The following is a 66,173-nucleotide window of genomic DNA, read 5'->3' on the forward strand; positions in this document are numbered from 1 at the left end:
GGATTGTATCCTGAGGCAATCTCTTGAGATATAAAAGACAGAAGTGAGCAGTGAGACAGGGGGACCTCATACCATCAAGAAAGCAGGGCCAGGAGCAGAGCGCGTCCTTTGGACCAGGGGTCCCTGCGCTGAGAAGCTCCTAGTCCAGGAGAACACCGAAGAGAAGGCCGACAGAGAAAAAAAGGATTCCCCTGGAGCTGACACCCTGAATTTGGACTTTTAGCCTATTTTGACCGTGAGGAAATAAACTTCTCTTCGTTAAAACCATCCACTTGTGGTATTTCTGTTATAGGAGCACTAGATGACTAAGACAGAATATAAGAAACATTTGAAGTAATAATGGCTGAGAGTTTTCCAAACTCATTGATAGACAACAATTCAGACATCTAGGAAGCTCAAGGAGCATCAATCAGGATTATACCAAAAAAATCTGCACCTAGGCATACCATATTAAAGTGCAGGAAATCAAAGAAAAAGAGAAAATCATAAAAGAAGTCAGGGTGGGAGAGCTTACCTATACAGGAACAAGGATAACAATACATCAGATAGAAGAGAAGGGAGTAAAGTATTTAAAGAATACCTAGAATTCTGTATCCACTGAAATTATTCTCAAAAGTGAAGGAAGATAAAGACTTTCTCAGACAAGTTGAGGGAATTTGTTGCCAGCAGACTTGCCTTGCAAGAAATGTAAAAAGAACTGCTTCAGTGGGAAGGAAAATGATATAGGTGAGAAACTCAGATCTACATAAAGAAAGGAAGAGCATTCAAGAAAGAACAAAGGTACAGTAAAATCTTTTCTTTTTCTTATTCTTAATTAATCTACCAGATAACTATTTGTTCAATGTAATAATAGTAACAAGATATTGGATAGTTATAGCTTATGGACAACTGAAATATATGACATCAATTTATAAGGGACAAGAGGGAGGAATTGGAAATACTTCTTATAAGATACCTGCCCTGCCTGTGAAATCTTATAGTGTTTTTTGAAAGTGGACTTAAATTAGTTATAAACGCATATTGCAAACTCTATGGCAAGCACTAAGCATTTTTTTAAAGGAGTATAATTGATACGCTAAGAAAGAGAGAAAATGGAATCATATAAAATGCTCAATTAAAACCAGAGAAGATTAACAAAAAAAAAAAGAATGGAAGACAAAAAAAAGAAGAAATAAAAAGGACAACAAATAGGAAACAGATCTAAATATAATAGATATTAATACAACCATATCAATAATCACTTTAAATGTAGATGGTTTAAATACACTGGTTAAAAGACAGACACTTAGGGTGGATGAAAAAGAAAAGAAAAAGAAAAGACCCAGCTATGTGTTATCTACAAAAACCCACTGTCTTAGTTATCTAGTGCTGCTATAACAGAAATACTATAAGTGGGTGGCTTTAACAAACAGAAATTTATTTTCTCACAGTTTAGGAGGTTAGAAGTCTGAATTCAGGGTGCCAATTCCAGGGAAAGGCTTTCTGTCTCCGTCAGCTCTGGAGGAAGGTCCTTGTCTCTTTTGAGCTTCTGCTCCTGGGTAATCTTCATGTGGCTTGGCATGTATGTGTCTTCCTCCATCTCTGCTTTTCTAATCTGCTCCTTTTGTATTTTGTAAGAGATTGACTCAAGACACACCCTACACTAATCCTTCCTCATCAACATAACAAAGACAGCCCCTTCCTAAATGGGATTATAACCATAGGCATAGAAGTTAGGATCTACAATACGTAGTTTGGAGGGACAGAATTCAATCCATAACATTCTACCCTTTGACCCCCCCAAATTCATGTTCTTCCCACATGCAAAATACATTCACCCCATCACATCATCCCAAAAACGTTAAATCAACTCCAAGTCCAAAATCTCATCTTCTGAATCACCTAAATCAAATATGGGTGAGGCTTTATGAATATTCCATCCTGGGGCAAAATTCCTCTTCATCTGTGAATCTGTAAAATCTAGACTACAAGTTATCTGTTTTCAAAGTACAGTGGTAGAACCAACACAAGGTACACGTTCCATTGCAAATGGGAGAAATTGGAGGGAAAGAAAGAATAACAGGCATCAAGCAAGGCAAAAACCCAGCAGAACAATTTACATTAGCTCTCAAGGCTTGGAAATAATCCTCTCTTCTTTGGGACCATCCAGGCAAGGGCCTCACCCTCCAGAGCCTAGGTGTTGGTCCTTCTCTCTGGATTCTGGGTAGAGGTCCCTTGGCCCTGGGCTTCAGCTCCTCCTTCCAGGCCCACTGGGATGGCAACTCTGCTCCCTCAGCTTTGGAGGCCCCATTCTCCTAGTCCATCTGAGTGGTGACCTCACCCCCTCAGCCCTGATGGTCCCTGTTCTTCTGCCCTTTGGTCATGGCAGCCCTATACCCTCGGCTTTGGGCAGCTGCCCCATACCCCTGGCGCTTGTGAATGGCAGTCCCACATTCTGGAACCAAGATGATAAAGATCTGTCTCTTTGAAACATAAGAGGCCATGACTCCACCCTCTATAAACGAGGCAGCTCTGTTTCCCATGCTCCTTCCAACAGGTCTGCTGATCTCTAAACTGCTCCAGGGATGGTCGTTTTTTTGGAGGACAACAGATGTAACTCCTTTGGCCTGTTTCCTGTCTGTAGAATTCCAAGAGGCAGACAACTTTCTGTCCTTTCTTCCTGTTTTTGTCCCCTTCAGTCTAAGCTGATGGGTTTTCTGCTGTGGTCGTTGGTTAGATCTATCAGTTACAGGCTTAATCTCTTTCACAAAAGATTGTATAGCCATGTCCTTAGTAAAAATTCTAGGACACATGTCTTTAGTTTGTACAACAGAATTTCCAAATCTTTAAGTTTTGTTTTCATTTTGCACAGTTCATTTTTCAGCCCATCTCTTTCCTCTCACATTTTACTATAAGTGGCAAGGAGAAACCACACAGCCTCTTTAAGATCTTACTTAGAAATCTCATCAGCCAGATATCCAAGTCCATCACTTGTAAGTTCTACCTTCTACCAAACATTTGAACATAATTTAGACAAGTTATTTGCCACTGCATAAAAAGCATGACCTCCATTGTCCAATCCCATGTGCATGATTTTCTTTTAAACCCTCCCCAGAAGCACATTTAATGTTCACATTTCTAGCAACATTCTCTTGCTTGTGCCATATGTGTTCTCTAAGATGATAGAGACTTTATCACTCTCCTCACTTTCTTCTGAGCCCTCACCAGAATTGCTGTTGACCTCCATCGTTCTACCAACAGTCTCTTTGAGGCAATCTAGACTTTTACTATTATCAAACCTGTTGCCATTGAGTCAATTCCGACTCATAGCAACCCTATAGGACACAGTAGAACTGCCCCATATGGTTTCCAAGGAGCAACTGGTGGATTTGAACTGCCAAACTTTTGGTTAGCAGCCAAGCTCTTAACTAGTATGCCAGCAAGGCTCCCTTTTACTATTAAACCTGTTGCCCTTGAGTTGATTCTGACTCATAATGACTCTATAGGACAGAGTAGAACTGCTGTAGGGTTTCCAAGAAAGCAGCTGGTGGATTCGAACTGCCACCTTTTGGTTAGCAGTCACAGCTGTTAACCACTGCACCACCAGGGCTACCTTTTTCTATTAGAACCTTAAATCTCTTCCAGCCTCTACCCATTACCCAGTTCCAAAACCACTCCCACATTTTAGATATAGTACCAAATTTTGTCTTAGTTATCTAGTGCTTCTATAACAGAAATACCACAGGTGGGTGGCTTTAACAAACAGAAATTTATTTTCTCACAGTTTAGGAGGTTAGAAGTCTGAATTCAGGGCCCTGGCTCTAGGGGAAGGCTTTTGCTTACTGTCAGCTTTGGAGGAAGGTCCTTGTCTCTTTTGAGCTTCTGCTCCTGGGCCTTCTTCATGTGGCTTAGCTTGTGTCTTCCCCCATCTCTGCTTGTCTAATCTGCTTCTTTTATATCTCGTAAGAGATTGACTCAAGACACACTCTATAATAATCCTGTCTTGTTAACATAACAAAGAAAACCCATTCCCAAATGAGTTATAACCACTGGCATAGAGGTTAGGATCTACAATACATATTTTAGGATGACACAATTCAATCCATAATACCTACTTTAAAAATAAAGACACAAATAGAGTAAAAGTAATGGAATAGAGAACGATATACCATGGTAACACTAATTAAAAGAAAGCTGGAGTAGCTGTACTAATTTCAGATAAAGCAGATTTCAGAACAAGGAAATTTATCAGGAATGAAGAGGGGCATTACATAATGATAAAGGGGTTAACTCTCCAAGAGTACGTAACAATCCTGAATGTGTATGTGCCTAACAACAGAGTGTCAAAACACATGAGGCAAAAGCTGATAGAACTGAAAAGAGAAATAGACAAATCCACTATTAGAGTTGGAGATATTTAACACCTCTCTATTAGTAATTGACAGATCCAGCAGGCAAAAAATAAGCAAGGATATAGTTGAACTGAACAACACCATCAATCAAATGGATCTAATTGACATTTATAGAATTCTTCATCCAACAACAGCAGAATACATATTCTCAAGTTCACATGAAACACTCACCAAGAGAGACCACATCATGGGCCATAAAACACACCTCAACAAATTTAAAAGAATAGAGATCATACAAGGTATGCTCTCAGACCACCGTGGAATTAAATTACAAACCAGTAACAGAAAGATAGCTAGAAAACCCCAAAATACTTGGAAAGTAAACAACATACTTCTAAATAACAAATGGGTCAAAGAAGATGTATTAAGAGAAATAAAAAAAATATTTTGAACTAAATTGCGGTGCAGTGAATTACTCAATATGGCCCTTTTAGCCATAGACTTTGTAACTCCCACCAAATGACTGGGTGGGACTATGCAAATGAGAAGCAAATCCACCAAGGGGATTGGATAGCTTGCTAATAATATAAATAAGGTGCATGGCATCTTTGTGGAGGTGGAACTGTGCAAATAAGGTGTATGGAAACCTAACAACAGGATTGGTCAGCTATGCCATCCCTCTAGGCTTAAGATGAGGCATCCCAGAGGTGGAAAGGGAGGATCTCACCACCACTAAGAAAGAAAAGCCAGAAGTGGAGTGCATCCTTTGGACCCGGGGTCCCTGCACTGAGAATCTTCTAGATCCAGGAGACAGAGAGAGAGAGCTGTAACACAAGGGACAATGAGAGAACATGAGAAGCAGTGTTAGAGAAACAGCAGCAGCAGAGGTAGCACAACCAGGAGACTGGCAGGAGACAGCTCAGTGGGCTTCCTGGCTCACGGAGGGAGAAAGCTGAGCACCCTTGGACAGGAGACTTGCTGGCAGAGTGGGGTGCCTCTGGGCACTTGTTGGAGCTAGGCTTGCTAACCCAGGAAGCAAGAGAGCTGAGCACCTTCAGGTAGGAGACTTCCTGGCCCAGTAGGGTGCCTGCAGGCACTTATCAGCATTGCTAAAGGAGCTCTGTAACACTTGCCAAGGGTCAGAAAGAGGTGTGCCTGTGGGCACAGCTGAGAAGAGGCTGTCCCAATTGAAGAACTGTATCCTGAACATTCCTGAACCTGAATTGTTACTTTCCTAATAAACCCAACAATTGTGAGAATTGTCCATGAGTTCTGTGTGGCCATTGCAACGTATTCTAGAAACCAGCAGAGAAGTAGAGAGTGCCATGGGAGGGACGGTTGGTATTAGAATTGGTAAAAGGGTTGGAGGGAGGAAGCATGTTTGACCTCTGCCTCATAGGAATCAGCCTTGGGCTGTTGATCTTGATTTTTCTTCCCCCTTGTGAAGTTAGAGAAGGTCAGACACCTCTCCCTTGCCATTTTTACATAAATGAAAAATGAAAATTCAACTTACCAAAATTTGTAGGATACAGAAAAATTAGTGCTTAGCATGAAATTTACAGCATGAATTAGAAAAGAAGAAAGATTTAAAATCAATAATCTAAGCTTCCACCTAAAGAAACTCAAAAAAGAGCAAAGTAAATCCAAAGTAAGCAAAAGAAAAGAAATAATAAAAAATTAGAGCAGAAATCAATGAAATTGAAAACGGAATTAATACAGAAAAATCAACGAAGCCAAAAGCTGATTCTTTGAAAAGGTCAATAAAATTAATAAACCTCTAGCCAGACAAACCAAGAAAAAGAGAAGGCACAAGTTACTAACATAAATGAAAGAAGGGTCATCACAACTGATCCCATGGACACAAAAAAGATAATACAGGGATATTATGAATAACTCTATGTCCACAAATATAATAACTTAGATGAAATGGACCAATTTCTTGAAAGACACAACCTACTAAACTTCATACAAGGAGAAATAGATAATCTGAATAGGCCTATATCTATTAAACAAACTGAATCAACAATTAACAACTTACCAAAACAGAAGGCAATAGGCCCAGGTAGTTTCGCTGGAGAATTCTATGAAACTCTTAAAGAAGAAATGATACCAATTCTCTACAAGCTCTTCCTGAAAATAGAAGCAGAGGGAAAGCTTCCTAACTCATTTTATGACATCAGCATTACCATGATGCCAAGACCAGACGGAGACATTACTAGGAAGTAAAATTACAGACCAGTATCTCTCATGAATATAGATGCAAAAATCCTCAACAGAATATTAGCAAATTGAATTAATCAATGTATAAAAAGAATTACACATCAAAACAAAGTCAGATTTATTCCAAGACACAAGTCTTGTTCAACATTCAAAAATCAATCAATGCAATTCATTAGATCATCAGGCTAATGAAGAAAAGCATATGATTATATCGATAGATGCAAAAAAGCATATGACAAAATTCATATCCATTCACGACAAAAACTCTTAGCAAATTGGGAATAGAGGGGTACTTCCTCAACTTGATAAAGAACATTTACAAAAAACTTGCAGCTAACATCATTCTTAATAATGAGAAACTAGATGCTTTCCCCCTAAGATTGGAAACAAAACAAAGATGTTTCCCTTTTACCACTCCTATTCAGCATTGTAATAGAAGTTCTAGCTAATGTAATAAGGAAATAAAAGGCCTACAGATTGGGAAGAGAGAAATAAAATCCTTTGTTTGCAGATGATACAATTGTTTATGTAGAAAATCCTAAAGAATAATAAAAGAAAAAAAAAACAAGCTCCTGAAACTAGTAAGCAATTATAGTAAAGTTTCAGGATACAAGGTTAAAATACAAAAGTCAGTTGTTTTCCTATATACCAGCTATAAATAATATGAAATTAAAAGTACACAATTTACATTATATTAATTATATTAAATAATTAGGTAGAAATCTCACAAAATATGTAGAAGATCTATATGAGAAAAACTACAAAACTCTGATGAAAGAAATTAAAGATTTAAATAGAGAGATATTCCATGTTCATGGATAGGAAGAATTAACATTATTAAGACGTCAATTCTTCCCAACATAATTTATACATTCTACACAATCCCAATCAAAATCCCAGCAAAGTGCACAGCAGCCCAGGGACAAAGACTAGAAGGCAGGAGGAGACAGGAAAGCTGGTGATAGGGAACCCAAGATTGAGAAGGGACAGTGTTGACATGTTCTGGGGTTATTAACCATTGTCATAGGGCAATATGTGTACTAACTGTTTAATGAGAAACTATTTTTTCTGTAAACCTTCATCTAAAGTACAAAAATAAAAAAGAATTATCTATGTGAGATCAAATTGACAACAGCAACTCAAAAAGTTTGATGAGAAGCCTAGAGGGCAGTGAGTTGAAGATAATGGTGATGGAATAATTTGGAAAAGGATAGTGAGAATACCAGCACAACTGGAAGGATGTAATCGATTTCACTGAAATGTACATGGAGAAATTTTTGAAATGGTGTATCTTTGGCTTTTTAACCAAATAAAAAAGGTCCTCCAAGCTCAAGAAGGGAGAGTGTTGACATGTCGTGGGGTTGTTAACCAATGTCGTAAAACAATATGTGTACTGACTGTTTAATGAGAAACTATTTGTTCTGTAAACCTTCATCTAAAGGACAATAAAAAAAAAATTTTTTTTTTTAAATCCCAGCAAAGTATTTTATGGTATTGGCAAACTGATTTTAAAGTTCATACAGAAAGGTAAAGGACCCACAATAGCCAACACAATATTGAAGAAAAACAAAGTTGGAGGACTGACACTTCAAGACTTACTGTAAAGCTACAGTGACCAAGACCATGTGGTATTGGCAAAAAAAAAAAATAGACAAATAAGTCAATGGGACGGAATAGAGAACCCAGAAATAGATCCACACAAACACATTAACTGATCTTTGACAAAGGAACAAAAGCAAACGAATGGAGAAAGGATATACTTTTTTTTTTTTAATTGTGCTTTAGGTGAAAGTTTACAGCTCAAGTTAGTTTCTTATACAAAAATTTATACACACATTGTTATGTGACCCCAGTTGCTATCCCTATAATGTGACAGCACACTCCTCCTTTCCACCCCGGATTTCCCGTGTGCATTCAACCAGCTCCTATCCCTTCGCCCTCTCATCTCCCCTCCAGACAGAAGCTGCCCATTTAGTCTCATATATCTACTTGAACTAAGAAGCACACTCTTCACAAGTATTTTATGTCTTATAGTCCAGCCTATTCTTTATCTGAAAAGTTGACTTCAGGAATGGTTTTAGTTCTCAGTTAACAGAGAGGACAGGGCCCTATCTTCTGGGGTTCCTCCAGTTTCAGTCAGACCATTAAATCTAATCTTTTTACCAGAATTTGAATTCTGCACCCCACTTTTCTCCTGCTCTGTCAGGGACTCTGTGATGTTCCTTGTCAAAGCAGTCATTGGTGGTACCTAGGCACCATCTAGTTCTTCTGGTCTCAGGCGGATGGAGTCTCTGGTTTATGTGGCTCCTTTTGTCTCTTGGGCTAATATTTTCCTTGTGTCTTTGGTGTTCTTCATTCTCCTTTGCTCCAGGTGGGTTGGGACCAACTGATGCATCTTAGATGGCCGCTCACTAGCTTTTAAGACCCCAGACACCACTCACCAAAGTGGGATGCAGAACATTTTCTTAATAAACTTCGTTATGCCAATTGACCTAGATGTTCCCTGAAACCATGGTCCCCAGCGCCACACACCTGCTACATTGTTCCTCAAAGTGTTTGGTTGTTGTCTTAGTCATCTAGTGCTGCTGTAACAGAAATACCACATGTGGATGGCTTTAACAAAGAGAAATTTATTTTCTCACAGTCTAGTAGTCTAAAAGCCCAAATTTAGGGCATCAGCTCCAGGGGAAGGCTTTCTCTCTCTGTTGGCTCTGGAGTAATGAATGTCCTTCTCATCAATCTTCCCCTGGACTAGGAGCTTCTCTGCGGAGGAACCCCAGGTCCAAAGAATGCACTCCGTTCCCAGCACTGCTTTCTTGGTGATATGGGGTCCCTTATAACTACTAGAAGATAACACAGAGAAAATCTAGCGAACTTTGGGTTTAGTGATGACTTTTTAGCTACAACACCAAAAACATAATCCATGAAAGAAAAAATGGATAAACTGGACTTCATTAAAATTAAAAACTTATGCTCTTCAAAAGACATTGTTAAGAGGATAAAAATACAAGCCACTGACTGGGAGAAAATATTTGCAAAACACATATCTGATAAAGGACTTGTATCCAAAATATACAAAGAATTCTTAAAACTCAACAATAAGAAAACAAACAACCTAATTAAAAAGTGGCCAAAATGTCTGAACAAACTCCTCACCAATGAAGATATACACATAGCAAAAAAGCATATGTAAAGATGCTCAGTACCATGTCATAAAAAAAAAAAAAAATTGCCATCTAGTGGGTTCCAACTCAAGGTGACCCCATGTGTGTCAGAGTAGAAATGTGCTCCATAGGATTTTCAATGGCTGATTTTTTTAGAAGTAGACAGCAAAGCCTTTCTTCTGAGGCACCTCTGGGTGGACTTGAACTGTTAACCTTTCAGTCAGCAGCCAAGCACTTAACCGTATGTGCTATTGAGGAAATCCACAAACCTATTAGAATGGCTAAAATCCATAACACTGACAAAACAAAACACTGAGAAGGATGTTGAGCACTTGGAACTCTCATTCATTGCTGGTGGAAGTGCAAAATGGTTCAGCCACTTTGGAAGACAGTCTGACAGTTTCTTACAAAGCTAAACATAGGCTTACCATATGATCCAGCAGTCACACTCCTAGGTATTTACTCAAATGTGTTGAAAACTTACGTCCACACAAAAACCTGCTCACAAATGCTATTGTTGTTAGGTGGCACTGAGTTGGTTTCGACTCACAGTGACCCTATGTACAACATCTGCTGTGTCAATCCATGTCATTGAGGGTCTTCCTCTTTTTCACTCACCCTCTACTTTACCAAGCGTGATGTCCTTCTCCAGGGACTGGTCCCTCCTGATAACATGTCCAAAGTATGTGAGACGAAGTCTTGTCATCTTTGCTTCTAAGGAGCATTCTGGCTGTACTTCTTCCAAGACAGATTTGCTCATTCTTCTAGTAGTCCGTGATATATTCAATATTCTTTGACAACACCACAATTCAAATTCATCAACTCTTCTTTGGTATTCCTCATTCATTGTCCAGCTTTCACATGCCTATGAGGCAATTGAAAATACCATGGCTTGGGTCAGGTGCACCTTAGTCCTCAAGGTGACATTTTTGCTTTTTAACACTTTAAAGAGGTCTTTTGCACAATGTAATATGTCATTAGATTTCTTGACTGCTGCTTCCGTGGGCATTGATTGTGGATCCAAGTAAAATGAAATCCTTGACAACTTCAATATTTTCTCCATTTATCATGATGTTGCTTATTGGTCCAGTTGTGAGGATTTTTGTTTTCTTTATGTTGAGGTGTAATCAAAACTGAAGGCTGTAGTCTTTGATCTTCAATAAGTACTTCAAGTCCTCTTTGCTTTCAGCAAGCAGGATTGTATCATCTGCATACCACAGGTTGTTAATGAGCTTTCTTCCAATCCTGATGCCATGTTCTTCTTCATATGGTCCAGCTTCTCAGATTATTTGCTCAGCATACAGACTGAATAAGTGTGGTGAAAGGGTACAACCCTGATACACACTTTTCCTGATTTTAAATCATGAGGTATCCCCTTGTTATGTTCAAACAAGTGCCTCTTGGTCTAGGTACAGGTTTCACATGAGCACAATTAAGTGTTCTGGAATTCACATGTTATGCTTAATTTGCTATGATCCACATAGTCAAATGCCTTTGCATAGTCAATAAAATACAGATAAACATCTTTCTGGTATTCTCTGCTTTCAACCAAAATCCATCTGACATCAGTAATGATATTCCTTGTTCCATGTTCTCTTCTGAAACCAGCTTGAATTTCTTGCAGTTCCCTATCGATGTATTGCTGCAACGATTTTTGAATGATCTTCAGCAAAATTTTACTTGTGTGTGATATTAATGATATTGTTCAATAATTTCTGCATTCTGTTGGATTACCTTTCTTTATAATGGGCACAAATATAGATCTCTTCCAGTTGGGTCACCAGGTAGCTGTCTTCCAAATTTCTTGGCATAGATGAGTGAGCACTTCTAGCATTGCATCCATTTGTTAAAACCTCTCAGTTGGTGTTACATAAATTCCTAGAGCCTTGTTTTTTGCCAATGCCTTCAGTAAAGCTTGGACTTCTTCCTTCAATACCATCTGTTCTTGATCATATGCTACTTTATGAAATGGCTCAACATTGACCAGTTCTTTTTGGTACAGTAGCTGTGTGAGTGGTCATTCCTTCCATCTTCTTTTGATATTTCCTGTGTCATTCAATATTTTGCCCATAAAATCCTTTAATATTGCAACTCAAGCCTTGAATTTTTATTTCAGTTCTTTCAGCTTGAGAAATGCTGAGTGTGTTCTTCCCTTTTGGTTTTCTGACTCCAAGTCTTTGCACATTTCATTATAATAGTTTACTTTGTCTTCTCCAGTCACCCTTTGAAATCTTCTGTTCAGCTCTTTTACTTCTTTATTTCTCCCTTTCGCTTTAGCTACTCTATGTTCAAGAGCAAGTTTTTCAGAGTATCTTCTGACGTTCATTTTGGTCTTTTCTTTCCTTCCTGTCTTCTTAATGGCCTTCTGCTTTCTTCATGTATGACGTTCTTGATGTCATCTCATAATTGGTCTGATCTTTGGTCATTACTGTTCAATGTGTCAAATCTATTCTTGAGATGGTCTAAATTCAGGTGGGATACACTCAACGCCATACTTCGGCTCTCATGGACTTGTTGTAATTTTCCTCAGCTTCAACTTGAATTTGCATATGAGCAACTGATGGTCTGTTCCACAGTCAGCCTCTGGCAAATATTATACAAATATCATAGCAATTATTATATTTTACAATATTGTAGCAATTATTAAAATATTACAGCAAATATTACAAGTATTATAGCAGCTTTATTCATAATTGCCAAAAATTGGAAGCAACTAAAATGTCCTTCAATAGGTGAATGACGAAATAAACTGTAGTACATCCATACCCACTGCTATCAAGTCAATTCTGACTCATAGAAACCCCACAGGGTTTCCAAGGCTGTATATCTTTTTGGAAGCAGACTGCCACACCTTTCTCCCTTGGAGCCGCTGGTGGTTTCAAACTGCCCCCTTCCAGTTAGCAGTCTATTGCTTTACCCACTGCACCACCAGGGCTCCTTAGTGCATCCATGGAAACCTTAAATGCGTATTAATTACTAAGTGAAATAGCAAGTATGAAAAAGCTACACTCTATATGATTCCAACTATATGACATTCTGGAAAAGGCAAAACTATAGAGACAGTAAAACGATCAGTGGTTGCCAAGGAGTTAGGGGGAGAAGGGAGGGATGAATAGGTAGAGCATTTTTAGGGCAGTGAAATTCTTCTGTATGATGCTGTAATGGTGAACACATGACATTATGCATTTGTCAAAATCCATAGAACTGTACAACTCAAAGACTGAACCCTAATATGAACTATGAACTTTAGTCTATAGTAATGTATCAATATTGGTTTATCAATTGTGACAAATGGACCACATTAATGCAGGGCATGAAAAACAGGAGAAACTGTGAGTGTAGAGAGGAAGTATATGAAAGCGATCTGTAATTTCTGCACTATTTCTCTATATACTTAAAACTGTACTAAAAAAATAATAATAAAATCTATTAGAAAAATACATAGACAGAAATAATAATTTGGACCAAAGGAAGTAGTGTTTGAGTTAAACCTAAAGTTAGATAAAACTTAGTATGATTAAAGAGAAGAGCAGAAGACATCCAGAGAGCCAAGCTACAGAGGCACGGAAGGGCTGGATGGGACCTGAGAACAGGACAGTGAAAGGCAATGAAGATCTTGTCCAAGAACATTTCAATGGGGATTGAGAGGTGGAAATGAACAGGAAAGACCAAGGGAAAAGGAAAAAGGAAGAGTTTCAAGGTTAGTTAGAGGAAACTGAAGGGTACCCTTTATGTCCTATACTTTGTTCCTCAAAGTGGAACAACAAGGATCAGAAAGAAAGTAAATTATTGATCACTGACCAATTTCTCCCTTAAGAAAAATCAGATTTTCTGTGAAGTTAATGAAGCTTAAGCTTCCAGACCCCTCATAACTACCAATCCTACCAAGATCTTACCAATGGGTTCACCTGCTGAATATCATTCATTAGAGTATAAAGGAGAACACTGAGGCCCAGGACAGGATCTAGCATCCAGCATTGGGTCAGGGGCTAAAAATTCAGAAAAGAATAAAATAGGACACCGTCTGGAGAAGCAAGCATGCTAGCCAGGCAAACAGGCATGTAAAAAGGTGAGTAACTCTAAAACAACAAGATAAGGGCTTTAGAATTCATATCTCCTGCCTCTAGACCCAAGACAATTCAGTGCTCATGATGAAAGACCCATCAAGGAGCCAACCTAGGTACTCACTCGCTGGCTTTCTGCTAAGTCAATCAGGGGAGAGTGGCTATTGATCCACAACAGGATCTGTCACTCTTGGGTCTTCACGGTTGTCCATTACCTTGGGGACTTTATTTATTTTTTTTTTTTTTTTTTGATTTGACAAAAAAAAATCTATAGAACTTTCTATGTGCCAGGAATTATCCTAAGAAATCTACATTAATTAACTAATTTAATCCTCCTTCTCTTAGTCAGGGTTCTCTAGAGAAACAGAACCACTAAGAGATCGATAGATGATAGACAGATATTGATTTTAAGGAACTGGTTCAGCGATGGGGAGGGTGGGGGACTGGCAAGTCCAAAATCCATAGGTCAAGTGACAGATTGGAAATTCCTGCAGTCTTACATACCAAAATCTGTAGGTCATGCAACAGAAAGAGTGAAGAGTGAAGGGTTTCTAACAAGACATCTATTTTTAGTGTGGAGACAGAATACACCCTAGGGAAACTCCCTTTTTGTCCTTAAGGCCTTCAACTGATTATATGAGGCCCACCCACATTGTAGAGGGTAATCTGCTTTACTTAAGGCCAACTGATTTGATCATATGTAAATACTTCATAACAACATCTAGACTAGTGTTTGACCAAACAACGGGGCACTATAGCCTCGTCAAGCTGACACATAAAATTAACTATCATACTCAACAATACTAGAAGTAGGTGTTATTGCTAGTCCCATCATACAGATGGAGAAACAGAAACATGGAGAGGTTAAATACTTGGTCACAATCATATATCTAGTAAGAGATGGAATGGGGGCTCCAGAGCTTGTGATTCACCCACTGGGCTACGTACTGACTATAATAAACAGAAGCCTTGCTATAGACCAGAGTTCATGAGAATCAGTCATACTTGGGAGCCCAGATTAGGAGAAAAGTAATGGGAAGGCCCGGTGTATTGGTGGTTCAGTGGTAGAATTCTCACCTTCCATGCAGAAGACCTGATTGGATTCCTGGCCAATGCACCTCATGTGCAGTCACCACCTGTTAGTGGAGGCTTGTGTGTTGCTATGATGCTGAACAGGTTTCAGTGGAGCCTCCAGACTAAGGCTAGGAAGAAAGGTCTGGAAATCTACTTCAACAAATCAGCCAATGAAAACCCTACGGATCACAATGGTCTGGTCCGACCCCATTGTGCATGGGGTCACCATGAGCCAAGGCTGATTCAACAATAGCTAACCACAACAACAACAGTGAGAAGGCAGGGAATGGGGGCTGATTTCGTGACGAAACTCCAGCAGCACAGGTGAAAAATTACTGGCGTGGAGTCGAGGGTCTCTCTGCAGATCTGTGCATGCTACTCACTGTTTGGCAAGTCACAGGACCTATCTGCACCTCATCTTCCTCACCTGTGAAATGGGGACAAAATCTCATCCTGCCATGAAGTGCCAAGGCAAGAATCAGATACCATTTCATGTTAGAAAAGCCTTTGCAAAGGGGAAAGCGCTACAAATGCAAGGGGTTGTTCAAACGCAAGCGGCAGACAGAAAAAGCAGAATCTCAACCAAGAGACACTCCTCCCTTGAGTTCCCCCTGTAGGTATTCAATGGCTGCTTCCCTGAAACACATTTCTGGGTAAAATGGTTCATGTTTCAGATTCTGTGACGAAGAATTTGGAAAAGGCCAAGCCAAACACAGACTCTCCTGGTTTCTTTGTGGGGAAGAATCCAAAGACCTGCTAGTCGGGAGCACATAATGAGTTATTTTAGTCCCACTTTCCCACTGTGCTTTTACTCCACTCCTCTTCCCAGGAAGCCTGCTCCCACCCTCCTTCAAATCCACAGGAGTCAAGGTAGAACCTTTTCATTAAATAGAACACTATTTCGAGTCATACATACCACGTAGTTTCATATGGTATGAATCAGTGCCTCAAAAAGAAACAAAAAGAATTCATTAAGAATGTTAAATATGTCATATCCAGCTTCTTGAATGTTGAGTTTTGTTTGTTTTTTCTTTGTTTCTCTCACCTCAGGACACAGGTTACTGAGGCCTTAGGAAAGGGCCTAAACACAAGTCCCCTAGCCATTCTTCATAGGCCCAAAGATTGGGAAGGATTTAGGTGTAGGGCAAGTAGTTGGGGTTATTGTGAAAGGGAGAAAATTTTAGTGGGAAATACTCCCCAACCCATAGTAGCTGGTAGAAACTTCATGTCCTCCTAGGACCTTTCGAGGTTCTCCTGAGTCTTACTGGCAGATATAGTCTCACACTGTATTCTTGGAATCTGTGAAATTTGTCTTTCCCATTCTTATTCCTTTTCTTCTTGAAGCCCTAGCCTCCTTCAGGAAGCCCATCCCGCCCCCAGGGTGGGTTAGTGGTCCCTCCTATGAGAGCCCTGGTAGTACTGATCACACTGTATTACAGCATTTTTTCTTTGCTCCACCTCCCATCTGTCAGTTTGTCGTACTGTGCTGGTTTGTGTGTTGCTATGATGCTGGAAGCTATGCCACCAGTATTTCAAATATCAGCAAGGTCACCCATACGGGACAATATTCAGTGGAGCTTTCCAGACTAAGAGTAAGAAGAAAGGCCTAGAGAGAGATTTACTTCTGAAAATCAGTCAGTGAAAACCCTATGTAGCACAACAGAATATTGTCCGATGTAATGCTGGAAGATGAGTCCCTAGGCTTGAAGGCACTCAAAATCCAAATGACTGGGACCATGGACTCAAGCATACTAACAGTTGTGAAGATGGCACAGGACGGGCAACATTTCATTCTGCTGTGCATGGGGTCACCGTGAGTTGGAGCTGATTCAATGGCAACTAACACAGCTCTTTGCTTCTCTGTCTCTGCTTACTAGTCTGTGAGCTCCCTGAAAGCAAAGACTGTCTTTTGATCTCTGTAGCCCCAAAATTGAGCTAAGGCCTAGCCCAGAGCAGATGTCAAACAAAAGTTGACTGACCTGAGTCACCCCCTACCCCATACTCACACACCCTCTACTCCCAGTTCTTCCCCTTTAAAACAGCCTTCTCTCAGAAACACTTTCCATTTCTGAACTATTTTCTGCTACTGGGGGCCGATCCCTCATTCATTCTTACTGCTTCCTCCCACAAAGAAGTCTGGGCTAAGAAAGAAGTAAAGGAGATTGGCATTAACTGGGTATTGTTTAATGGGGATGGTTTTTTTTTTTAACCTAAAATATTTCAAATAGCCTTTAAGATGCTACCAGAATTCAATCCCCAGAAGAAGCCATTTTCAATAACCAAAAGACCTAGAAAAATACTCAGTATCAAAGAGCAGCCATTCCCGTGAGTGACTGGGGATTGAAGGGCAGATTCTCCCTCTCCACCTCCCAAGAGGATTTTCCAGTCTCCCATAGCTGATTGGCGCCAGGGAGGGAGAGCCCCCAGTGCTGAGATGACAGGAAGCCGGGTGGCATAATCTGTCCTCCACCCCACAAAAGACAGGAAATCCAGAGCTGAAGGTTGAAAATCTGACCTCGGTTCACCCCTGCATTGTGTTAGTCCCAGAATGAAAGAACGGACTGCACAAAGGCCTCTAAAGAAAGCGATTAGGGCCTGGCCCCCGTGGTGAGGGAGAAATGAGACACTGCCCAGCCCAAGCTGCTCCAGCTCCAAAGGGCTGGATGGAGCCTTGTCCACAGCTGATCAGTTCTTGAAGACAGCTCAGCCTTACCTTCCCAGAGATCCCTGTGAAAGGGGCACCTATCAGCTCCTCAGAGGGATCCTGGAGTTGCCTCAAACCACAATGACCTTTGTCCTCTGCTCAGCAGGCCCCAAAGGAAAAGGGGCAGTGAAGTGGAAAGAGCAGAGCCGGAGCAGCCAGAGACCTGTGTGGCGTTCCCAGCTCTGCCATCCATGTGGCCTCCTTCAACCTCTTTTACTAGGTTCAACCTCAGTTTCTTCACTCGTAATGTGGGAAGAAGAACCCCTATCCACCTTAAAGGAGCTCTAGTGTCACAACAGTTAAGCACTAGGCTGCTAACCAGAACGTTCAAACCCACCCAGAGGCTCCTTGGGAGATCTATTCCCTAAAGACGACATCTTAGAAAACCCTAAGGGGCAGTTCTACTCTGTCACTTGGGGTCACTGTGAGTCAGAATCGACTCAACACACCTCACAACACCCACCTCAGGGGGTGATGGTGCAAATCGAATGAGCTACTGGATAACGATCATTCCTGAAATCTGTGTGGTGCTTTACAGATGGCTTTGAGGGCCATTATTTCATTTAACCCTCATCACAACCTTGTGAGGTTGATATTCTCTCTCCCTTTTACAGAAGAGGTCACTGACTTCAGAGATGTCAACTGCTGATGCAATTCAGAGGAGAGGAAGGGCGAGGTGTGTGCACCCCTACTGTAGCACAGTCTCCGTGGACTTGGGTTACAGTTCTGTGCCAGCCTGGCCCCAGAGGCTCTCAGCTTGGCACTTTTTTGAGGACAGGGCCCCTCTCTGAGGCCTCTCTGTGGGCCTAGGTGCCTCAGACAGGGCCCACACATGCTACAGACTCTGTCAAGAGGGTTGGTGGACATGGATTGAGCCGGTGACAATGGAAGCCACGAGGCAGGAGCTGGGTCCTGCAGGTCTGGCCATGTCTGCTCAGGTTTTTCCTGGGATTTCTTAGTTAAACTGACTCGATTTTTTAAAATAATAGCAATAATAAGCCAAAAACCAAACCCACTGCCATTGAGTCGATTCCAACTCATAGCGACCCTATAGGACAGAGTAGAACTGCCCCATAGGGTTTCCAAGGAGCGGCTGGTGGATTCAAACTGCTGATCTTTTGGTTAGCAGCCGTAGCTCTTAACCACTGCGCAACCAATGAATACTTATCATAGGCCTTGGTACTATATTAAGTCCTTTACTCCCCAAAAGATTTCTTTATCCCTGTTTTATCGTTATGGAAACTGAGGCTTACAGAGACAAAAGAACTGACACAGCGCTAAATAGATAATCTGACCTACAGACCTAGGCAAGCTCATTCCAGGGCCTGCAACCTTAAACCATGACACTAGACTGGCACCAGTGTGTGAGGGGACAGAGATCACTGTCACATCCTTTAGCTGTAGCTATAAAGGCCATGCACCCCAGAAATACAATGCAGAACCATGAGGTAGAGCAAGCCTGGATAAAACCTAGAGGGACCACACTCAGTTCAATCCAGAAAGTGATTGACAGCAGGACGTGTTTTCTGCACTCAAGGAGTCCGTCATCTCTTGAGGGAAAGACGGTGTAAACAGAAGCTCGGAGCAGTGTGCTAACAGGTATGGTTTGATGTAGGCACAGTGAGCACACAGGACAGGGAGAAGTTATTCCTTCCTGGGGTAGTTGCGGACGGCAGAACAGCAAGAGGATTTGCGAGTTGACCTTTGAAGTGTGCCAGTGACCAAGAGAGGCAGAAGGTAGGGAAGGGGTTCCAAAGAGAAGCAACTGCAGGGCATGGAGCCATTGAAGGGAACAACAGTGTATGCATGCAGGTGAAGCAAGAGCTATTTATGAGCTCCGTGTAATAGAACAGAGAACTGATTAAAACTCCTGATGGGAAGAGGGCAAGCTCGAGGCGGGGCCTCCATTAGTGCTCTTCTCCAGCTGCACCAATGTCAGGGTGGCCTGCTTTTCCCTGATAACACTGCAACATGTGCAAGTAGACCCTAAAATGCAATTCATTTTCCCAAGGGTGGCACCCAGGTTCCTAAATGGAGTGACTCGGTAGATGGTGGTGCTAGAAGCCAAAATGGTGAGTAACTGAAGAGGAACGGGTTTGGGGAGTGAAATGATGAGTTCAGTTTGGACAAGTTGAGTATGAGTGCCTTTGGGACATCCACTCATAATGAATAATTCCAGTTGTTGTTGAGCTGATTCTGACTCATGGCGACCCTATGTGTGTCACAGTCGAACTGTGCTCCGTAGGGTTTTCAATGCTGATTTTTCAGAAATAAATTCCCAGGCCTTTCTTCCAATGTGCCCCTGGGTGGACACAAACAGTCAACCTTTTGGTTAGCAGCTAAACTCATCAACCATTTGCACCACCCAGGGATTTCTAAGTGAATAATAGGCAGCTGAAAGTATGGGACCTTTTTTTTTTTCCCGAATTGGGAATGGTGGAGGTCAGTTGCTCCTGACCTTGGCTGCACATTGGAATCACCTAGGGAGTTTAAAAACCTATTAATGCTTCGATGGCATCCACAGAGAATCTGATGTAATTGGTCTGCAGTGTAGCCTGAGTGTTGGGATTTTTAAAAGCTTCCTAGCAAGAGATGGAAACTCTGGTGGTGTAGTGGTTAAACACTATGGCTGCTAACCAAAAGGTCGGCAGTTCGAATCCACCAGGCTCTCCTTGGAAACCCTATGGGGCAGTTCTACTCTGCCCTATAGGGTCACTATGAGTCGGAATCAACTTGACGGCAATGGGCTTGGGCTAGCAAGGGATGCAAAACACTGTAAGATAAGAGCACAAGCTTCAGGGAACCACCAGCTCATTCACGGGAGCAGAGCTAGGGGTCTCTAAGCAGGAATGGGGGCAGGGATGCAACCATCGCAGCCCAGAGTCTGAAAACTGAACGAGTCAGCATTAGAGAACCTGAGTGTCTTAGTTTCCTAGTGCTGTTGTAACAGAAATGCCACAAGTGGATGGTTTTAAAGAACAGAAATTTATTTTCTAGTAGTTCCAAAGGCTAAAAGTCCGCAAATCAGGGTCTCGGCCATGTTGATTCCTTCCTTGTGGGTGGCCGGACGATCCTTGGTTCCTTGGCTTGTAGAGGACCTTCACTGCCTGCCCAATGTGTGCCTGCCTCTGTGTCTCATCTGCTCTTTCATAACTGAGAAGTGATTAGGTTTAGGACACACCCTACACTGATGTGGTCTCATTAACATAACAAAAAGAACCCTATTCCCAAAAGGGATCATATCCACAGGTATACGAGTTAGGATTCCAACACGTATTGTGGGGAGATGCAATTCAATACATAACACGAGGGACTATGTCGGAACTCACAGTGGGGTTGGGACTGACAGGGCAGAATTTGGGAGTACTCTCTTTCCCTTCAAGGAGCCCTCGTGGTGCAGTGGTTAAGCACTCAACTACTGACTGAAATGCGGGCAGTCAGAACTCACCAGCCACTCCACGGGAGAAAGATGTGGCAGTCTGCTTCCGTAAAGATCACAGCCTTGGAAACTCTATAGGGCTGTTCTACTCCGTCCTACAGAGTAGCTGTGAGTTGGAATCAATTCTAGGCAACAGGTTTTGGGTTTTTTCCCCTAATTCCTGAATACTCATATGTTCTTCTCCAAAACTTAATCTGTGCCTTAAAAATCTTGCTTTGTTCCAATCTTTTAATTTTCTTTTAGACCCAATCCATGAGTTACAGGCTAGAAACATTTAGAAACCATAGGACTAACTACATTATTTTCACCTTGAAGGAATCTTACATGAAAGACAGTCCATTATAACAGCAGCGATCAACTTCTTTGTTAGTAGTTATGCATTTTTTTTTTTTTTTTAATATTTAAAGCCAGAAGCTGATAGCAATTCTTCTTTGAGGATATTTTTTTTCATGAAGAAGTAGGAAATGGAGTTGTGGGGGTGGGAAGAAAACTGTGGCTTAATTTAACCTGCTTACTAAAACCTTAACAGTACTTTCCTGCCTGTAAACTACAAAACTCAGTGGCAGGTGATAGAACCTTTCTTGTAGGCTGTGTCTGGTGAAAGCATCTTATGCTCAAGCACTGGAGTCTGGAAAAGCCTATCATTGTCCCTCCTTCCTGGAAAAGGAATGGGCTTGTCACTCTTCTAATGGCACATCCAACTCAGACTCAGTAACAACATAGATAATGATTCCAACCTTGAAGGTCTTTGCAGACTTAAAATAATTTTCCATTAGTGCTAAGGGCACTATTTAGAAAGCACAGAACACTAAACTCTGAAACAGAAGTCTGAAGTTCAAATCCTACTCCCACCACTTTCCAGGTGTATAAGCTTGAGACGTGGGTTCTTCGTATCTGTAAAGTGGAGATAATGATACTGGTGGCAGCCCTGCTGGTGCAAATGGTTAAGTGCTTAGCTACTAACAAGAGGGTTGGTGGTTCAAATCTACCCAGAGGTGCCTCATAAGTAAGGCCTGGCAATCTGCTTTCAAAAGTTCACAGCCACGAAAACTCTATAGAACGCAGTTCTACTCTGACACACATGGGCTCGCCATGAGTCAGAATTGACTCAATGGCAACTGGTACACTGTTGGGATATTGTGAAGCTTTATAAACTCTACAGAGCTATAGAAATGTAAAGGACCAATGGACTGAGGAATAAAAACATACTTGGCATAATGGAGTTAGAAAGCAGGTAAAGATATCGTATGTGAAGGAAATTTCCTGAGGTTAAACAGATGGCATGATCTACCCTTTAATGCTTATCATCAAACTGTTCCAAATAAACTCTATGAACACCAAGTGCCATCTATTTAGCATCATGTTGGTCTGATGGACCCAGTGATTAAATAAGACAGTGTCTCTTCTCTAGGAGTTTCACAGATAATAAAAGGTATGCATTATAATTATAATAATCTTAGTATTTATTGAGAACCCTGGCAGATCCATTTTATCACCTCTATTTTAATAATGATGAAATTGAGGCTTAGAAGGTCACATGGCTGATATGTGAATTAATTACCAAACACACAAAGCAAAACATGGGATGTGCAATAAAAGGAGGGTCAAACAAGTATCAAGGGAGCATACAGGAGGTTTAAATTAATTCCATCAAGGTGGGTCATGGAAGTCTTTGTGGAAGAGATGGCTTTTGAGCTGAGCCATAAAAAATGGGTAATATTGAAATAAGAGTTGATAGGAGAGGGTAATTTGAAAGGGAGAGAGAACAGAACAAGCAAAAGCACAGAGACTGGGGAGTATCTGAATTGTACCATACAATTGTTATGTGAGCTCCCAAATGCTGCACTTTCTTATATTTATAACTCAGTTCGTACTTATTTGTTTAAAGGAGAATCTTGAAAATAAATATCAAGCACTTAGGTGGCGTTTTCAGTTCTTCTAAGTGCTCTGTGTAAGAGCCATCACATACAATTGTAGAGGTTGTCTCTTATACAAGCGGTACTCTATAGAGGGCAAGGGGGCACTGATATCTAGCCTGCACTCTGCTCACCAAGCCGTGCAGGAAAGAAAGCCTTTTTCTAATTCATGCAAAGATGTCATCTAAGCTATGGGTGGTCATGTAAGACACAGAAAATGAGGAATCTATAGCATTTAAAACAATTTGTTTTTCTCAGATTCTGAGTGTCAACTGATGTCTCAAAATTGGCCCATTTTGGAGAAGACAAGAAAAATGTTAACAGTCCACTCTAAACCAGACGATTCCCTGGTTTTGTGTGGCCACAGCCTTAGTGTTTTTTGGTTTTTTTTTTTAATTTCCTTTTCACTTGGGCACAATAAAATGTTAGTACAAGAAGGACATGCCCAAAGTCACCAGATTTGTAGGAAGTTTCTTTTGTCTACTTGTATTATAGATGTAATGATCAGAAGTCTTAGATTATTGGAACTGGAAAGGATCTCAGACATAAAACAGTCCAGAATTCTCATTTTACAGCTAGGCTTAGTGAGACCCATTCAGTCTTTCATTCATCATTTGCTGTTTTCCTACTATATGCAAAGCCCATACTAGAGGATGGAGATCAGTAAGCCCCTCACTCGTAGTAAGAGATAAGAAAACCTAACCAAAACCCATTGCCATCTTGTCGATTCCGACTCACAGTGACCCTATAGGACAGAGTAGAACTGTCCATAGGATCTCCAAGGAGCAGCTGATGGATTCGAACTGCTGGCATTTTGGTTAGCAGCCTGAGCTCTTAACCACTGTACTATCAGGGCTCCAGAGAGATAAGACTCATAGACAATTACTTATAATGCATATTAACAAGTAATAAATGACCTAACAAAGACACAAAACAAATAGGCATATTCTATGCATTTGTGTGTACATAGGAAAATTTAGAAAGACATACACCAAAATTTTAATAGTGATTATCTCTGAGAGGTGAGTCTCTAGGGTACTTTTCTTCCTTCTTTTTACTTTTCTTGATTGTCTAATTTTTTATAGTGATCATGGTAGGAAAGGAGGGAACTCTTTCCATTTTGCAAATAGAAAGGGTATAGGAAAACCCAAACCAAACCCATTGCTGTCAAGTTGATTCCAACTCATAGCGACCTGACAGGACGGAGTAGAACTGCCCCATAGGGTTTCCAAGGAGCACCTGGTGGGTTCGAACTGCTGACCTTTTGGTTAGCAGCCATAGCTCTTAATCATTACACCACCAGAGTTTCTGGGCATAGGAAACTGGGTGAGTTTACAGGCAGAAGAGAGACCATTCTGCAGAGGAGGATGTGAAGTTGTTGTGAAGGAGGCGCTCTTGAGCTAGGCCCTGGAAGACAGGTGGGCTTCAGACCTGTGAGGCTGGGAGATGTACGGAAAGAGAGGGAGAAAGTCAAAGGACCAATGAGTTGTGGCCTCATGGAGCCAGGATCCAGGGTCCCAGGTCTGGACCCTCCCTATGGAGACCCAGAGCGGTCCATGTGGACCCTTGGAGAGCAAGAACAATGATACTTGTTACTGAGGCCGAGGAGTACCATCCAGGCCACGGATTGAATACGTTCCAATGAGTAGCAAATTCTCCCAAAATCACACAGAACCTGATCATGTTCCTCTTGTCTCAGAAACCTTGCTTGTCTCCTTTTAGAAGACAATCTTTAGACTCACCCCCACCAGTCTCTGTAGCTCCAGGATGCATTTCTGCCCTGAACACACCCTGCACCTCCACACCTTGGCACCTCCGCTCTGGCTGCCTCTCATCTGGTCCTGTCTTTCTCTACCAGGCCAATCCTTACCCTTTTTCTCAGGCACCTCACATATCATCTCCACCATATGCCCTCACCCCTCTTCTCACGTCCCCTCTTCTGGTAATTATTTGTGTTCACATCTTACCTCCCTTCCCAGGTGGAGGTCAGAGTCATCTGCTTATCTTTGACCCTCCTCAAAACGACGCCTCCACCTCATTCCCATACACATACTCTCCTGAAGCCGGGGAAAGTACAGAGCTCAGGAGAGTTTGAGGGACTGACACTCCACAAAAAATGAGTCCTGGTGGCAGAGCGGTTGAAGTGCTCTGCTACTAATTGAAAGGTTAGGGGTTCAAATCCACTAGCCAGTCTGTGGGAGAAAGGTGTGGCAGTCTGCTTCCATAAAGATTACGTCCTTGGAAACGCTGTAGGGCAGTTTTAATTTGTCCTATACGGTCATTACAGGGTCACTATCAGTCGGAATCCACTCAATGGCAACAGGTTTGCCTTTTTTTTTTTTCCCCCGTTTAGCACTCCATAAAACCAGCCATTTTCAATTCAAAGAAATCAAAACAAAATAGCATTTCTATGTCACAGCATTCTGTGTTCATTCAGCGGGGTGTCATTTTATGGGTGGGTGGAGAGCAGGGAGTACTCAGAACTCTGCCCCTGTGGAGAGGGGACCCCCAAACTGCAGCCATTCTCAGCCAGGATAGCTTTATGGGGTTGACTCTCCCAGGGGGTCTGGCATCCAATTTATAATAAGGATGTCCATCTGCATATTGAAGAGTCCCCAGAAAGAACTCTCATTCCCGAGCTCCAGGTCTTTTGTCCCTTCCTTTAATAATATGCACATCTCATTAACATGACAGATCCTATCCTCTTCAGGGGGCCACGGGGCTGGGAGGATCTTCAGCAGAGCACTCACTTCACACCCCTAAACATACGAACTTACAGGAGAAATAGTTGTTGCTCACTGGAAGTCAACTGTAGATTTTCCCGCGAAGAGCTAAATATATGCAAACACTTCTTTTAAAAGTTCCTAAAACGTACACTTAGGAGTTCCTGGGTGGCGCAAATCGTTAAGCCCTGGACTACTAACCAAATGGTTGGTAGTTCAAACCCACCCAGAGATGCCTCAGAGAGGACAGGCCTGGAGACTTGCTTCTGGAAGCTCACAGTTTGAAAACCCTATGGAGCAATTCTACTCTGCCCACATGGGGTCACTATGAGTTGGAATCGACTTGACAGCAACTAACAACAATGACAAAAGATATACTTATCTTTCCATCGTGTTCCTTTAGTGAAGGAACACACCTTCAAATCCTGGAGGAATGTCATACCTCCACCCCCAATAAGCATACACCAAAATGGTTTCAGAGCTGCCAATAAAAAGGAAAAATCCAACCAAACCCAAAGCCATTGCCTGTGAGTCAATTCCAACTCATGATGACCTCATGTGTGCAGAGTAGAACTGTGCTGCATAGGGTTTTCAATGTCTGATTTTTTGGAAGTAGATCATCAGGACTTTCTTCCGAGGTGCCTCTGGGTGGACTCAAACACCAAACCTTTCGGTTAACAGCTGAGCTGGTTGACTGCACTACCCAGGGACACCAAAGTGGCTACTGCTCATGATGAATAAGTGCGGTTTACACAGGAAAGTCTACACAAAACTCCAGTCAGCAGAGCCCGCTCAAAGAGAAGGCCTTGGACCCACATTAAGAGATTAGCAAAGCAACGAGCATTTGTGTTTTCAGTTAAAATGTTTGATATGGATCTTTTCCTTTTATTTCTCGTATTCACTCGCCAACTACTGATCCTCATGGCATTGGTGAGGAGAATGTCTATTACAGTCATATTTACTACAAAAAAGATAATTAGCTAGTAAAAAAAGAAAAGGAAAAATTCACTACAGGGAGTAGTTCACCGCCTGGAATGTATTAATGGCAACATCACAGGGTCCTCCACCCAAGAAACGAAGGTCCAAATCCATTTCTAGGTGCCTGAACTTGCAGCTGGTCCGATAAAACTGGGCCCGGCCACAGAATCTGGAGGAAGATGTTATTCTGTATGCTTCCCTATCTGTTCCCTGGGACAGACCTATGCCCAGAAAGCTCCGGAGAGACGAATTCCCCCATGGCTTAGGATTGTTTTATAATTTCAAAACCGCTCTTTTCAACTCCTTGTGAAGACTTGAAGAATGAACGAGATGACCTCAAGAAGACCAGACTAGAAGACCAAAGTTGGCTTCCCGGTCATACATCCTAAGCATCGATGTGTTGTCACTATTTAGAAGGAAATCCAGAGACTAGGAGAAGTATAATGTGTGATGCTGGTCCCCGGCATTTGTGTGCCACCTTCAGCCTCATTGTCTTTTGTGGTGCTGACAGCATCCCAAATGGAAAACAGAGATTTCTCCTCATTTTCCGGGAAACTCTCAGGCTTTCAAGGCAAATTTCCCGGAGTTGTTTAACAGTCTTTTCAAAGCTCAAATCCATGTGCTCCAACATCAAGGCAATGTTCTTGCCACAGTCCTTCTGGCTTGGGAAGAGTTAGAGGACTTCATACATCTCGGCAGACCCTTCCACTCTCAAACCCTGGTTGAGTCCTTTGCAGGTCTGGGCTGAGGGAATTTCAGCCTCAGTCTCCATGCCTTATTAGACATAGGCATAGACATAGACATAGACAGCCTTATTAGGCTTGTAAGACTGCACGGAGAAACAGCAAATACTGAGGAGAGTAAAGAATAGGGTGGCCATCCATCCCGATTTGCCAAAGGACTGAGGTGTTCCCCAGGACACAGGACTTTCCGTTTGAAAACCTGGGCAGTCACAGGCAAACTGGGACGAGTCAATCACTCTAGGTAAGAAGGAAAAAGAAAAACAACCCCGCAAAAGAACTTCTCCCCCTCAAAGGAAAACACAGCAGAGAGAGCACTTGAATGTCAGCGAACATCATAATAAGCATTTTGTGGAGGTTTCCACTTCAATTACCCAGCCCCCCGCATGCCGTGCCTCCAATGAAGCCAGGGCTTAATTTGCACTTGGGCTAAATGCTGTTTCTTCTCTCCGACATTATCACGTTTGTGGTTTGTCGCAGTGGGCAAGAAAGAAGTCCTCCCGAGGTTCACCCAGCCAGCAGAAACAGTGAACACATGCGGATGGCATCCTCCACCTCCAGCCAGCCAAAGATAATGGAGGCTCTAATGGCAGAGAAACTGACATGTGCACATTTACTACCCAGAGGGATTACCGAGTGAGGTAACACTCCAGGAGAAATAACCTCCCAGGAGTGTCAAACAAAATACATTCACAGCCATCCTGGAAGTTTACTGTTACAGACATCCAAGAAAACCTCCATGTTCATTATGCTAATGAGATGTTTGGGGGAGAGGCTTTCTGATAGAGGATTTTCCCCCAAGACAGACTACAAAATAATCCAGTAGATTCAGAAGGAAGACCACCTCGGGATGGGAAAGATTTATTTTCAAACCCAAATGCAACTAAATCATTTACAGTAGTAAACTTGGGTCTTAACTCTGTCTTCTTCACCAACCAGCATGCATCTAACCATAGCTCGAGCAGTTTCTCAAATCTCTAGTCTCTGTATAAATTGCCTGTTCTTCCTGGCTTTATGCCAAAGAAAAGTGACTAAACCCAAACGAAAACTCAGAGTGTTAAAAGTCTCTGTTATCATATTCTGTTTTCATTTGGGTAACCCATTTAAAAACTGGATCAATCATAGTTTTCTCTAGCTCCACATGAGACCAGCATCTGTACTCAATTTGCACAAATTGAGGGTCTCTGTCCGGTTTTGAACAATTAGTCGAGTCTTTTTATTGGTAGTAACTATTTAACAAACATTATGGAGCAGCTATTAGGGGCAAAGCCCTGTTCTACATACTGTGGAGCAGGCTGGGGTGTACATATTGTCTTTAAAAGGGCTTAATACCTTTGGGACACCCACTAGTAGATTAATCGAGAAAGTAACGAATGGTATGGGAGAGACATGCTCAACAAGGGCTGGTTTTGGCAATGTTAGTGGAATAAGAATTCATAAATGGCTTCCTAATTTCCAAAATGCTACCACATCCCTTGTATACTTTATGTCATTTGATCATTATTATAAGAACCTTGTGAGGTGGTGATTTTAAGTGTTGTTTTAGAGGTGAAGGAACTGAAGTTCAGAGGGAAGTGACTTATCCTCAGCCACAAAGCAGGCGAACAGCAGAGTCAGGATATGTACCCAGCGTTTCCCACTGGAGAGTTTTTACAAACACTGCAGACATTTGCAGGGATCTCTGAAGGTCCCATGATTCCTGATCGTCAGAGTTGAAAGGGGGCCTTGGCGATCACCAACACTAACCTATTCCATTTATAGATGGGGAAAATGAGCAAGAAGAGTTTACCTTTCTATCCCAAGGTTGACAACAGTGAATCACTGAGCTTAGACTCAACCCAGGGCTTCTGCCTCAGAACTAAGTGTTTTTATTACACAGGTCTGCCTCCCAGTCAACTTGGAACGTCAGTGTTGTAGGGCGGAGGGACTGCTTTCTGTCTTCCCTTGTGAGTATGGTGGAAGATAGCCTTAAACACAAAATTTACACACACACACAACAATTGAACTGATGACATGCCGAGGATTTATGAAGAACTGACTTATTTGCCCACCCCACCCTGCCTCCCAAAGGCCTGATGAAAATCTCAGACCTGCTAGAATGCAGACGAAAGTAGATTTTGCATTGCCTCTACAGAGCGCATCCCACTGCAAATCATCTGTATTTACTATAGGAGTACGTGCTGTGTGTGTTCTCCAAACGTGCATTGTACCAATAGGTCTGTGTGCTTAGACCATAAAAAGGCTCTGTTACTTCTCCTGGTCAAAGGTTTCAGGATTAATGTCTTGTAGCATGATACGTCAATATCAAAAGAGATCAGGTAACCCTGGTCAGTGGCCTATGAAGAGATTTCCTTTACAAGTAAGGAAAGCTAATAAACCATTCTAGAAGGTGTAGATGTTCTGTGGCACTCAAATTCCTAGGATCCATCTTAAAATAGGCTTCAAAGCTCACATTCATTTGTTTCCAAGGTACCCGTTTTCAGGTTTTATAAGGCCTCTTTTGAGGAACAAAAGTCCACAAAGTTCTTGTTAAACTCAGGCTTGTTAATTTGTTCTACTGGTAAATGTTTTTTTTTTTTTTTTTAAAGGTTCTTTGCCCTAGTAACACACTGAGAAAATAGAGAGAGGAGGGATCCTGTCAGCGTCAAATCAGATGTTTTAACAAAGCCTTAAATCACACCTATTGTGTGCCAGCCACTCTTCTATCTATGTGATTTATATAAAATAATTTATGTAATCCTCATAACAACCCTGTGATGTCGGTGGTGTCATCTATTGTACCGGTAGAGAAACTGAGGATCCCAGATCTTGTAAGGGTGGGAGGTGGATTCAAACCCAGAGAGTCTAACTTCAGATTCATACTCTTAACTACTACGCTCTGTTGTTTCTTCTTGAGACAATGAATAAAATGTTGGTGGGGAGACATTTACCGATGTCCAGAGAGACGTGAAGGAGGATGAATCCTGAACCAAGAAGCCCAGACCTGAGTTCTGGTCTCTGAGCAGCCACAGCCGTGTTGGGTACCCTCCCAGGTGGCTCCACCCCTCAACCCACATAACCACCACCATTCCCCCACCACCACTACCATTCCCTCCCTATCACCATTCCTCCCACCTCACCCTATGCACTTTCCCTGACCATCCCACTGAAAATGACAACCCCCCTCTCTTCCTGTGACATCCCTGAATTCCTTCACCCTTTTCTACTTACCTTTCGTAACATTCACCACTTTACTGAATGTTATTTATTTGCTTGTTATATTTATTTTTACTGGCACTCTCTCCTAGACTATAAACTTCATTAAAGCAGGGATTGGGGGGATTTTTGTCTCTTTTGTTCACCGATGTCTCCCAAGCACCTGGAACCGTGCCTGACGCATAGTAGGTACTCAATAGATATTTGTTGAAAGAAAGAAAGGCAGGCAGACGGGCAGGAAGGAAGGAAGATAGAAAGAGAGACAGCGAGAACATGAGGAAAAACGAACACTGGAAAGCAGACTCTACGCTGTTCCTTTTGCTTTCTGGTTTCCAATCTCTGAAACGGGAGGTCGAGCTAGATGGTTTCTAAACCTCTTTCAGATCTAACATTCTCTGATTCTTAAAAAAAAAAAACCATATTAGGATTTTCAAAAGATAGCTATTATAGAGATTAATTGAAACTTAAGCCCAGGAAACCTAATTCCCTTATATATAAAATGGGAATATGATGTGCTGCTCAACACTCCAAGAGTTGTGAGACTCAAACATTAAAAAAAAAAAAAAAACACCTCGGTAAGCTCTAAAATGCTACACAGGGATCAGGGGGATTATAACCATTGTCACTATGAGTGCAGATGACCTATGGTCTTAGGCACGCGGATAAGCCTTCTCTTGCCAGTGGTAGACACAGTGAACCAAGGCAGAAAACCAGCTTCCTCCAGCAGAGCACTCTAAACTGGGCGCCTGGAGGCTCAGAAATCTACAGACTCAGCCATGGGACCACTCACAGGCCTTGGCTATACAGCCCTTCCCAGCGCTTCCATCGCCCCGCTTTGCTTTCTACACAAGCCTCAAGGCCTTAACTCCCTTCCTTATTGTGCATTTCCTGAAGACAGGCCTTTTCTCTTCATTTCCCCAGAGCTTCGGGCACTGTCAGTACCTAGTCATTCATTGATGCTTAATGAGTGTGCTTCCCATTTGTATTAGCATGAGAGCCTGTGAACCTGGGTTGGCAGGCGACACACACCTGATGGAAGGCTGCTCCACCTGTTCTCACCTCTCTCCTCCTCAGCGGCCTACTCTGCTGCTCATCCATTCTACAGACATCTGCAGAAGCCCTGTCATCTAAAGAATCAGAAGTGGTGAGACCCAGTTCCTGCCCTTAGGGGAGGCTATGGTCTAAGGGGGTGATTAAGAAAACTCTTCTATCTCCAGAGGTGACAAAGGATAAGTGCTTACAGACCACAAGTTGAAAAACCTCAAGATCTACCTGGGAGTATGAGGAAGTCTTCCTGAACAAGATCACATTGGATTTGCCATTCAAGGTCAAGAAGGATTTCAATAAACAGAAACCGGATAATCCAGGAGGAAGGAATGTGGTGAAACAAGTCAGAAGTAGGAAAGAAGAACTTGTGTCTGGCATGGCTGGAAAGAGGAGTGCCTATGGAGGCGCAGCAGGTAATCAAGCTGGTGAGCCAGGGTGGAACCAGCCTATGTGCCCAGCTGAAGCACTCTGACTTTATCCTGTAAGCGGAAGGAAGCTATTGGAAGCGTTTATGCAGGATCATTTATTTAGAAGGATTAATACGGAAAGGTGGCAGTGGTGGTTCAGTGGTAAAATTCTCACCTTCCATGTCTGGGACCCAGGTTCAATTTCTGACCAATACACTTCGTATGCAGCCACCACCTATCTGTCAGTGGAAGCTTTGGGTTGCTATGATGCTGAGCAGGTTTTAACGGAGCTTCTAAGACAGACTAGGAAGAAAGACTTGGCGATCTACTTCCAAAAAATAGCAAATCAAAGCCTTATGGATCACCTCGATCAGATCTGCAACTGGTCATAGGGATGATGAAGGACCGGGCAGCGTTTCATTTCATTTTGCATGGATTCGCCATGAGTGGGGATCGTCATGAGTCTGGGCTGACTTGATGGCAGCTAACAACATCAGGGAAGCACGGTGTGGGTGGATGGGTGAGGGTAAGCCAGGAGCTAGGGAGATGGGCTCAGAGGCTACTGTGTGAGAGGTAAGAAAGCCGATGCCATGGAAAGAACACTGGCCTGATTATCAGGAGGCCCAGACTCCAGTCCTGGTTCTGCCACTAATGCGATATGGGGACCCTCTCACCCCCATTCTGTGAAATGAAGTAATTCAATGAGATGATCTCTATGCTCCATCTAAGCTTCATGATTTATTGATTTAACTGATGTAGAGCTGTTTCCCATACAGTCTCAAAGTCTTCTTGGAATGCATAGATGGTTTCTCAGGTTATTGAAACTACAGGTTTAGTTCCTCCGTGACTACAGCAATTACTTTATAAATAATTGCAAAACTAAATTGGGTGACACGTTCCCTCCTTTGGGTCAGGAAAGGCAAATATATGATTTTTCACTTTAGTTTTAATATCGTAAGTATGTATGTATTTATGATCTACCTAATTCTAAAAGTTGCTTCATGTAATATAAAATAAAGTACATTAAAAAGGTGGTTAAACTAACAAAAGATCAACATTTAGAGGAAAAAAAAAAGAGAGAGAGAAAAGCACCAGATATATAGAATAAACAGGAGCAGCTGGTGGATTTGCACTGCCGACCTTTTGGTTAATAGCCGTAGCTCTTAAGCACTGCGCCAGCAGGGCTCCAATATATAGAACAAGAGCATGATATTTGGCTCTGAGCTTCCCAGCAGCCAAAGCAAAAATAGAGCATGACAGGGATGGATTGTAGTTTAGGGTACCTCATTTGTCTCAGACTTTCCTCCTCCATGCTGACCTTTGGGTTAAAAGCCAAGCTCTTAACCACTGTGCCACCAGGGCTCCATGGAGACCTTACAAATAGAGAAACTGGGATTATTGGGCTAGGCTTCGAGAATCTCAGGTACTCAATTAATTTGAGATCACTTTTCTTTTAAGGGGCCCTGATCCAAAAGGGCGGCAGTTCAAATCCTCCAGCCACTCCTTGGAAACCCTATGGAGTGATTCTACTCTTTCTTATAGGGTTGTTGAGTCGGAATCGACTACATGGCAATGGGATTTTTGGTTTTGGTGGCAAAGTAGTTAAGTGCTCAACTGCTAACCAAAAGTTTGGAGGTTCGAACCCACCAGCCCTTCAGTTAAAAAGATATGGCAGTCTGCTTCTGTAAGGATTACTGCCTTGGAAACCCTATGGCGCGGTTGTACTCTGTCCTATAGGGTCACTATGAGTCAGATTTGACTAGACGGCTGTGGGTAACTTTCTCTGGTTCATGAATACAGGAACTAGGTGCAGAGGCTGCACACAGACAGGAAGCCGTTTAAAATGTGAAGGTGGTGGCATTGTCATTAAAAAAGCTTATTTGCTATTTTCTAGTCTCAGGGGGAAAGTCAGGTCAGACTTTCAGAAAGACAATTATCACCTGACCTCACAGCTCTGCGGCTAGGGGCTGTAAACCACCATGAGGACCTCAAGTTCTAACTGCCCCTCTTGCCTTAACAGAATAGCTTTAAGTAGACAGGGCCCCACCGTGGGAGTTAACAAGGTCTAGGTTCTCCCACCTCCGCCCCTGGCCTCACAAACTACATAGCTGGGCAAACAGACCCGTTCTCCTCTGTGGACCTGTTTTCTTCTCTGTAAAGCAAAAGGCCTTTTTTAGCTCAGGATTGTAAATTTAAGAGATGAACAAAACCCTAGACAAATAGCCTAGTATAACCTTTCACCCAAAACATAAATAGGTTGTATACTTCACCCTGAGAAGTAGAGTGCCTCACAAGGAAGGGTATTACCTAGTGTCAAGGGAACTGTCAGAAACTTCTTCCTAACCAGGAGCTGAATTCTACCTCCCTCCTATCCATTGGCCCTGGACCTGTCCTCCAGGCCTGCAGACCTGAACCTGCTTCCACAAGACAGAACTTCAAGTATCCAAAATACCAACTGGTGTGGCGGGAGCTGGAAGAGGACAAAGCTACACGCTTCAATATGCCAAACACCCCAGTCTCTCTCCAGAAGATATGGAACTTGACCTGGGCTGCTGTCACTTCATACCATGAGTTACATTTTTGTGAATCAGCTGGTGAGCTCCAGAGGGACCAACCTCAATGCTTAGCATAGAACCTTGCATAGGTCCTAGCGTATTTTCAAGAATTCATTATTTTTAGAGAGAAACTACCCTCTACCCTAAAAGATAAAGCTGGCTTCCAGCAACCCTAAGTACAGCTGTTCCTTGATTTTACTTCTCATTCTAAAGTCTTGGTATTTCATGTCCTGGCATAATCCCATTAAGTGGTCAGCATACATCAAAGCTTTATAAACTGTTAAGTACTATTGTTACAACCCAAAAGTAGTCTCTAAAAGCCTGTTCTGTGTAATTTTGGAGAAGTGCCTTAAGATCCCCAAGCCCATCCTCCTCATCTTAAGTGAGGACAATGACCTCCCTTCCCCACACATGACTGTTCAAATGTAAATACAATTTCACTTTGTAAGTTATGCACAATTTATGGCTGCTGCTAACGGCGTAAATTTTAACTAGTGTTATTAAGCGAATAAAAATTTGAGTGCATCATTTAATTGCTATTTATTTTCATAAACATGAGGTATTTCAAAGTGCTATAAGATGCAGCACTAAATATATACATTTTGAAGAGATAAACACAGAACTTTGCATTTACCCAGTTCTATGCACCAAACATGAACAAATAACATTAACAGGAAGAAACAGGCTAGGAAAAAGGCATATATATATAGTAAATTTCTTTACAAAAGTTTCTTAGTTCAAAAAGTGATAAAGTAATATCTACTCAAAACTTTCACAACTCATTTTCATACGAAAATATAAGTATCAAATTTAGTTATGTATCAGCATCATACTAAAGTATACAGGCAGTGTAAGAATTAGTACAGTACATAACAGAGATTAACAATATATTTGTATACAAAACATGCTCCTCAAACATTGAGGTATTACAGTACTTAGGTATGAACTTCCAGTCTAATACTGGCCGCGAAAGCCACCACCTTTCATTACCCAAGACATGTACACAAGGCAGTGTATCAATGGTATTTACAGAAATGTTCCCCAGGGGTATCAAACGGCAAACCCCTTAAGTGACATCTGCTGAAACTTAAGCACCATTTTTAAAAAGAAGGAATGCCTTTCTGTTGTTTGGAAACTTGGAACAAGGTGACTTCAACAGCCCCAAAGGCTCTCAACTTGTCATGAACTTCTACTGCATCTCAGAGGTGAGGTGGAGGAAACGCTGCGAGGGCCGTCCAGCGTCACATCGAGGCAGGCCCAGTCCTAAGGTCCTGCTCCCCCACCCAGATCCAAACTCGACAGGAGACTGATTTGAAAGTAAACCAACATTCTTAATGTCAACACAATATTTGTTTAAAAAAAAAAAAATCAAAATGTGCAAAGTGGCAGTGACTGTCCAGTTTTGAGAAACGTTTAGCAAGTCCGAGCGTGTTCAATTTTCTTTAGCAACTGCTGCTGTCTTGCCTGCAATTTTTCCTTTTCCAGCAAAAGCTGGTGCTCTTCTGCCTGAAGGGAGTGGACGTACTCCGTGGCCTTTTTCAAAATGACCACCTTGGCGGCCTTCTCGTTCTTCACCAGCTCTGGCACGTGGTCCCTGAGCGTAAGGAAGCTGGACCGCAGGTCATTGCGTCGCTGGCGCTCCAGGATATTGTGGTTGCGGCGGCGCTCACTGTCCTCCGAGTCAGAGTTGCGGGGGCTCAAGCTCTTAGCCTTTGGGGGAACGACGCTCTTGAGGGGACGCGGGGACACCTCGTTCTTAATCTTCTTCTGCGGTGGCGCATCCTCACTCTCCACATAGGGCGAGGGGGCGGCATAGTTGTGTTGCTGGTGGATGGGGACACAGCGTTTGAGGATCAGTTCACCTGATTGAGCCCTCCCTGGGCCCAGAGCTGCGTTCTTGGGACGCACGGTGATGGTAAAGGTGGTGACAGCCTTGCTATTGGAGGAAGAGCGCCGCTTTTCCACAGTGACCACGTCAATTTCTTCCTCTTCATCTTCCTCTTCGTCATCTTCATCATCTTTTGAGAAAAAGAGGGAGTTATTCTCAAGCAGAGGCACAAATTAAATTAATATATCTCTTATAGCAGGGCCTGGCACATAGTTTGCTATTATTATGGAGCTATCAACATAAATGTGGACAGAAACGTATCTTAGTTCTCCTCAATTTTCAGATTCTCTGGAAATACTTTTTCCTTCCTCATAGCCCTACTGCACTTTCAGGCCCTACTCAGATTTTAGCGGGTGGCAGAAATATAAAGAACCTGGGCTTTAGGGTCAAACAGAATCCTCGCTACATCACATGCTAGGTGCATGATCCCAGGCAAGTTCCTCAACTTTTCTGAGCCTCGGTTTCCTCTGCTATTAAATGGGGATAATACTACAGCTTTCTTGAGACTGACATAACACGTAAAGACTAGCATAGAGCTGGGCTGAGTAGATGCTCAATAAATCACCAGTCTGCCTTGTAGGCTTTTTAACATTTCTAGCTTCTCAATTAGAACACTTGCAGATTTACACATGGTTGAGTTCAACTTTAAGTCCTTAAAAAAAAACTTAAGAACAATTTAAGTAAGGATGAAAAATAAGTTTCCTTCCATGAACATGAATTCTACGGAGCAACAGTTTTTCATACAACAAAGATTAAAATTTTTACTGGAAAGCCGTAATTCCCAGGAGCTATAAAACCAAAACAATGGGAACACCTCTTCTGAAAGTAATAACAGCAACAACGAAAACTTGTACCATCATGTGGGCCATTTTCCTCTCCTCCTTTACTATCAAGCTGGGATAGAAAATTATTGTTTAAAATGCAAGCACGAAAATCAAAACACATCTTCTGCTTGATCTAAAGGAGACCGGAAAGCTGAACAATTGCTGGATTTGTTCTAAAGCCGAAATGTGAGGCTGTTCCAGTCTGTGGGTCCCTTTAAGCCAATGTTTTGGTTTTCTGCCAAGAAGACAGCTGTTGGAAGGAAGTGCTTCCTCACTGAAAGCTGTCAAGGCTCAGACATTAAAGGGACAGACAGCCTTTTCAAACTGGAGGCTTATCACTAAGTTTTCCTTCCAGGAGCCTCAGACAGATCCGCACTGAAGGAAATTTAGGCTTTTTATCCACCTATATTCTGGATTTTTAAAACATTGGTTTTTAAGGTCCAAGAGGGTCCCTGCTCCCTGTTCCAAGGACCAGTGTTAGGGCAGGATTCTGTACCTCCAGAGCCCAAGGCAGAATCTTGATTTAATCTCTCCCTTCGGTTTAAGACAGACCTTCAGTTTAAGACAGGCAAGTGCACACAATGAAACTCCTATCAATGAGTCTCTTCAGGGGTGTGTGCATTCCTGGAGAGCCTTCTGAGTGCAGCCCCTCTTTGAAGAGCACTGGGTTACAGAACACTACTCAGATCTCAAATTAGTCCTGAGATGCGGGCCAAAAGAGGGCTGCAAGACAAAACTGGACCCAGTTTTCACTGTTCACTGCAAACAGGAGGCTTCTTGAGAGTGTACACAACCGCTGTTGTGCTTGCCGCCAGCTGCTGAACGGAGGGAGGGTCCCCCCCCCCAGCTTTTCAGATACTCGGCCCTCCACATCGCCGCCTGCTGGCCACGCACCAGGAGCAAATAGCCCACCGCCCACTGAGGCAAGGAGAGACCAGAACCGAGGTTGGAAAAAAATAAAACAGGTTACTAGCCATCTGTGTAATTCCACACTAACTTCCTGCGCCCTGAATAGGATTTTGCAGTCCTTAGGTCTTCTCGGGGTGTCTTTTCCCTGCCCTGGCTTTGGCCGGCGCATCTCTTTCCACCTCTGCCTAACAGGTTTCTGCCCAGGCAATTCATCCAGCACCCCCCTAAGTTACCTCCCAGCTTTGCCCACAAACTTTTCGTAATGTTATTCCTTGGACTGCATTGTAAAAGAGCGGCGGGGAGCAGGTGAGGGCCAGCGATGGCCCAGAGTAAGGCTCCCCCGAAGAGACTGGAAGGAACTTCAATGAACGTGAGACTTCCGAGAACACCCGCTTAGCTGCTTTCATTCACTCTCATTACCCTGGGGCTCGGTTTGGAGGAAACAGGACCTCTCCACCACCTGTGTTCCCTTGAAAATATTCCCCAAAACTCAGAACATCAACACTAACAAAAGGAACGTGACCCCTAGCATCAGTACTCCTGAGAGGCAGCCACCGGGAACAATCATTACCTGAGTCGCTGAGGGTGTCCTCTCCGGAGGTGCTGAGAGCCTTCTGGTCACTGCTGCTGGCCGGGCGGCCTCCTGCGCGCGGAGGAGCAGCCGCTGGGGCACTGGCCGGGGCTGCAGCACTCGGCCCAGAGGGGACTGCAGTCCCCGCCGCCGGGGCACTGGCAGGGGCGGCAGGCACCGGCGCCGACTCCCGCTTGTTGACTGGGAAGGGGAAGACCACGGCGGGATCCACGCACTCGGCGGCCGGGTGGGCAAGCTCGGTGGGCAGGGCGGCCCCAGCGCGGCCCGCACCCCCAGAAGCGCTATGGCCGCGGCCGGGAGGGCTGGCTGCGCCTGCTCCCGGGGCCGGGGCTGCGGTGCCGGCAGCGGGCGCCCCGCGGCCGTGCTGCAGCTTCTCGCTCACGGCGCGCTCCAGCTTCTCCCGGGCAGAGAAGCCGCTCCACATGCAGTCCTGGAGGATGACCGGATTGGGGGTGAGGCCGCCCAGTCCCCCCAAGCCAAACGCGTCCTCCTCGGCCGGGTTACCCCACAGGTCGGCCTCGGGCAGCAGCATCTCCGTAGCCCAGTTCGGAGGCTCCGGGCTGTGCTCCGGGAAGGCACGGCTGGGCGACAGTGGGGGCGTGGGCAGCAGCTCAAACTTCTTCCAGATGTCCTCTCCCGGGGGGGTCGAGTCGGGGCCGCCGAAGTAGAAGTCATCTTCGTCCGGGTAGAAGCAGGGCTGCAGCGAGTCAAACTCGAGGTCCGGGTTTTTGCAGATCATCCCAGGCATGGTGGACGCCGTGCAGCTCGGCATTGGCTCGCCTCCTGGCCGGCGAATGAGGGCTTCTTTCCGCTGCGCTCTTTTTAATACGGGGGGTGCTTCCTTCCCGTGGGGGGCGCGGAAGGTGGGGGCCGGCACCAACCTCCGACGCTGCAACCGACAGATACACCAGGAGAAGGTTGGCAAGCTGAGCAGAATGGGGGACAGGCTGTGTGCACCCCCTCTAACCTTAACTTGGGCCGCAGAGCTTGCTCCGTTCTTCAGTCTGCCCTCCAAGCCCCCTACTCCGCACTGCGCTCCTGAAGGTGGAGGAAGTTCTGTCTCTTGCTCTCTCCCTCCCTCCTTTTGTGTACAAGCTGTCTACGACAGGGGGTGGGAGGGGGCATGCAGATGTAGGGGGTGGTGGCGTTGCTCTGCAACTTTGGAAACTGCCATTTCATTCACACAAGGCAGTGACTGGGGGAGGGGGCTGTTAAGGAAGGGCTGCAGAATACTAGCTCTGACGAGCATGCCAACCCCAGTTGCACCAGTGCAGACTCAGCTGCCCAAAGGAAGCCCACGGGCTCTCCAACCCAGCTACCTGGCATAGAATTTGGAGTACCTTCCAGATGCAACCTCGGGAGTGCAAACGGTAGTAGGGGATTTAGAAAACTTTGCAAATGGAAAAGCCTTTTTTTCTCTAGACAGACCAACAACAGGCACCCAAATCTACGAACCTCCCCCCAAATTTGAGCGGAAGCCCCTCGGCATCCACCAGCTACCAGGATATTCCTGCCAATAGCTTATTTGGAACCTCACTAACCCCACCCCCACTCTTTCAAATCCCTAACAACGTCCACTAATTGGGGGGGGGGGTCTGAACCCGGGTTCCCGAGAATCGCGCAGGGGAGCCGCGCGCGGGGAGAGTCGCCGGGAGAGCCGCGTCTCGGAGCTGAAACAGCCGTGACCCAGATTACTACCGCGGCGGCCTCGCCCTGCCTAAGCCCCTCTTCTTCCTCCGGGGGCACCCTTTGGAGAACCTCAGCTTCAGGGTGGGGACGTACTGGCTCCCCGTCAGCTCAAATACATACAATCTTATAGAGAAGAGAGATTTTTTTTTTTTCCGATGAAGCCATTACACCCTTCTGGCAAGGGCAGTAAAAGGATTAGGGTGGGTCTCTTCTAGCCGGAGCACCTTCTGGACTGGAACTGGCTTTTCAGGGAAAACCCAGAGATCGTTTTGTTTCGGAAGCAGAAACAGTCCCCCAGGCATATTCGGGCGCCCTGTGCGCTAGCCGTAATCCGGTCCAGGGCTTGCCTTCCCGCCGCGCTTGCCTCTCACAGGGCGCCGGGCGGTTTGCAACCCCCGCTCCTTACCTCCCGCCGACTGCCGGTGATCCAGTGGCGATACTGCGCGGGGGGCTCCGGGTAGACTGTGGGGGGTGTCCTCGGTGGCTGTCTGTGCGCGCTTGCGCCTGGCTAGCGTTAGCTCGTCTCCAACACAGTTCCCAGGAGCCCCCCGCATCCACCCAGCGCGTCCAGACAGATGACTGTCACTGGCTACGCTTTGAAGCTCGGGGGATATTATTAACTGAAAAATCTGACACACCCGGGGGGCGGAGAGAGAAGGGGGCTGCGGCGCAGACAAGGGGGAGGGAGAAAGGCAGAGGGAAGCGGATTTACCCCGCCCCCTTGATTTCCATAAAAATCAGGGGAGGCGCCAAGGCTTTCGCGCCAAAAGCCACTTGCTTTTCTTCTTTGCAGAGAGAAGGCTGCAAAGCTAGGAAGCCCGGGGTGTGCTCCTCCCGCCCTTTTGGACCCCCGGGCTTGCACCCGGTGCACTCTGCAAACTAGCTGCGCGCCGAGCGGTGCAATGCAGCACCCACCCTTCGGGCCTGGCAAGTGCTTGGCACTAAAAAAAAAAAAAAAAAATTCCGGAGGGCCCAAGGTGTGCGGGGGGGAGGGAGCCGTGGCTCCTAACCCAGCCCCGCCTTGACTGCGTTTGTATGCAACTGAGCGCAAGGCCAACGTCGAGCAAAGCTTTGCGGAGGGGGTTGCGCCAAAGCAATCTCGAGGGGAGGCTAGACCCAGGGTGCAAAACGGAAGGGAGAAGACGCGCCCGTTTAGGAATAGACCGCAGGATGTTTCTAGCTGTAAATTAAAAGGAGAGAGGCGCCCCCCTTGTTTGAAAATAAATAACTGTGGGCTACGACGGGCGCCGCGGAGGTTTCCTCGGCCGAAGGCGACACCTCGCGGAGACCCAGCAGAAAGCTGAGCTGCCAGGCCTCGGCGCCTGGCTGCAGTGGGGCGATCCCCGCCGCTCTCCAGCCGTCCCCGCAGGACTGTCAACAAGCCCTCCCCACTAAGAAGAAGGCAGCGGCCTGGCCGGGTTCAGAAGGGAAGGCGCTTATGTCCCCGGCAGCCGTTCGCGCTGCTCCCAAGTTTGCCTTTTGGAAGCTGGGGACGCCATTCCGCAGAATTATGGGGGGCGGAAAAGGCTCACGTAGGAAGAATTGCTATTAACACCCACTGAAGACCAAAACTCGAAACAAAAAACCTTAACTCCAAATAGTTAGCTGCAAAAAAGTAAAACTGCTAGCACTATTTAATCTCTGTGCCTCAGTTTCCTCAGTTTTGAAATGGAGTTCGTTATGGTGCCTACCTCATAGGGTTGTTTTGAGAAAATGAGTTATGAAAGCGCTTAGAACAGTACCCAGCACACAATAACCCCCCATAGGTGTCAGCTGTTACTGTTGCTGTTACCGCCAGATCTTGACAGATTCTTCCTGGGAAGTTACCACCCCCAGTGCAGCAGTATTTGCCCGTCTCCCATCCCACCACCTCTGTCAAGTCTTCACTTCATTCGGGTCAAGCTTTCTTATAGGTGTGTTTGTTTGGGGGGGGGGGGATTGGAGGTTATTGCCCCACCCCAAAACTTACCAGGAAAAACTCTGGTCTCCTTAGCAGCCCCCTTCACATCCGCATACACAATGAGGTGGGATTTTGCCAGAAAAACAGCCCTTCGGATTGTTTAGAGGGAGGGGGACCTAGCCCCTGGATTGGGGTGAGAAGGCTTCCTCACCTCCCCCTTTTCCCTCCAAACTGGAAATGCCACTCATCCCCTATTCACCTCAGCATTCAAACAAGTTAAAGAAGAGGATGCAAGGGGCTAGGGGGCAGCCCATAAAATGCTCAAATATTAGCATTTGTGAAGGCCTTTCCAGCCCTGGCCCTGGATACCTCCATAATGCTGGGGACAGAGGCAGATCCCCAGAGACCTAGGAAGTGGCCCCTGAAAGAGGATGGGCTGCCCTTCCAAGCACCTTTATTATTATTATTTCCCTCACATATGTAAAACACTTCACCTTTGCAAAAGCCTTTAACACCCCCTCTTCTGCTTTTCCCTAACCCCCTAATCTAAACCAGGCCCTCCTGCTGTATCCTCTCCAAGCATCCCGGATTTTCCTTCAATGCACTTACCTCCATTTGTAATGATAAATGCCTGTGAGTACTTGTTTAATGTCTGCTTCCCCTGTGAGACTGTGGGGAAACAGACTTGTCTCTCTCACTAGGCTCCTGAGCTCCTTAAGGACAGTCCTTATGTATTTTGCTCAGAATGGAATCCTCAGGGCACAGTAAGTACTCAATGATATTTGTTAAGGCAGAGATCACTGAATGAATCCTTCTAAGGTGGCCAGCTCCTCCAAGACACCAAAACCAAATCCATTGCCATCGTGTCGATTCTGACTCATAGCGACCCTATAGGACAGAGTAGAACTGCTCCATAGGGTTTCCAAGGAGCGGCTGGTGGGTTCGAACTGCAGACCTTTTTAGTTAGCCTCTGAGTTCTTAACCGCTGCACCACCAGGGCTCCAAGATAGTTCTGTTTACTAGCAACAGAGGGGGAGGAAAATGTGTGCCACTTCAGAATCATCTTTAAGCCGTCTTCAGCAGCCCAAGAGAGGCCACTCAGAGCTGCTGGTCCCACCATTTTACCACAAGGGCAGGATGAGTGTTAAAGTAAGGCAAGATGGTCCCAGTTGCTATGTTTAAAAGTCCCACCGTTGCCTCTCTCACCAGATCTGTGTCCATCACCATGCTATTTGTGCTTTGTCAAGGGAAAAGGTGTAGCAGAAAAAGAGGAGACAGAAAGACATGAGACCTGGCTACTAGCTCCCTATATGCCTCTAAGCGAATGCTTTATCTTCTCTGGACCTCAATCTCCAATCTCCTCCTTTTAATTCAAGCCAGTAATTGCTGACAAGTCTGAATCTGAAGGTTAGCCCAATGATAAAATTCAACAAATATTTATTGGTACCTTCATTTGCAAATTGCAAGATAAAAGCCTTTGTATGTAGAGAAAGCTTGCTACTGCGGGTTCCTAGTTTGTAGAGAAGCCTGCAAATTCCTCTTTAAAATGTTGAAACACTCTCAGACTATGTAGGTGCACACTAAATAAATCTTTAGATGGATCTGAAGCCAAGATTTTGGACGATAAGCATTTTTTCTGTCCTGAGACATGTGGTAGGTTTGAAACAGAGATGAGTTCAGAAATAGCATCAAGGAGCTCCCCCAGGGGTTTGAGGGAGACACACACCTAAAATGGACATTTCAATTTAACGATCAACTGATAGGATAAAGTTATACACAGGATTTGCTTGATAAATAAGGAGATTTTTGAGAGGTGAGAATATTTCAGTCTCTAAATCCTTTCTTTACACCAAAAAAACAAACCACACACACACACAGATTCACAAGGGCCTAACCCATGACTGACTAGGAAATGAATACCTCTGGATGTTTTGTCCAGATCATAAATTAAAGATCTGCTGAGTCCAGTCCCGGGGTCCGCTGTTCCCCAGGAATGTAGTACTGGACTTTCTTCCCACCCCCCTTTATGTAAATTTTTGCTGATTAAGTAATTTTAAAATCCCTGTGATCAATTGACTCTTCATTTGGAATAAGACAAAACTAGATCCCCGACTTATTCACTTCGGGAAAAAAAAGGTGAGATTAAAGATTTAAATTTAAAAAATAAGACTATAAAAGAGAAAAAATATATAGAGATTGATATATTAGAGTTCTTTCTAAGTAAGACAGGTAGCCTGGAAACAAGGAAGGGCAAACAACATATTTGACTACAGTAATTATTAAAACACACCCTAAATAACAGAATGGTAGAAAATACTTGTCCCAAATATAAGGGACAAAGAATTTATCCCAGGTATACAAAAAGCACCTACATGTTGATTAGAAAAAAACAGCCCAATATAATATGAGCCCAGGATATCAGTAGGTGATTCACCAAGAAGGAAATGCAAATGATCAATAAACATATGAAAAGATGCTCGACTTCACTAGTAGTTGGGAAATGCAAAATAATCTTAAAGAGATTAGCATGTTTTGGTCTAGCAGATTAGCCCCAAAATGTTGGTGATGCTGGAAGTTGGGGGGAGGCCTTCTCATACTCTGTTGGTGTTCTAGACCCAAGTGTAAAATTCATCCTACAAGAAACAATGCCAGAAATACATAAAACTATATAATCAAGGATGTGCATCTCAGCATTGTTCTCAACAACAAAAATATCACAATAAGAGAATGGTTGAATCTACTATAGTATATTCATTCAGTGAAATAGTCCAAAGCCACTAAAAGTAATTCATTAGATCCATAGGTACTGACTTGGAAAGTGTCCATGGCTATGAAAGGAAATAAGCAAGATATAGGTCAATATGCCTAGCATTTTGGACATATGTGTACTTAGGTATGTCTATATAAACCTGGTAACAATTTGGGAAGAATGTGTAACAAGTTTAGTTTCCTTTGGAGAATGGAATCAGACTGGTGGAGGGAGAAATTTTTCCCTTTATCCAAATTTTTTTAAAGCAGTGAGATTATGAACAACTTTAATTTTTTGTGTTTTCTTTATTTAAATTTTTGTTGTTGTTGTTACTCCCTGGTAAAGCTAACCATACTGGGGAAGAAAAAGACCATTTTATAAAGGCTAAGGTCATTCCCAAAGCTCTCCATTGTTTTCTAGGCTGGTGGGCATTCTTTCAGACCCACTTAGTGCGGAACAGACTCAGCTGAGAATGGGTTCAAAGACACCAAGATAGGACAAAATGGGAACTGGTTTAATTAGGATTAGAATCAAGTCAATCAAAGTAATTGAAAGGATATGATGTTGGATGTGCCCAAGGCAAACCATACTTTTTTTTACTTCTGAAGCAGAAGGAAGATTTGGGACCTGACACTGGGAGAGTTTCGGGGGTAGGGAGTCTAACTGGTAATGGCATAATTAAATTTTTTTTAAATTATCTTCATTTGATACCAGTAATTTAATTACCGATTTAGAAAATGAGAGGAGTCTAACAGGCTGTGTACTTTCCTCAAAGATAGATTTTACATCCTTTGAGGCAACTCAAACATCCCCTCCACTGTGAAGCTTTATCTGAGTCTTGAGTACATTACAGAGAGTTGGGGAGAAAAATAAGATGGAAAATAAGTTGGGAAGAGAAATTAGAAATGTATTGACTTATGTCTTAAATAAGAGAAATAAGATGAATATTTTTTACTCACTTTAGTAAGAGTAAAAATGCTTTGTTAACTGTAAAGAGCTATGTGAATGTAAGGTGATATTGTTATATAGTTGGAATTCCTATTTACGTTCTTTTCCTTATGCTAAAGGACAAGATAGGGGAGATGGCCAGGCTCCATAGGGGTGGGAGAAGGACAATAGGCTTCCCCTTTACCCACCTTGGAGCCCTGGTATTATAGTGGTTAAGAGTTCAGCTGCTAACCAAAAGGTCGGCAGTTCGAATCCACCAGCTGCTCCTTGGAAAGCCTATGGGGCAGTTCTACTCTGTCCTATAGGATGATTATGAGTTGGAATTGACTGAACAGCAACAGGTTTTACAGGTTTACAGACCTTAAACTTGAATTAGTCAATGCACCAGAAGGGTTTGTTTGCGACCCAGGTCTTAGCAGAAGATTGTAACAACGACAAGGAGTTCTGACTCCAGATCTTGCTATATAATCCATTTGGCACTGACTCTTAGAAGGAGCAGCCCTCTCTACATTCCATCTTCTTTTTCTGGGATTACTTTCTAGTTGCAGTGATTTAATTTGCACATGTACAGATCTCCCCCTCTGCTGTTTCCAGATCTTTTTTTCAGGTGGTTACTTAACAAGTCGCTGATCATACCCATTGATTCTTGCTCATTTCATTAGCAAGAGTAATAGCATTTCCCAACACTGGGCACACTTCAAATAGTCCCACTGACTGTCCATGCCCACACTAATAGCAGACTTCTGTTATTAGAATTGACTGGGGGCACTTTCAATTACGTTGGGTTTAGATAGTGATCAGTGATAGTCCCTACTCAATCTGTTCATTTCCAGAAGCTTCTTCTTTCCTTCAAAGTTTTTCTTCCTTTCTTTCCTGCATATTAAAATCTTTTCCTCAAAGTTCATCTGGAGACTCCTTCAGGAAGGAATCTTGACCTCTCTTCCCTCAACCCCACTCCTCTCCCACAAATCTCCATTAATGTTTTACTGCTTGCTGCCAGCTAGCATAATCTACTCGGTGTTTTTTGATCAGGTTCCTGTGTATGTCTGACCTTCCTAACAAGATTAGCAGTCCCTGAGCTGCTGGAACCTCCCCATCTCGCCTTTGCATCTTCCATAGCATCTAGTACAGGGAATGGTGGAAAGAACCAAACTCTGAAGCCTGATAGGCCAGTGATCTCTGAGACCTTGGACAATCCAGACAGCCACTCTGAATCTCAGCGTCTTTATCTGTAAATACGTATCATGTGAGGATTAAGTGAGAGAGCATCTATAAAGTTCCTGGTTTATAATAGATGCTCAGTAAAGGCTAGTTCTCTCCCTTTGTTCTAGTCCCAATCCTCCATCAGGGTCTCAGTAAACCCTATATCAATAGAGCACACCATTTGTGTTCCAGGTGGAGCCTTCTATTTAATTGTTTTTAGGTGCCCTCTGGTTGGTTCTGACTCATAGTGACCCTGTGTACAACAAAACAAAATGTCACCCGGTCCCACACCATCCTCACAATCATTACTATGTTTGAGCCCATTGTTGCAGCCACTGCGTCAATCCATCTCATTGAGGGTCTTGCTTTTTTTCGCTGATGTTCTGTTTAGTAAGACCGACTAATAATGTTAATGTATTTCTCCTTTCTCCGGCAGGAACCTCTCTGGCCAGCTCCCCCTTCCTCTTTTCTTAGCTTGTCCATGATCCATGACCCAACTAACTTTGCACTTGGAATAAAGTATTGCAGAGTTAAGGTAGTGTAATTCAACAGTAAGAACATAAGGCCACAGGTAAGTGGTCTGGAGTTTTTCAAGGCTAGGATTGTGTATTATTTGTTGAAGGATCTTAGACTAGTCACTCAACCTCTCTTGGTCTCAATTTCCTGGTTCATAGAGTAGGGATAATGAGTCTCATCCCTGCTTTTATACTGAGGATTATCCATAAGGGGATGGCATCAATAGAACACAGGGTGTAGGTTCAGAAATTGAGTTTAACATCCTGATTCTATCATTTCCATATAATCATAGACAAGTCAACTTCCTTCAGCCTCAGTTTTCTCGTCTACAAATAGAGATAGTAATAAAGCCAGATGCCATCTAGTCAATTCCATGTGTGATAGAGTGAAACTGTGCTCCGTAAGGTTTTCCATGGCTGATTTTTTTCTAAAGTATATCAACAGGCCTTTCTTCTGAGGTGCCTCTGAGTGGACTCAAACCTCCAACCTTTTGGTTAGCAGTAGAGTGTGGTAACCTTTTGCACCACCCAGTGACTCTAGGGATAATAATACTTACCCATTTTACTACAAAATGCAGATGTGACATCCAGATCAAAATGAGACTATGTGTGTTACCTTGTATTTTATTGGAAACTCTGGTGGCATAGTGGTTAAGAGTTCATCTGCTAACCAAAAGGTCAGCTGTTGGAATCCCCCAGGCGCTCCTTGGAAACCCTTATGGGACAGTTCTACCCTGTCCTGTAGGGTCGCTATGGTCAGAATCAACTCGACTGCAACAGGTTTGGTTTTTTGGTTTTTGTATTATATTATGAACTCCAAGAAACTGTGGAAGTGAAGGACCTTATTCTAATGTAGCAAGTGCTTCAAAAATGGAGAAAACCTCTGCACAAACATTGTAGGATACTGTGTGAAGTTACTAAAACAGGATTGTTTGGGATGGACACTTTAGAATCACTTTACAGTACATAGGATGGTCATATTTCCCAGTAAGTGGTTATCAAGTCCAAAAACCTGTCAAAGGGACAGATGGCATTCTTAGCACAAAAGAGGAAACCAATTAGAAGTTAAAATACATACAAATGTGAACTTATAAATGCTAACAAATTGTTTCAGTGTGGGGGACTGAGCTATTTTCCCTGACACTTGCTAAGGAATGTTTCCTTCTGGTTAGACAATGCTCACAGGTCACTGACTGCTAGAGTGTAAAGAAACTTTATTCTATTCTATTCTTTATTCTAACCCTCTTGATTTCAAACTTTCATACCTAACCAGTGTTTTGGGGCAGATGATGATGATGGCAGTGTCACTTATATACTGACAAAATTTCCTTGCAGCTCCAACAGCAAGCATTTGTACATGACTTACAATGTCTGCTTTCAAGGCACTTAAAGCCAGTGGAGGTGATAGATAAAGAAACAGAGAAGTTCAATTAAACTTACAGTGTGCTACAATGGAGGATTGCAGAGAGGCAGGAAGCTCCACCTTTACCTGGGGGAGTGGAACCTGGCTTCACAGACTAGAAGACACTTGAGCTATGGGAAGAGAAGCTGGAGTTTTCCCAGGAGACAAGGGGAAGTGGGTTGTAATACGATGGGCAAGGTTAGGCTACGGTAACAAACAACCCTCAAATATCAGTGACTTAATACCACAAAGGCTTATTTTTCACCCCTTTTTACCTGTTACAACATTCTTGTTAAAGGAACAGCCCCTCATGAAAGAGGGAAAACAGCAAGAAGGCAAAAACCAGGCAGCACAGCTGTTACACCCTTTGGTAAAACCTCTGAATGGATTAAGGTGGCCTCCAGTTAGACAAAATGGCATGGGGAAAAACGATTAAAGGTATGACTCTCCTAAAGCAGCCTCATAAACTCAAAACCAAGAAAACCAAACCCACTGCCATCGAGTCGATTCCAACTTGTAAGCTCAAGGCACTAAAAATAAGCCTAGAGAGAAAGAGATGTCTTGAAGAGAATTGTGTCTATGGCTGGAGCTGCCTGGAGTCAAATTATTCAAGAATAGAAACCCAGGCCTGATCTGGAGCCCATATCACTCCTCTACATGGCCTCTCATGGACTGTGCTACCCTGCACAATACTTAGAATCTCCTCAAGGATGGGATTTATTAGATCTTTTGCTTTTTCGTGATGCATAGCTATACCTGGCACAAAGGAGGTGCTCAATAAATATTTGTAAAGTGAATGAATGAGGTTCTCCCTATTCTCCCAAAGCAAGACGGATCTTCTCTATACACGTAAATGAAGTGTCAGGATCAGCATTCTAGGAAAAGTGAGGCAACAGATGAGTCGTTTTCAAACTTGGTTGCAGTAGCAAAACATTTTACACTTTTTTGTGTGCTTTAGGTGAAAATTTACATAGCAAATTAGATTCTCATTAAATAATTAATAACAAATTGTTTTGTGACACTGGTTACCAACCCTGCGATGTATTAACACTCTCCTCTTCTCCACCCCAGTTCCCTGTTTCCATTCATCCAATTTTCCTGTCCTTTCCTGCCTTCTTGTCTTTGCTTTTGGGCTGGTGTGCCCATTAGTCTCATATTATACATGATTGAACTACCAAGCACGTTCCTCACGTGTGTTATTGTTTGCCCTATAGACCTGTCTAATCTTTGGCTGAAGGGTGAATCTCAGGAGTGACTTCAGTACTGAGTTAAAAGGGTGTCTAGGGGCCATACGCTTAGGGTTTCTCCAGTCTCAGACCAGTAAATCTGATTTTTCTTTTTTAAATATGAATTTTATTCTACATTTTTCTCCCACTCTGTCCGGGACCTCTGTTGTGATCCCTGTCAGAGCAGTTGGTAGTGGTAGCCGGGTACTATCTAGTTGTTCTGGCCTCAGCCTGGTGGAGGTTGTGGTAATTGGGGTCCATTAGTCCTTTGGACTAATCTTTCCCTTATGTCTTTGGTTTTCTTCATTCTCCTTTGCTCCAGCTGGGATGGGACCAGTAGATGTATCTTAGATGGCACTCACAGGCTTTTAAGACCCCAGACACTACTCACCACAGTTGTATGTAGAACATTTTCTTTATAAACTATGAAAATCTTTTACACTTTTAAATGACTTTTACAGAAGCCAAATTTTTTTTCAAAATGAGAGAGAAGTGGAATGACTCTAGTTGAGGTGGGGATAGGGGATTCTGAACTCCAGTAGCTCAGCTTTCGCCTGGCTCCCTCACAGAAGCAGGTCTAGAGACACTGCTGGGGATCTTTAGGGTTTTCAAACCCAGATTGGAAGTCACATATTTAGATAAATCAAATCACACAAACAACAAAGTCCAGCAGCTTCTCATGAAACCATCAGAAGTTTCTGGTTTCATCTCTTCCTCCTGTTGAAATCTGTAGTTAGTTGTCTCCGTTCTCCTTTGAGCGGGGTCACAGGGGTGCATTTAGTTTCATGATGAGGCAATGAAATGCCCAGAAGAGCGAGGATGTGCAGTTCTCATGGATAAGCAGAGCTGAGAGAAGCCACTGGCTCCAGTATTCCCAAAATAGCACACCCTGCAGGTCAGGGGTTCCTCAAGAGGCCCAGGTTAGCTAAACAAAGTTCCCAATGCCTCCTGAGGTTGGGAGCCCTGGCATGTGTCACCTTTTCTGCAGAATCTGCTTTGTGTCCAGAAGTAGACTTTTATTCCATTCATTTGATAACTCATTCCTCACAGTCCAGGCTACTGAGGAAACTGGGGGGGAAGACAGAAGATGCCTTGTCAGTCAGTTTCTCCCCCCGTGCTGACTCCAGACTCCTGACCCCACAGTATTGTCAGACGAGAGTGATACTACCCTCTGAGAGAGAACCTGGCCAGGGCCCCCAGTCCCTGCTCCCAGCATTGCTAACCTGAACCAAAAAGAGGCAAGCCCTCAGAGACCCCTTGAATCCTGCTAGAAGGAGGCAAGTTCGGCTTGTCCCCTACTTGAAGTATGTCACCTCACTTCCATGAGATAATAGGACTAGACGAGCTTAGTAAACCTTCTAAGTGTCATTAGCCAGGGCCAACCTGCCCCAAAGGCTGCACAAGAAAAGTTGGATCTCTTGTCCTCTTTTTCCTCATTCTGCTCACAAGGTCAGCCTTGGATAATTATAGACTCTCAGTTTACCTCTGAAACTCTGAGAACGACTTCTTCTGTACGCACAGAGATCCTGGCCTACCTCAATTCCCAGCCATGGGAGAGTTCATCCAAGCAAGCTACTCTTAGGCAGATGAGGCACCAGCCTCCCAGAGGGAAGTGGGCTTGCCCAGGTAGGGACTGAAGCCCAGTGCAGGTACCATCTCCCCACGCTTATTAATTTCTATCACAGTGCTGAGCAGAGCTCATTTTTGAAAGAAAACAAAACAAAACAAAAAATTACAAATGCTTGTGTCTGCATATCTGGAAAGTTGTACACCAAAATGTTCAGCAGAATTATTGGGTGCTAGGACTGAGGTGGAAAAATGGTGAACGGATTTTCAGTCTTATCTCTATTGTTAGTTTGAAGTTTTTTAAACCATGACTGGGTATTACATTTTAGTTTTTATTTACTTATTTTTTGATGGTTCAACTACTATATATTTTTACTGTACTTTAGATGAAGGTTTACAGAGCAAGCAAGTTTCTCATTAAACAATTAATATACACATTGTTTTGTGACATTGGTTGCCACCCCCGTGACATGTCAACATTCTCCCCTTCTTGACCTTGGTTTCCCCATTACCAACTTTCCTGTCCCCTCCTGCCTTCTAGTCCTTGCCCCTGGGCTGGTGTGCCCATTTAGTCTCGTTTTGTTTTGTGGGGCTGTCTAATCTTTGGCTGAAGGGTGAACCTCACAAGTGAGTTCAGTACAGATCTAGAAGTGTGTCTGGGGGTCATAGTCTAGGCTTTTCTCCAGTCTCTGTCAGACCTTTTAAATTAGCAGATTTTTTTTTTTTTTTTTCATTTGGGCACGTAGAAGGTGCTCAAGCAATACTCGTGGACTGTTAATAATTTTGTTTGGATGAAGAGCAGCCCAGCTCTTAAGTCAGATGTCACAGAGCAACATTATTCTGAAATTGAAGAAGTAACCTGAGCTCAAACAAGACAGGAGATCAGATGTCAAGGGGTCACTTTGCTCCTTTCTATGGCGCATCTACTTGCTTGGGCCTTGAGGAGTCCGGTCAATCTCCCACTCCCAATGCCTGGCAGCACACAGCTGCATTTCAGCCTCTTAGAAGCTCAGTTTCTTCAGGTTTAAAGTCCTTGCAGGATTGCTATCAGTGCCAACTATGGGATAAATGACAAAGTGCCATATACTTGTAGAGGTGATTATTAATATTGCAAAAACAATCCCCAGTCATTTGGGATCACCTAATTGTCTTATCTGGATTATCTCTCCATCTGCTGTCTGGATCTCTGTCATATATTAGAGATGAAATAGATATCAACTGTTTAGAATCACAGACTCAGGGAAAACATCATGTTTCACTGGAATTACTTCTTCTAAAAATCTTCTTTAAGAACCTATCGGAATGGCTGTGAAGAAGAATGAGCTACAGCTCAGATGCCAGCATGGAAAAGCTCCATCAAATAACATTAGATGCAAAAGGAAGTTGTAGAGCAATATGTATATCATGAGCTCATGTTTTATAGAAAAAAATTATGTATGTATATCTGGAAGATTATATATCAAATTATTTAGCAGAATTATTGGAGACTAGGATTGAGGGTTGAAGTGAAAAGATGGTAAGGGGATTTTCACTCTTTTTTTCTATTGTTTGTTAGAATTTTTTTAGAACCATGATTCGGTATTGCTTTTTATAGTAACGAATGTTTTTTAAACATCAATATACATTTGAAACATACGGCCTTGAAATACTCTTTAATAGATTGTGTATGTCTGTTCTTGCTATTTAACTTTTCTAAAGAAATTAAATGAACATTCTGTCTCGTATTTAAAACTAGAACCTACAATCCTAATCACTCCACTTACTAAGCAACTGCTACATCTAAGGCAGAATGGCAGGCACTTCCTAGGTGTTTCCACACTTAATCCTTACTTCAACCCTTCAACATTAGTAGTGTTCATACCCATTTTCCATATGAGGAAATTGGGGCCCAAGATCACACTGTTAATAAATAGCATAGCTGTAATTCTAAGCTAGCACAATTTGACTCCAAAGGACACAGTACACATTCATTTATAAAGCAAATTCCCTGATGCCATCTGTAAGATTGCATTAAACCTCATAAATATAATTAAAATTTATTTTTATCAATACATATTTGTACATGCAACTGATCTTAAAACAAAATATTCAATATTGTATATTAACACCTTTTTGCAAACACTGATGCCCATCCACACAAATGAGCAAGGGCATAAGTAGATCTCAGGGTAGGCTGTCTGTTATCAGAATTACATCTAAGTGTAGGCACAGTAATTAACCATTCTGTTCAGAAATCCTTCTTGGACAAAGATTTCTAAAGTACTTTAAGTTTTTGGGCTTATTACAGTTTCTTATGCTGGGTTCTCTAGAGAAGCAAAACCAGTAAAGCATATATATACAGAGAGAGAGAGAGAGAGAGAGATTTATATCAAGGAAATGGCTCATGCAGTTGTAGAGGCTGGAACATCCCAAGTCCATGGGTCAGGATAGAGGCTTCTCCTGATTCATGTAGCTGCAAAGGCTGGCAAACCCAAGATCAGCAGGTCATTGAGCAGGACTCTTGCTCACAGGTTTCAAAGATGGATGAATCCCAAGATCAACAGGTAAGATCACAGGTAAGCTGCTAGCTCAAGTCCCAAGAATCGGAGGTCAGACTAACGGGAGTCAGCTGCAGGATCCAGCACGAGCAAAAAGCCCAAGAGCCTTGGCAGAATGTCCACTTATATTTAAAACTCCCTTTCAAATGATTGGCTACTCACAGGAAATCCCATAATGGAGGTGATCACACCATCATATGACTGCCAAACCACTGAGAATCATCGCCCAGCCATGGTGACACACAACCATCACATACAGACTTAACAACACAGTGAAATGAATTTTGCTACAGACATCCCAAGAGCCTCACTCTAACATAATACTCGCTGGGGAGCAGAATATGGTATCTCGTGAGCCTGCTTGTTCCCCCATCCATGAGAATTCAGTTCTGGAAGGAATATTCCTACCTGAAATGGAATTATTCTGTGTTGCTCCAGAAAGTGAAATTTACAGCTGACAAGAAGAAATGGTAAGGAATTCTATCCTAGTAAACATGAGAGAATTTGGTAACAATTAAAACAAACCAACAACGGATGGGGTGGCCTTGGCATGTACTAACACTCACAGGTTAGCCATCAGACTTGCTATGGAAAGGATTTCTGCCTTATAGGAGGTTGGGCTAAATTATTTCAATTCTGTGATTCCCAATTGTGTGTTTTGCATTTTTTATTTATTATTAATAGACTTGGACGGTGAGAAAGGAAGAGAGAAGAAGAACTGATGCATTCGAATTGTGGTGTTGGTGAAGAATATTAAATATACCGTGAACTGTCAAAAGAACGAACAAATTAAGTCTTAGAAGAAATATAACCAGAAGTACCTTAGAAGGGAGGATGGCGAGACTTTGGCTCACTCACTCTGGACATGTCATCAGGAAAGGCCAAAACTGGAAAAGGGCATCATGTTTGGTAAAGTAGAGGGTCAGCAAAAACAAGGGAAATTCTCAGTGAGATGGATTGACACAACAGCCACAACGATGGACTCAAACTTACCAACAATCATGAAGGTGGCACAGGAAGGGGCAACATTTTGTCTGTTATACATAAGGTCACCATGATTTGGAGCCCACTCAATTGCAACTAACAACACCTGTGGCTTCAGGGGAGCTCATCACTGCGCTAATACGTTCTATTGTCCAAGTTCACTCTGCAGTTGTAGTGTTGGGTTATGAAACAGGTTAGTTTCTGAAGCTTTGGATTTTAAAGACCATCAATCAATTTTTTTGGTCCCAATTAATTTCACCTGAGAACGTCTGACACATTAACAGAAGTAGCAATTAAAATTGAATGGTGGTGTAATCACCATCTCAAATAGTTAAACAATGTGATTATATAATATCTACCAACAGCATTAAAAAAAATAATTAAAAAAAAAACACTTAGGGAAATAAATGTAAAGGGAAAATAAGCATTGCTTCAGGGTTTGGAAAATGCAATCTCTTATGCCTCCCAGATCTTCAAGGTAGAAGACAAGCTCTTGCTGGCTCGTCATGCTGACTCCTGACAGTAGTGAGCCCCTCACGGGCCTCACACACCTTGGGTTTTTTGAGCTGAAAATATGCCCTCCAGTTGTCTGCGTTGATCATAATCAGACAAAGGATGTTCTGTGTTTTCTCTTTAAAGTCAGTCTGTGTGCGGCCCTCCCACAGTCATCGTCTGAGCCCAGGGCTGAAGTGTTTGTGATGTATTTCTCATTCAGCCCTGGGGTGTTTGCAACTGCAACTCAGGATGGAATGATGGAGAGCCTACTATGTGCCAGCTGACACCTTCAGATCTCTATCTGCATCCTCATCTTCTTTCCTAAGAAATCTAGACTCATATCTAATGTTCAAAGGCACTTCTTCCTAGAAATCCCAGAATCACTTGCTTCACATTCAATGTGTCCCCAACTGAACTCATTATCTTACCCTCAAGCTTACTCCTCCCACTGAATTCTCTCAGGGAATGGCACCACTTGTTACCCAAATCAGAATCTTGACAATCAGGCTTGCTGTCTCCCTTTTCTTCATCTGGCATCTCTGCAGTGCGATGTGTTGTTATATTTACCTCTATCTAGGGCCGATAAGGCACCAGAAAGTCTCTACCAATTTTTCAAATATGGAAATCTTTCCATATTCATTGGTAAAGGGTCATTGTTCCAAACTCCCCAAGTGCCCTCTCCCCACCACCTCAGCCCCTCCTCTAAAACCTATGGTTTTTCTGAGATTCAACAACTAAAGCTGCTAACTGAAAGGTTAGTAGTTTGAGTCCACCCAGACTCACCTTGGAAGAAAGGGCTGGTGATCTCCTTCTGAAAAATCAGCCATTGAAAACCTCATGGAGCACAGTTTTACTCTGTCACGCATGCAGTCGCCATGAGTCAGTAACTTGTTCAGATGTTCCAGTGGCGGATCAAGAGCACCTAGAGGAAAGAGAGGCCCAGCTTCACCCAACCAAGTTGGGAAATGTCCCCGGAAGAGTGATTTGTTAGCGCCAGGAGACAAGCACTTCTGTGTCTCCACATAATCTCCCCCTCATCGCAGATAGGAAGGCACGGGATGAGAGACCATTTTGGTGTTTGGAGACCCCCCCACTCCAAACGGTGGCCACATCTCTGGTGCCAGTTTCTGACCTACATGAGCCCCCTTGACAGGCTATGCTTTCAGAGGGCTAGTGAGGATGCACTCTTGGCTGTATCAGACTGGGCTATGGAGAGTGTTTGGTCTGGATGGAGGCCAGCTTCTTTGTGAGTCATCATTTGAAAAAAACCCCACTGCCCACCTCAGAAAAGGGATTCTATTACAGCTGCTGAAGGGCAGCCTCCAGAGTTAAGAGTGGGAGGAGAGAGTGTAAACCAACTTAAAATCTAAGCCAGAGGTGTAGATTTGCTTGGCTTTGGCTGCAGAGGCTTCGTTGATCCCTCTTGCTCCTTGCTGCTCTGCCTCTGCTGAGAGCAATCATTACACTCTTGTTGAGAGCTTGGCCAGAGGGAAGGCAGGGGTGAAGATGGTTAGCAGGCATGATGGTAGAGTGGTATCTCAGAAGCTCCTTGCCAACCTCTCTTATCCTTCTTATTCCCACCCACACCAAGTGCCATGCTGCTCTTAGGCCAAAGTTTTCACACTTCTCTAACAGTAAATTTTGATTTAACCATCAAAGCCCCCAAAGTTCTTCAAAGAAAGCAAACCGTATTCTTCCAAATGGTATTATTTGCAACTGTCTGTGTTCCCAAAATACCTGGCAAACTTACAAAGGTGTGTGATAGTTCTTAGATAGTTTTCCGTGACTTAGAGTTCAATCCAACAGAATGCAGAAATTATTAAATGATATTAATATTACACACAAGTAAAATTTTGCTGAAGGTAATTCAAAAATGGTTACAACAGTACATAGACAGGGAACTGCCAGAAATTCAAGCTGGATTCAGAAGAGGATGTAGAGTGAGGGTTATCATTGCTGATGTTAGTTGGATCTTGGCTGAAAGCAGAGAATACCAGAAAGATATTTACCTGTTTTTTTATTGACTATGCAAAGACATTCAACTGTGTGGATCATAAGAAATTATGGATAACATTGCAAAAATGGTAATTCCAGAACACTTAACTGTGCTTATGCAGAACCTGTACATAGACCAAGAGACAGTCGTTCGAACAGAACAAGAGGATGCTGCATGGATTAAAATCAGAAAAGGTGTGTGTCAGGGTTGGATCTTTCACCATACTTATTCAATCTGTATGCTGAGCAAAGAATCCGAAAAGCTGGAGTATATGAAGAAGAATGGGGCATCAGGATTGGAAGAAGACTCACTAACAAGGTGCTATATGCAGATAACACAACCTTGCTTGCTGAAAGCTAAGAGGACTTGAAGCACTTACTGATGAAGATCAAAGTATGGATTACATGTCAACATAAAACAAAAATCCTTACAGCTGGACCAATAAGCAACATCATGATAAACAGAGAAAAGATTAAAATTGCCAAAGATTTCATTTTACTTAAGGACTTGGATCCACAATCAACGCCCATAGAAGCAGCAATCAAGAAATCAAGTGACATACTGCACTGAGCAAATCTGCTGCCAAAGGCCTCTTTAAAGTGTTGCAGAGCAAAGATGTCACTTTGAGGATTAAGGTGTGTCTGACCCAAGCCATGGTATTTTCAATCACCTCATATGCATCTGAAAGTTGGACAATGCATAAGGAAGACTGAAGAACAATTGATAACTTTGAATTACGGTGTTGGCGAAGAATATTGAATATACCGTGGACTACCAGAAGAATGAACAAATCTGTCTTGGAAGAAGTACAGCCAGAATGCCCCTTAGAAGCGAGAATAGCAACAATTTGTCTCATGTAGTATGGACACGTTATCAGGAGGAATCAGTCCCTGAAGAAGGACATCATACTTGGTAAAGCAGAGGGTCAGCGAAAAAGAGGAAGACCCTTAACGAGATGCATTGACACAGTGGCTGCTGCAACAATGGGCTCGAACATAGCAACAATTGTGAGGATGGTGCAGGACTGGGCAGCATTCATTCTGCTGTACATAGGGTCGCTGAGTCAGAACTTATTCGACGGCATCTAACAACAACAACAGAGTTCATTGCATATCTGTCTGGCTCGCTAGGTTGACTTCTTTGAGATCAATGACCACGGCTGATTTTTGCCTCCTTAGAGGCCAGCACAGACCCATTAATGAAGCTGGTGCTCAGTAAATTCTTGTTAAAGGACTCACTCCAACTAGAGCCTTAAAATGGGATGGGTCTGGGACCAAGGTGCTTGATGCCTAATTTCCAAGTTCTAGCAATATCTTGGCTGTTTCTCCTTAGAACAAATCAGAAGATCAGAAGTAGGACTGAACTACCAGCATCCAGGACAAGTGCATCCTCCCTAGAACATTCTCTGTCAGCTCAGAGCAGGGGTAGCATCAGATGAGATCTTACAGGACTCTAGGAATAATAACGGGAGTCTCAATCAGCAATAGGTGTACATAGAATCCTGCTCTCTGCTCCACTCTGAGGGATTACCTAACTGCCTTTTCTTGAGATATCCCATCCCTTTCCTGCCTGGGAAAATTCTACTCACCCTTGAAGACCCATTTCAGACATCAACTCCTCTGTGAAGCCTTCCTCATCTGTCCCAAAGAGAGTTAATGGTTTCTTCCTCTGAGCTCCCATAATACCTCTTTCTTGTCTCTATTATGGTGTTCAGCACACTGTGTATCTTCTTGCCTGTTTGTTTTTTTCCACTATGACTGTCACAGACGGCAGTAAGTTCTTGGAGCAATGATTTAAAAGGAGACAGACTACAAACAATTCAGAAGAGAGCAGTCAGTGGTGGAGAAGGACCTGGAAGCCCATGCCCCATGAAGTGACCACATGGTTCAGTTGACCTCGGACATAACTGTTTTATGCCTGTTGTTCTAGTGTAATAATTAATAACTCCCACTTTGACTCTCAAGTGTCCTGGTTTGTCCAATAAAATATATCATCACCCTATATATAAAGAATAAGTAAAGAAACCAAAGGTGTTCAACCCAAGAAGCCTTGAGGATACCCATCACTGTCTTCAGATATCTAAGGGGCAGTTATCCAAGGGGTAGCCAGGGTGCTCTGTGTAGTCTCTGAGGCGAGTCAGGACCCATGGGTGAGGATGATGTAATGAAAGACTTTCTCACCATCTGTTCTGTTTACAATTGGGCACCCAGGCCTTGGCACCAATCCTGGAATATATTAATCCCTTGGTAAATATTTGTGGAAGAGAAGGAGAGAGGGAGACAGCTAGGGAGAGACTGAGAGGAAGAAAGCAGGGGAATCTACAGCAACAGATCTGACTGCCTACTTCCTCTTAGTGGGAGTGCCAATCCGAGGTGAAAGGCTCCCTGCTGGGCATGGCTTGGAAGGAATTCTGCCTTGGGTGGGAAGATGGATGAGATGATCCCTGGGATCTCTCTTAAGGTGGACTTGCTAGACTTCATCTCTGAATCAGGCTGTACTGATGGATTTGCCTGACTCAGCCAGACAGTCCCACTGTACCACCTAGTTCTGGGCGGATAGTCTGTATCCAGGTTGCAGAGCACAGGCTCATCTGGGCTCAACTGCAATACCAGTGTCCTAAAAACTTCCTTCTTGTCCAGCCAGCCACGCTGCCTGTCCTGCCAGCAGAGATCCCATCCAGGCCAGACTTCTGGGTGGCGGCTCTCCAGAGTTCTTGGAGAACACTGGAGCATTTCTGTGAAGTGGGTCTGGGCACTGCACTCTTGAACAACCAAAAGCCTTGTGGAAGCAGGCACGGGGCCATCAGGGGTGCCTCGGTTCCCACTCCCACCGGCTGTGCAGCCTAAAATGTCTCAATCATTTCTTCAATGCGTATTTATTGAGTTTCTTTGCTTTGCTAGACTCCATGATAAGTGGAAAGTCCTTAAACTTTAAAATTGAAAATCTGTCTCACAGGCTTGGCTCCACTACTGACTTGATCAAGTTGCTTAATCTATTTGAGCCTCTATTTCCGCATCTAGACAATTGGGATAATTTGAATATCCATCTACCTCCTACAGCTCCATAAGCATCATGTAAAGTAATGTCTATACTGTTCCTCGCCCTTAATAGGTGCTCAGTGAATGGTGGCTATTATTATCAATAAGTACCATAATGTTGGCTTCATAGTAACCTTGCCTCATAGTAGGTGCTCAATAAAAATATAAGGATTGAAAAATCAGGCTTAAAGTGTTCCCTTCAATTCCTCATTGGAATTCCACCCAGGACAAGGGGGTGGGGGAGGAGAATCCAACTTATTTGGTGTTTAGAAATGTGGCATCTAAAAATAGCTGTTTTCATGTCACATTTCTTTCCTTTCCTGCAGCTGTCAGAGGCTAAAATTACTTAGAAACTGTGGCCAGCTTTTTGAGAGATGGGTCTGTGAGGGAGGGATCTTCTACTCAGATGAAAAAGATAACACACCAAACAAATGATTCCATCCAGTGATTATGTCATCTGGCACAGCAGCCTAAGTGAGGAGGAATTTCCCTTGTACCTGACAATAACATTTCTTTCCCCCCCAAAATAAAATATGTGGAGGCTGAGAAGTTTATCTTGGCGGAGCAATGAACCATTAACTCAAGATTAAATGCATCCTGTCCAAATTCTTTTGCTACTTGTAATGGCCTCAGGCTTGAGGCCTCCAGATGTTGATTCTATGGATGCCTCAGGAAAAGAAGCTAATTGTTCTTTGCATTGGAAGTGTCTGAAGAGGGCCTGTGGTGGATATTGTTGAAACTCCTTCAGGACTCCTTCCTAGCTACCAGGCATGTTGCCTATTGTTGGCTCTCAGCTGACTTCCTCCCTGGACTTAGCTGAAGGCAGTTGCCCCACCCAAAGCTATGTCCCCTTCCCTGAGGCAGCCCAATCCAATGACTGGTTGGTATGGGGGTCCCAAAATCCAGCCACGTGCTTCAATTTGGGACAACTCTGAAGAGCCACCCCAGTTTCAGAGCTCCCGGTGAGATTAGCTGAGGCCCTTGTGGCAAAGGCATCATACTTAAAACTCCTTCTTCTGCCCCTAATGGAACTTCCTTCACTCCCCCACAAAGGTTGATCCGGAGGGAATTCCCCCAACCAACTACTGCACGCACAGCTCCATCTCGGAGATGCTGGTGCCAGGAATGGTTTGAGGAGGCCAATTCTACGTGGGATTTTGGCGTTAGATCAAGTTCACCAGCCACTTGGCTTTGAGGTGAGGACCCCATCACTTGTGGTAGGTGGAGCGTTGATTGCTCTAGGCACGCTATGCAATTGTTAAAAGTTCTACCCCTGATGAACTTGGAGAGAATGTCTATGGAAAAAAATGTCCTGGGAAGAGGTGCGATGCGGTGGTGGAGGACTAGTGATTATAAGAACAATGGAGTAGAATGGCAGTTGCTGAGCACTATTGACGTGTTTGAGAAAGACAATGGAAGGCTGAGGGTGATTGTTACTATGGTGAAGTATGAAAGTCAGAGGACCTCTTTGATAGCTATATAAAGAGACAATCATCTCCTGCAGCCGAAGGCAGGAACTGAGTGCCATGCCTACGATAATTATAAGGGCAGTGAGATCTAGAGATGGTTGAATTCTCAGCACCACCACGTCCGCTATGCAGGGGCCTATTTACAAGCGCTTATGGCAATTAGTTTTAAATTGCGGAATGATCTCTTACAACCGGCGATGGAAACTGTCCTGGCCGGTAGAAACTGCTCATCAACGCCCGCCTCAAACAGCGCCCAAGGCACGTGCCCTACCTGCCATAGCGTAGTTACGCCTCTGCTGCTACGTCAAGGTCAGGGTGCTTGTGCGAAGGGCCTTTGCTGTGACTGCAGCACAGCGCAACTCCTCCCTCTGCCCAGTCCTGCTGCCTTTCCTCCCTCCCAGGTGTAGTTCCCGAGAGCATGTCCGCATAATCTTCCTCCGGGCGCTGGTCTCAGCTTTACAGACAGGGCAGAAGGCCATACCGGTAGGTGTTCAGGTCACTGTCACCGGGGCTCAGCATGGGTTGGTAGAAAGAGCATGGCTTTGAGATTGGGTAATTTCGTTTCACTTTCTCCTCATAGAGTGTGTCCTTAGTCTTTACCTGAAACACTCGGCTCTGAGACCTTTACACAGCTTTATTCTGTGTCATTCAGGTTTTAGCTCCAATACTGCTTCCTCAGAGGCCTTCCCTGACAACTTACTCTAAAGTACCCCACACCCATCTTGGCCCACTACTGTCGATCACATCACCCTGTGTTATTTGCTTCACAGCACGGACAAGTGTTGGAAACTATTCTGTTCATTTATTTTACTTTCCAGGTACCCACTAGAATGTAAGTTCCACGAAGGTGGAAGCCAGCGATTAGTGTTGTACCTGGCACAGCTGGGCACTATATAAATATCTGTGAAAAGAAAAAAATAAAGGAAGGAAAAGAAGAGAGGGAGGGAGGGAGGGAGGAAGGACTCCCAAGTTCAAATTCTGACTTTGGAAAACTTGGGATGACTCGAGGTCCTGGGTGGCACAAAGAGTTAGCTCTCATCTACTAACCTAAAGGTTGGAGGTTCAAAACCAGCCAGCGGCAGCATGGAAAAAAGGCCTGGCAATCTGCTTTTGTAAAAATGACAGCCAAGAAAACCCCATGGAGCAGTTGTACTCTGTAACATGTGAGGTTGCCATGAGTCGCAATTGCCTCAGTGGCAAAGGGTTTGGTTTGGGGATGACTCCATGATCTCTCTCAGCTGTTTTTTTCCTTCTCTGTCAGAAGGGGATTAGAGTTCTTTTTGGAATTCAGTGAGATAATACGTGCAAAGAAGCTATTTTCTAGCTTTTTTCCACTGGAAGCTTTTAGGATGCTCTCTTTAGAATAGCACTCAATTCGTTTTTGGTTCCTTTCTTATTCACTCTGCCCCCCTTTCCACCATTTCACCTCTCACTTCCCTCCAAAAGGAGAGATTCCTGGAAATTGGAAGTTACCAAATGGGAAATGTTTTTGAGAGATTAAGTGTGGAGCACAGAAGGCAGCCTGTTAGTACTGGCAGAAATCTTACATAAACTTTCCACGTTTTGAATGTGTGTGTATGTGTGTTTTTGAGGACTGAGGTGGTGTTGGCAGGGAGGGGCAGCTTTAGAGGCCTAACCCTTACAGCAGTCAGCCAAGGATCAACCTCTTAGGAAGTCGGGTTTCTCCTGGAATGATTCCACGGTAAATTTCCCTGGGGAGGGCTGCTCCAGGAACATTGCTAGCTGCTGCTGACTCTCTGAGGGGTCCCTGGGTGGTGCAGATAGTTAACGCACTCAGCTGTTAACTCTGAAAGGTTAAAAGTTCAAGTCCATCCCAAGGAGCCTCAGAAGAATAGTCTGAATCTACTTCCAAAAAATCAGCCCTTGAAAATCCTATGGAGGATTACACTCTTCTTCATCCCCTCTTTTCATCTGCTTGAGAAAAGACTAAGAAGAACAGCTTAAATGTTTGGAGCATCTGCAGAAAGAAGCAGAAGTGATAGCCACAAATGTGCTTTGCTTGGTGTCTCTGCTCAGCATAACTCTCTGGTAATGTCTGGTTTCCCTCACACCTGCCAGGTCTGGGAATGGTAGCACCTCAGCCGCTGCTGGATTCCTGCACTGTCCTTTGTGGTTCCTGGCCTTACCCTGGTCATTAGTATTTCCTTTGTAAATGAATACCTCCTTGAAATATTCTTAAAAAAAAAAAAAAAGAAGAAGAAGAAGAAGAAGGAAGAAAAGAAAACCCTATGGAGATCTGTTCTACTCTGCCACACACAGGGTTGCCATGAGTTGGAACTGATGGGACAGCAAGATTTTTTTTCCCCTACTCTGTAATTTTCTATCTTGGTTTCTGCCTTCTTTTCAAATTCTTTTCCTTTATCTTATTAGGAATTGTAAATGGATGGGTTTCATTCACTTGCATTTATTTATTCATTTTTTTGTTTTTTAGGAAAGTAATAAATATTCTTGGGAAAATTCTGGACAAGTACAAATAAGCAGGGAAAAAGAGTCAAAGCAGAAAAAAAAGTCAAATCAAGATGAGGTCCTTGATTTGAGACCTTTCTTGTTTTTCTAATGTAGGCAGTTGGCACTATAAATTTCCCTCTAAGTACTGCTTTAGAAGTATCCTACAAATTTTGATGTGTTTTGTTTTCATTTTCTCTTAGTGGAAAATATGTTAAAATTTACCTTGAGATTTTCTCTTTGAAACACAGATTATTTAGAAGTCTGTTATTCCATTTCCAAATATTTTAGATTTCTAGATCTATTTCTGTTACGGATTTCTAATTTAATTTCATTGTCGTCAGGAAACATATTTTATAAGACTTGAATGCTTTTAAATTTATCAAGGCCTGTTTTATACCCCAGGGAGCAAAGCCATCAACTGCTAACTGAAAGGTCAGCTGTTGGAAACCACCAGCGGCTGCTTAGGAGAAAGATGTGGCAGTCTGCTTCAGTGTAGACTTACAGCCTTGGAAACCTTATGGGGTCTCTATGAGTTGGAATCAACTTGATGGCAGTGGGTTTGGTTTTGGTTCGTTTTATAACCTCGATTATGGTCTGCCTGGGTAAATGTTCCGTGTGCTCTTGTAAAGAATGTATACTTTGCTGTTGCTGGGTGGAGTGTTCCATAGATGCTTAGTTGGTTGGTAGTGTTGCTCAAGTCTCTGTATCAGTATTGATTTTCTGTCTTCTTACTTTATAATCATTTTGAGAAGGGTGTTGAGATCTCAGACTATAATTGTGGATTTGTCCTATTTTTATTGCATTTCTACTACTTTTTGCTTCATTCATGTTGAAGCTCAGTTATTATGTACATAAAGGTTTAGAATGCTGTCGTCTTAATGCGTTAACCTTCTTTATTCTTTTTTTTTTTTAATTAATTTATTTTCTTTTATTGTACTTCAGGTGAAGGCTTACAGAACAAATAGTTTCTCATGAAACAGAAGTACACGTGTTGTTTTATAACATTGGTTAACAACCCCACCACATATCAACCCTCTAACTTCTCAACCTCTTTTCTTGTTTGGTGAAAATACACATAGCCAAAGATACACCATTTCAAAAATTTCTACATGCACGGTTCAGTGACATTGACTACGCTCTTCAAATTGGCTGTTATTCTCACTTAAGATGAAGGCTTACAGAACAAAATAGTTTCTCATTTAACAGTTACTACACAT

At 43.3% G+C, this 66,173-nt stretch overlaps 1 protein-coding gene and 1 pseudogene across 4 annotated transcripts; one reads left to right on the forward strand and one right to left on the reverse strand.

Moving 5' to 3' along the window:
* Nucleotides 1-35,082: 35,082 nt before the first annotated feature.
* On the reverse strand, nucleotides 35,083-41,163 carry MYCN (MYCN proto-oncogene, bHLH transcription factor). Of its 4 annotated transcripts, none has more exons than XM_004373043.2 (3): nucleotides 40,866-41,163; nucleotides 38,750-39,659; nucleotides 35,083-36,575 (listed from the first exon to the last, which is right to left on the reverse strand). In XM_004373043.2, exons 2-3 carry the CDS (start codon nucleotides 39,540-39,542, stop codon nucleotides 35,971-35,973), a joined length of 1,398 nt encoding a protein of 465 aa, XP_004373100.1. In that variant the 5' UTR covers nucleotides 39,543-39,659; nucleotides 40,866-41,163; the 3' UTR covers nucleotides 35,083-35,970. The 4 variants fall into 4 exon arrangements, with proteins under 4 accessions (XP_004373100.1, XP_012410025.1, XP_012410026.1 ...); XM_012554571.1 differs by having other exon boundaries at nucleotides 40,553-41,163; XM_012554572.1 differs by lacking the exon at nucleotides 38,750-39,659 and having other exon boundaries at nucleotides 40,866-41,157.
* Nucleotides 41,164-41,361: 198 nt separating this feature from the next.
* Nucleotides 41,362-41,763, forward strand: LOC105756099 (N-cym protein-like; annotated as a pseudogene).
* The last annotated feature ends 24,410 nt before the right edge of the window (nucleotides 41,764-66,173 follow it).

This window comes from Trichechus manatus, unplaced genomic scaffold, assembly GCF_000243295.1.
Source record: "Trichechus manatus latirostris isolate Lorelei unplaced genomic scaffold, TriManLat1.0 scaffold00023, whole genome shotgun sequence".
Lineage (NCBI taxonomy): Eukaryota > Metazoa > Chordata > Mammalia > Sirenia > Trichechidae > Trichechus > Trichechus manatus.

Coding starts and splice junctions, on each gene's coding strand:
- MYCN (XM_004373043.2), bottom strand. CDS start 39,542: ATGCCGAGCTGCACGGCGTCCACCATGCCTGGGATGATCTGCAAAAAC. Junction 36,576..38,749: donor GGACACCCTCAGCGACTCAG/GTAATGATTGTT, acceptor TTTTCTCAAAAG/ATGATGAAGATGACGAAGAG.